Source organism: Bidens hawaiensis, unplaced genomic scaffold (genome assembly GCF_021521415.1).
Source record: "Bidens hawaiensis isolate Kalapana, Puna unplaced genomic scaffold, B.hawaiensis_p1.1 tig00064860_1, whole genome shotgun sequence".
Taxonomy (NCBI): Eukaryota; Viridiplantae; Streptophyta; class Magnoliopsida; order Asterales; family Asteraceae; genus Bidens; species Bidens hawaiensis.
The window spans coordinates 1-58,736 of NW_027501572.1; the positions used below are offsets into that span (position 1 = coordinate 1).

Sequence of the window (58,736 nt, forward strand, 5' to 3'; positions counted from 1 at the left end):
AACGGGTAATCTGTTGCCCTAATTCATCATCTGCTTTCATTGATTGATTGATTGAGCTTTAGGTTTAATTAGAGTTTTGATTTTGTTTATGATTGATATTTTAGCTTCTGATTGTGATATCAGGAGTTAAATTGTTTCATTTTTGTTGCTAATTTATTAACTGAAACCTATTTAGATAGCTTTTGATGATAACACACTTCACATTTACTGAAAGTCTCAAGACTCTTGTGCTCAAATCATTGAATTTCTGCATTTAGATGACTTAAAACTGCTTGATTTGTGTTGTTTTGGAGTTCAAACTTCCTCTTGTTAGTGGCTTTGGTTGCTAAAGTTAATGATTTCCATTTAGTCATTGTATAGTTCAATCTAACCTATTCGGCAGCTGTGTCTTGACCTTATGTACGATTCTACCCGGTAGTAGTTTAGTTCCTGTTTTTTGCTCTCATAAGTCATCACTTAAGTTTATAATATGCATGTCCGGCTCTAGGGGGAGTAAACTCAAGCCAGAGCTTTAGGCCCCCACTTGGATAGGGCCTCCAACATAGACCAAAGTTAGACCTTCAAATGATCAAAATGATTCTTAGGTTATTTGAAAAAACAAACATATTCGTGATTAGTTGTTTTGCCTTGTAACGAAAAAATTCGGCAAAGGCCCCGAATTCTCGTTTCGTTTTAGACCTCCAAAAGGGTGGGGCCAGCCCTGAATTAATATGCTGGCAACTGCTTCTGTTCATATATATGACTGCTTGTATAGCTGTATAATGTTCAGTTTGCATTTCTATTGAGATGTTAGAAATACAAGATGATTTGAAATGTTGTATTGTTAACTACAGAGAGGTCACTTCTCCAGAATTGCTATACTTTTGATTATTTTTCACTTTTTTTATATAACCACGGGTTCATATTGATTGTTTTCTTCTCTAGATTGCTTGGTTATGAGGGGCTTGAAGTTATCAATCCCGAGGGAGGCACAGATGATGCTGAGGTTGAAGCACAAAGAGGCAGATGGAAGCAAGAGGTGAAGTATAATAGTTCTCTCAAATATTTCATAAGCTCATTGTTTAATATGTTATTATATTTTCTGCAGGAGCGTGACAGTTACTGGAGGTCAATGCAGAAGTATGTGGGAGCTGATATCACATCAATGGTGACTCTAACCAGTCCTCATATTTGAGCCCATGACAATGCTGCAAAAAATGGCAGAGTTTGTTATCTTCACAAATATTCTTCCTATATGTCGCTCGTTTAACTGTTTACTACTGTACATTAAGACATCGTTATTTATTTTTTTGTAGTTGATGGAATATTCCCATCTTTTGGAGCTAGCAGATGAATGTGAGGATCCATACATGCGATTAGTATATACAGGTCTATCATTCTATTATCCATATCATGCATATATATATTTGAAAAAAATATGAAATATTTGAAGTTAATGGTTGTTATAATGTTTACAGCATCCTGGTTTATATCGGTATATTATGCTCTGCAACGAACCTGGAAGCCATTCAATCCTATTCTTGGTGAAACCTATGAAATGGTTAATCATTGTGGCATCACATTTATTGCAGAGCAGGTTAAACTTACAATTATATATACATATAATGTCAAGAAGTGACTAATACTTGGCTAATTCATACTAATCAGGTGAGTCATCACCCTCCCATAAGTGCTGCACATGCTGAAAAACGAGCATTTTGTATATGATATAACTTCAAAGGTCAAAACCAAGTTTCTTGGTAACTCACTTGATGTATATCCTCTTGGAAGGTAAATTGAGCTTGTCAATTTAACATTTTAACTGCTTTGTCTTTTGACTTTGTTTTCATATTGTTTTATCGTGCTTGTTTCAGAACTCGTTTGAAACTAAAGAGAGACGGGGTGATTCTAGAATTAGTGCCTCCACCTACAAAAGTCAACAATTTGATATTTGGAAGAACATGGATTGACTCACCAGGGGAGATGGTGTTGACCAATTTGACCACTGGAGACAAAGTTGTCTTGTACTTTCAACCCTGTGGTGGTTTGGGTGCGTATCTTAACATTTTACTGTCTTTTCTTATTATAATAAAAAAGTTAACCTATTTAAGAGAAAACTGCACAAATGGTCAGACAATAGGGATAATTTGTTCAATTTTTTCTAATATCAAAATGATATCTTTTTGCAGTGCTGGTCGTTATGAGGTGGACGGTTATGTATATAACTCTGAGGAAGAACCAAAAATACTAATGACGGGAAAGTGGAACAAGTCTATGAGTTATCAACCTTGTGATTTGGAAGGTGAACCACTTCCAAATACTGAACTGAAAGAAGTAAGCTTTACCATTTATAAGCATAAAGATTTTTATAATATTATATTTTGTGGATTAACAGTCGTGTTAATTTTTTGTGGAATTTGAAGGTTTGGAGAGTTGCTGAGAGCACCTGCAGATGGCAAATTTCAGTATACACATTTTGCACATAAAGTGAACAGTTTTACAACCGCACCAAAGAAATTATTGCCATCGGATTCTCGCTTACGACCCGATAGATATGCACTTGAAACGGGTGACTTGTCTAAAGCTGGTTCAGAAAAGAGCATGTGTGTACCTCTCTCTCTCTCTCTCTCTCTCACACACACACACACACACACATACATAATAGACTAAATAGTTTATTGATCGATTGATAGTGTATAGGGTTACAAGGGTAAATTTATTGACTGTGTTACCATAATTTAAGGTACGGGTGTGCATGGGTTAGTTTGGATCGTTTTGGCTCAAACTGAATAATATGCCAAAAATTTAGTTTTGTGTTCAGAAACCGTTATGTTTCGTTTTTACGTTTTCAGTTTTCAAATTGGTTTGGCTCGGTTTTCGGACCTAAATTGTATTTATTAATTAATGATCAATAGATTGTTACACATTTGGAACTAAAATTATTGGTTACATCACTTATTAATTTCTTATAAATGCCCTTGAAATCTGTTTTTTCGTTTCGGTTTGGTTCCAGCCGGTTCAGTTTTTGGTTGATATTAAAACTGAAACGATAAACCAGTTTTTAAAAAACTTAAAATCAAGTCATCAGTTCTTTTATTGGGTTTGGCTATTTTGGTTCAGTTACGTCGGTTATTCCGGTTACGGTTTGGTTTATTTTGGGTTCGTTCGCACCCCTAATTTAAGTATAATATTAATAGTAGTAATAATATCCTAAGGTAATAATAGTAATCCAATGTGGCAGACGGTTAATGCTTTGCTCATTGCCTTTTCTTATAAGATTGGTTCCTTTTCATGTATACATGATTACATGTTTATCATATTGATTGATTTTAAACGGGTTTAAAATATAACATAGAAAGGTAGTTAAAAATGAACAATTCAAAAACGTCTGAAAGTTGTTCGGTGTGGTTTATATTTAATGCTTAAAATCTCATATTTGAAAAATTACAAGCTAATCGTCTAACTGACCCGACCTGATACCACAAGTTTAATTTTTTTACTAGTCCATCCTATTTTGCCAATGATGTGTTTAAAATTAAACATAATGTTGTTTTAACAGTCTTGAAGAGAAACAGAGGGCGGAGAAACGGTGCGAGAGTCAAAAAGTCAAGAATTTGTCCCAAAATGGTTTGACCAGACTGACCAAATTGCCCCTACACCGTGGGGTGATCTGGAGATTTACGAGTACAACGGGAAGTATACTGAACACCGAGCTGCTGTTGATAGCTCTGGCACGGTTGAAGAGTGAACATCAACACAACAGAATTCAACCCGTGGGCAATTTGGAAATGTTGCTGAAACCAGTTGAAGGATGTTGATTTATATGTTACTTATGTTTGTTTGCTACTACATGTTTGGTGACATGTTGCTGCTACAATTTGGAAATGTTGCTGCTACATGTTTGTTACTTCTAGTTTGACTTTTACATAAGTGTTTGTATGATTAGATTCTTTTTTGTTTGATCTTGATTGGCATCATACTTTTATAAGCTGGATTTTTGGTTATTGTATCTGGTTTGGTGACTTAGTTTATTAACAATAATGCGCTTTTAAATGTACCTTCAATATCCTCATAAATTTGACATTACTGATAAATGCTGGTAATACGGGACATTACTTGCAAATATAGTATCTTCATGTATCAATTCATGGTTTTGTTTGCACTATATTAATACAAAAGAAGGGGTTCATTTATGAGGAAGACGAGGATGACCATTCAAAGCTTGTGATGTGAAGGGGTTCATTTACAAGGTAGACGCATTCGAGTGGACTACAAACACCATACATATTGCCTCTTACACTTAATGAGGCGGCCTGAGGGTACACTGGCTTCATTTTCTATAACCCGGAAACATAATTCACCGAAGATCTAATGTATGATAAAAGATGGAAGACAAAGTTAAAAGACTAATGGTACGGGTCATTTTCAATCCTTGAAGGGTTTCTACATGGACAATCCTCCTTCAAGGGTGAAGGAGGAACATCGTGCCCCCCCCCCCCCCCCCCCCAAATACCACGCATGACCATGGTCATTCCCACACTTCGGCCAATCCTCCAATCAATATTTTTTGTTTTTTCACCTTTCTTTTTCATTTCTAATTTTCTTAGTAAATAATCATTAATAATGGTGGTGAATTGTGGAGAATGAGAAAAGGATGAGTTAGCATTGAGTTGATGCAAACGTGGTGAATGATGAAAATGAGAATAAAGAATCATAATGAATGATCTACTCAAGAAGAATGCACTGGTAGTTTAAAGCGTCCACAACAATAATGGATTCTCGAAACCAGTCACGCCATTCACTGTCTCAACACACACACTTTCTCTCTCTCTACCAATAAAACTACATATATACGAGGGCTAACACACGAAGTCACCCCAACAAATTACACCACCAAACAAAAAACAACAGAAGAACGAGCCTAAACCAGGCTAGATACGTAAGTCGAAGCTACACCGGTCTTCCCACCTCAAAGAACGAAAACCCACATGGTTACTAATACACAAAAAACCTAATACTTTAACCAAAGAGCTCGGATTGTGATCTGGTCGAATGCAAACAAGGCTTCCAAAGGCACCATATCATCATAATCGTACTCAACGCTGTGTTCCCGAGTCTCATTTAAAGAGGGGAGGGGAAGGAAATGAGAAAAAAATGAGAATGAATCATGTTCCAGAGATTTTTTAAGGAAGGGAGGGGAGGGGAGAGAAAAAGCTAGAAAACTTAAGTCAATACCCATCCTTCCAAATCGGAGAGATTAGAAGAGAAAATGTTTATGTATAACATTAACTACCTATTAACTCCTACATTTTCTTTCATTTTCTTCTATTTTTCATTAAACTCGGAAACATGAAATGAAGTGATTATTTTTCTCCCCCTCTCTTTCTTTTCTCTTTCAATTCTCATCCCTTTCTTTTCTCTGTTTAAATGAAACTCGGGACACAGTGTAAATCTCACCGACAGCAAGATTTACGATGGCCTTATTCTTTGGGACCTAAACTTATTGAGATGTTTTAGTTGACCAGGGTTTTGAAAACCAAAAGCACTGCAGCGTTTGAGAGAGAAGCAATGGCGGTGATGGAGAAGCTGAAGATGTTCGTGGTTCAGGAGCCCATTGTTGCTGCCTCATGCCTCATCGGTGGCTTCGGTATATTATTATTATTCATCTACACCTACACTATAATATTATTATCCTGCTATGTAAATGTAGGATGTTGATTTTATCAGCTTCAACTTTTGCCATTAGTTGTTTATCAGCATTTCGTTTCAATTTAGTTTAGTTTAGGTTACCTTTTTCCAGTTTTCATCTCAAGTATCATGTTCAGTTAGACTTGGGATTTTGAATTCAGCTAGGGGATTATTAGGTTTAATCAATGGCAATCATATACCTAATCTAACTCTTCTCTACAGTATTCTTTCTTTGTTTTTCTGAATCATACATCTATCGCGCAACGGTTTGTTTTTTAGAACGGCTATTTTTTTGTATTTTGGCTACCACACTCTCCAAATTTGGAGGGCCCCAATGCCCAGACTATGTTCTCTTAACCGGGCCCCACGCTGGCTTCATAGTTTGGCTTGGGCGTAACACACGGTGGGACGAAAAACCGGGTGGGCTCAGGGTTCAAACTGACAACCTTTGCACAAGGCCTAGCTCAAATCCTTCATTGCCAATATCCACCCAAAAGTGACACAAGTGGATTCAAACTTGGGTCTTCACTAGAAAACCCAAGCCTCCTATCACTAGACCACAAGTGGGGGATGCGCTGGTTTTGTTTAACTACACAGTATTATTTAATCTTCTTCTCTTTTTTTTTAATTATAAAAAAGCAGTTCGATTGGTTAGAAAGGAGCTGGCCCCAGACCCCTTGCCGTCACGCCCAACAATCCAATGGCACTCCTGCCCTTCGGCGCCCTACCCGTTTTGGTGTTTGTCACCCCATAACACTCAGCCTTATGTATAGTGGGAGCTTTTTGCATCATGTAACAACATATGCTATCTTATTGCTGTCATCTTAGCATTCTAATATCAAGTAAATTAGGTGTTCATAACATGATCTTCTTATAAACCTAATTACTGTCAGCAATTGTCAACATAATCTTGTTATTAATATAATGTTTACTATGAATTTTAGGGCTGTTTCTTCCTGCATTTGTGAGGCCTATGCTGGATTCCTTTGAATCAACCAAGCAACCTTCTCAAGTGAGTGCACTACACATGTTGTTTTAACTGTTAATTAATTCAAGCTTCATTTTGATGACATAATGGATTATTGCAGCAGGTTGTTGCAGGTAAAAAGGAATGATATATACTTCTACTCTTTGGTATTTAACAAAGAAACTGAGATCTGTGTTAAATAATGATTGTTGTTGTAATCTGTACTCTCTTTTACCATGCTTCATAGACCTGGTTTAATAAGATTATACTGTAAACTATAATTTTTAACTTCTTGAACAAAATGTTCCACTTGTTTCTGCTTGAAAGCATGTACATGTCTTAATAAAGGCAAAGAAAATGATAACTAAACAGGACCGGTTACTTAACTTCATGAATAGTCAATTGATTACGAAAAGACAAATATGCCCTTATAAAATAAGCGAATAAAGATCAAAGGTATAAGTTACGGGGACAAAACTGTAATGTAACAACATAAACATTCATTTAGCATTTCCATTATCTTTAACAACCCATTGTCTATTATTAACCTGACCTCTTGAATTTCTTCCCCTGTACTTGTTTCTTGGAGCCGAGCCTCTATGATTACTGCTACCCGGATTAGACACACCATCGCTTATTTTAGATTCAGCTGCTTGTTCACTGTTGAAGGCTTCTTTATCTGAGGCATAGGTGATGGCAGCAGGTTTGTTTCTTGGTCTCGAGCCTCTACGATTACTGCTACTCAGCTTAGAAACACCACTGTTCGTTTTAGATTCAGCCGCCTGTTCACTGTCGGTGACTTCTTTAGCTGAAGTGGCACTGGTGACGGCTAGTGGGCGAGGAAGAAACATTCCGGGCATCAAAACTTCACTCTTTTTTGGCTCAATCAAGCCATTGTTCTCCTGCTGCACCTTCAGAATGGCCTCAAATTTCTTCCGCCTTATGTTTTCTGAATCCGTGTTAAGAAGCGTATCATTTTCTGTATCTCCGGCTTTCTCAATATTCTGAGCGTGAAATCCATGACAAATGAATATTCATAGATTATAATAAAATTTCGACAAATGATATCAAACTTTAGGTAGAAACTATATGCATGTAAACATCATAACATCAAAGTAACAAAAGTTTTATTATTTCATCATATGATAAACATACCAACTGAGAATAAGCTCCCACTAAACCGAGAACGTGTTCAATGTCTTTAGCATGGAACACCTTACGACACACGGGGCAAGTACCCATCGCGTCTTCAGTTTTTCTATTTTTACCTGTATAATAACAGTTAGTCAGATTCTAAATTCAACTCAATATATTATAGTTATAAGTTATAACATATGTGCAACATATAATTCTCGAATTGATCATATCATTATCACCTGATTGAGTTTTAATCTCATGATCAGTTTCTTTGTGCGTCTGGAGCCAATTCCACCACCTTATTATACATTCACTGCATTCAAGTTAACAATAAGTGTATGAACACAGGTGTTACTTGTTTCACAAGAAACAAAGATAATTAATTACCAATGGAAGCAATGGAAACACGACATTAGTTTCATAAATGGTTGAGCATCATCCAATGCATCATCTTCAACCAAAGGAGATAAACACAGAGGACAGTCTCCATCTGGGTGGTTCATGCTTGTAAGCTTCTCCACCGCTTCCTAGCAAAACAAATTAGAAAATACTAATCTTATTATTAAAACTTGAAACAGCTAAAGTGCGTCTAAACACTATCTCCTATAACCCTTTGTATTACAGCACATTATCTGAGAAAACATAATCAGTTCAATAAACGCACCAGGCATGAGGCACCCCTTATTAACAAAACATTACCAAAACGGATTACAAATATTTAAGGGTAAATTACAATTTCCGTACTTTATCTATAGGGTAACTTGTAGATCGTGCCGTTTAACTTCACAAAACGTCCCTGAAGTTAATATGTTGTCACACTTTTCATCCTTTTCACTAACTGATATTAACCTTTTTCTGTTAGTTTTAGAAAATTACCATTTTGTCCTTTATGTGAACCGTGAAGGGTAACTTGCAGATGTTAATACAGTGTCCTCCACTCCTCCCAACTTCAACAAGTACAAAACAAACATCCCAAAAGTTCATATGTTGTCACTAATTAATGCTGGCCTTTTCTGTTAGTTTAAAAAATGATTATTTCTCCTTACAACTAAAGAACGGCATGTGTCGTTTTTCAAAAGTATTAATTCTAATGGAAAATTGTCATTTTTAACAAGAACTTTTACAATTATTAGTCCTTTAGCTGTTAGAAAAAAATTATCATATTTAACAAAAAAACTTTTACCAGCCGGTGTAAAGAACAAAAAGTGTGACAGCATATGGGCTTCAGGAACGTTTTCTTGTACTTATTGAAGTTAAAAGACACGATATGCAAATTACCATATCCATAAAGAACAAAATCTGTAATTTATCCGATATTTAAGTTGTGTAGAGTTGATAATTACCTCGCAAAGTGCTACAAGCATCAAACTTGAAGAGAGTTCACGGGCCTTGTTATGGATACTGGTTATAAGCTGCTTTTGTCTTTGTTCATCTAGACCCTTGGAATCTATAATCATAATGTCAGGCGGTTCATCGGGATACTGCAACAAAAAGTAGAAATTTGTTAATGAAAAAACTTGTGCAAAAAGATTTACAATATCAGAAAAGTCAGCCCCGTTGACCCGTACAGAGTCACTTAAAAGGGATTCAGACAATCCGCAAGCGTAAGGATGGTAAGGTTATTAAGAAATACCTTGGAACTTGCTCTTATCCCTATAACTGCCTCCACAAACTGCAAAGGGAAACAGAATCAGTGTTTGAGATCTTATAACTGTCGGAACAGATTGATTCATATATTTGTGCAAACGACAGCAGACAATTAAAATTGGATGTTAAAATACAGTAACTAATGGGAAATCAATTCAAATTTAATCGTATTTTGTTCTCATGTAGGGTTTAATTTTGCGCATGAAACCGGACCAAAACAAAAACCAATGGTTTGGTTTTATGTTTATGTAAAGATCGAATTCGCATTTCGGCATGTGATTAACAAACGTAAAAAACAAATTTATAGATTTCTCATTTCTTATTTTTTATTTTGAGTAATTTATAAGAATTAGAGAAATATATATATAACTTGGCATATTTTAACCCTAACGTATAATAAGCAATCAATTAGTTATTAATCAACAAAACGATTTCGGCACAAATTCATTATTTTAGGCCAAATTTATGTTTTTGGGTCCAAAATTTTCAAGCTCAAATGGCAAAACCGAACAATTTTAAAAAATTCAAAAGGCAAAGGTTCAGTTTTGGCTGAAAACCGAGCCAAACCGAAGATTGCAGACCCCTAAAACTTATAAAACCGAACAATTTTCAAAAATCAAAAAGCAAAGGTTCAGTTTTGGCCCCTAAAACATAATTCAGCATTTAAATATCTGATGATCCACCCAATTCCCCTAATTGAAGGTACCAAAACCCTAATTCAGTAAGTTACTCAAAAGTAATAATAGAAGCTAAGTGTGCAACAAGTGAGTTTAAAAATAAACAAGTACCTGTTGAGAGGAAACATCTGCGGTTCTGGGTTTAATAAGAAGGTTGAGATGAGGAGGGTATTGCTGGATAACTACAAGACACTCATCGCCGTAAACGGATTCAGCAGCCTCCACTTCCATCAACACCTCATTCTCTTCGGCCATTGATTGATTGATTGATTCTTCAACCCCAGATCATTGGGGCTTTGGCGGTCAAGAGTATTATTATTATTATTATACTTATATCAATTCAACAACCTCTTGCTTGGTCGGTCGCTTATTTTACTGTGGTTACTAACTTATGTTTACCGACCGAGTTTGCGTTAATGGCTGGTTTTTCTTTACTTTGTTTGTTTGTTGTCAAATTTTATTGAGGTTACTCATAATTAGAGTGATCAAACTTGTCTTACCTATCATTGCCGGGTCCGCTTAGTGGTAAAGACTAGATCCAGTTGCAATGTTTTAAAAACCGGTATTTTATTTATGTCGGAATGGACTAAAGAATTGTTCAACCGGTTGAACGAGGTCATACCGGAATGTTCAACCGGTTGAATAGTTTACCTTATAATTTTCTATAAATATAACTTTAATCCAAAAATAACCTAAAAGTAAACGATTTTATAACAAAAAATAATCCAAAAGTTATTCCATATTAAAAAAATAATGCAAAACCACTCAATTTAAAATAAAAATAGTCCTAAAGTTTATACTTTTAATTGTTGATTGCTGGGTTAAACGTAATTTTGAAAAAATATGGGCCGCAAATATCAAAATTTATCGGATATAAAACCGGTTTGCCGGTAAAACCCGGTATTTTAGACAAAAACCGCCGGTACAATGTTATAGCAAACCGACCAAAAATACTGAACTCAAAATATCGACATGCTGTGCGAAATCCGATTTAACTAGTTCAACCAGCCGTTTTAAACCGGTTATAAAAAAACTACCCAGTCGTCGACCCTATTGTTAATATTCGAAATGAAACTCATAAGGGAGAAACCCCTTACCACAAGGCGTATGGCATGATTGTCGAAGAAGTATGAGTGAGAACAATTATATTGTTTTAATCCAAGTTTTGTGTTCCCAAGTTCATTTAGGGGGTATTTTTTCTAGCTTTTTTAACAAAGCTTATACTCTGTTTAGTTTTTTTTTTTATAAAATAAGCTTAACTTGGTGTTTGGTTTAGCTTTTTAAGCTTATGCTTATTAGTTTATGTAAGTTAATTTAAAAAGCTTAACGGGGTTAATGAATTCGGGTTTAATTGCAAGTGAAATGAAACCACATTGACGAAAATCGCAAATTTTAAACCATTAGACTAAAATCGCAGATTTAAACAAACTATGAAGACGAAAACCGCAGTTTACTCTTTGAAAAAAGTTATAAAGAGGTAAACTAAGAAATCATAAACACCCCTAAATAATGACTATGTTAATACGCAATCCGTTCTTGAAGAGTTTATTCTTTTGGTTTTTAATAATAGTTAATTCGTAAAAAGTCAAGTTTTGGCAACCCTAGCTTTTGGACCATCTGAAAAAAAATATATTGAAACCTAAAATCCTTGCGTTAAAAATACTCTATCTCAAACTTTATTAAATTGTCTATTGATTTTAATTATAAGATTAAAGCTACTTTTATCATAACGGTCCTTTACCTAGAGTGACGTACAAACACGAATCGTATAGTATGGCATGTCTTTATTTGGTTATACCAATAATATTTTCCCTTAAATTGGTAAGAATATAACTATATAAGAATGCAACATTATTGATATTAATTAATAAAATCATATATATAATTAAGTCGTTTTTAAGATAGAAATGTTGAACTATGGAAGCAGTCTTTCTTTGGGGATACCATTCACAATTTTAGAAACAAAATTACAATATGATTTGGAAATAAATACAATTGAACAAAATCTTACAATAAGTCCAAAATGGTTAAAGTTGCACATGTTACAAGTAGAGATGATATTGTTACACGCTTGACACGATTCCATTAAAACATACTAGTGTATTCTCAGAAAGTATATTTGTATCCAAGGGTACAACAACATAAGTAGTGGCTACATTGTCGAAGGGTGAGTTTGAACAAAATAGTTAAAATTGCACATTTTATAAGTAGCGTTATCATTTTCGTATTTGACTTTACATGAATAAGTGCATGTCACTTAAAAAGTTGAACAAGAAATATGTATATACTAATGTGCAGGTTGTTGGAAATAACACAAAAGTCAGATAAGAAGTGATTAGGAGAGAGTAATTAATGTTTGTGATTCTAAATCGGGCCCTCCGAATACACATGTATAAGGACTCTCTAATGCATATTCTATTTGAAATACAAACCTACAAGAACCATATAAGTACTTATAAATATTGTTTTATACGTGATACATAAATAAATTCACAAATAGATAACCATATAACCATCCGTTCTGTCACTAAGTCTATATGCGCTATTTATTAAGGTCCTATTTTCTTTCTACTTAGTCTGTGCATGATGTAAACTCGTAATAAAATAAAATTTCAAAATGTTTTCATTTTAACAATACCTAAACTCAAAATAAAAATAGTGAATTCCACTTTTGTGACTTGATACAACTTCATCCAACTTCTTTCATGAAACCAAGAATATATGCTCACATAAATTTCAGGATAAAAAGAAGAATAAAATCAATTACACCTTACAAGATGCTTACATGTCTTTATACTTTTCTTTGCCAATAGAAAAAAGTACAAGTGTCAATCTATAAATAGTTAAAAGTACAGGGATCAAAGTACAAACTAACCCATACCAAAAATAACCCCAACTTATTATTATTTTTTTATTATTATTACATTCCATCATCTTCTTCTTCTATATAATATCTCCCATTGCGGCTAGGGTTTCACCTTCACCTTCACCTTCACCTTCACCAAACCATAATCTCTGTCACACTTATCTTCAAGATAATTCAAGGGGTTTTATGGGTATTCGATCTTGATTACAAATGACTATCAAGAACTGAAATCAGGGTTCTTATTTCTTATAAAGACTCAATCTTTACTGAACAAATGGCCACTATGAACCCTTTTGATTTGCTCGTTGATGATGACAACGATGACGTGTCACAGCTTGTGCAGAAGATTGCTGCTTTGCCGGTGAAGAAAGCACCGCCGCCTGCCGCCGCCGCCGGTAAAGCCGCCGTGCAGCCGGCTAAGCTTCTGTCCAAGCCGCTTCCTCCGGCTCAAGCCGGTGAGCTCTAAGTTTTAATAAATAATATTAACTAATTAAAGATTGATTTGGGAGTGTTTGGAATGTTGGTTTAATTTGGTTATTGTTGTTTAAAGTTAAGTTATAACAAACTTAATTTATATTTCTTGATGTAAAGTTATGATTTTTATTTATGGGTATGTTTGGAATGTTGGTTTAATTTGGTTATTGTTGTTTAAAGTTAAGTTATAACAAACTTAATTTATATTTCTTGATGTAAAGTTATGATTTTTATTTATGGGTATGTGTGCTACTTGAAGGTTATTATATTTATTTATTAGTATTTAGAATCTGAATCAATTTGTCATATTTGTGGTGTTGAAGGGTGTAACAAAAATGACCAAAAAGGTATTGAAATTAGTCTAATTCAGGATTACTCAGGTTAAATAACTTTCAGTTGATTAATTTTAATAGTTTAAAGTCAACTACTTGGTCTCTAAATGTTACACATAATCTATATATCAAAACATTAGAAACTGGTTATTATGATTTTAAGTTGCAACAATCGGATAATCACTTTTAAAATTTATTGGCTTGTACTTAAGCAATTCTATATAATATTTTTAAATGACACGTTTTGCACCTTGTTTAACCCTTATATGTGCATATTGGATCAAGATTGCCTATTTGTTTAACATTGTTGATTAAAATCTTAGTATTTTGCTCTTTTATTTAAGTAGTGAGAGGAGCCAAAAACGAAGGAGCGCGTGGTGGCCGTGGCGGACGTGGGTACGTACGCGGCGGCCGTGGAGGTGGTGGATTTAACCGAGATTCAACCAACGAGGGTTCGTTTGGTAACCGTGCAAACTCTGGTAGTCAAGGTGGTATTGAAGAGTCTAATGGAAGATCTTTTGAGAGACGTGGCGGTTATGGCGGTCCTCGTGGTGGTTTTCGTGGTGGTCGCCAAGGTTCTTTTGGTAACGGAGACGCGGAGGATGGTGAACGTCCACGTCGGCCGTATGACCGCCGCAGCGGGACAGGCCATGGGTAAATTCTTGTTACATTTTTATTTTTTTTATTTTTTAATAAATTATTATCAATAACATTTTGAATCTTAAAAGTGAACTCTTTAAATGGACTACAATTTTCTTTTAAAGAGCAACTACATGTGATATGTTTGATTACATGTCGGTAGGCTTGTAAGCAAACACGAACAGGACATGTTCGTATTCGTTCATTAACGGTATAAACAAATGGTTCACAAACGAACATAACTGAACATTGATGAACGAACATAAATGATTGAAAACTGTTTAAAAATTAACGCGAACATCAATCTGTTAAGAAAGTTAATAAAACTAAGCTAATTTGTGTTGGGTGATATTCTAATTATATTAAAGTAGACTAAATTGTAGTGGACATAGAAATATAAAAGAATATAAAAATTAACTTTAACTAACTTACGATAATAATTTTAAATGAATGAACATAAACAAACGTTCATATTACATAAATAGACGAACGAGACATTGTTCATGTTGGTTCATTTAATTAGATGAACAAACACTGTTTGTGTTCGTTCATTTACCATATAGACGTTTTCTGAACGGTTTACTTACAGTTCTTTGAGCGTTTGGTTTGCCCACATGTCTATGTATTAGCAATTTTGTTGATTTTTTTTGTTGTGTATTTAGGAATGAGTTTAAACGCGACGGAGCGGGTCGTGGAAACTGGGGAACTCAAGCTGATGAAATCAATCAGTAATCTTTTCTGCTTCCTATATTAATAATCTTACATTTGTTTTTCTTTTTAAATAACTTTTATTATCTTTTTGTCACAGTGAAAGTCAAGAAGTGGTAGTTGAGGGAGAGAAAACCGTGGCTTCTGAAAAGCCCGTGCTCGAAGAAGAATCAACCGAGGTCAAAAAGGAGAATGCTTCAAATGAACAAGTTGAAGAGCCCGAGAATAAGGTAAAGTTATGATTTTTATTTGCCCGTTGTTAGAAGTGGAAGCAGACATTCATGACGCAAATTTGTTATGCAGGAAATGACCCTTGAAGAATATCAGAAGGTTCTAGGAGAGAAACGGAAGGCTCTAGAGGCACTCAAGACTGAAGAAAGGAAAGTGGAAGTTGACAAGGATCTTGCATCCATGCAACAATTATCAAACAAGAAAACTAATGATGACATTTTTGTCAAACTGGTAACTAGTTTATGGGTTTGTTGAAGGTGTTATTTTGAAAGCTTTTAAACTGTACTAGTTTAATTTTGGTTTTGTTTTATAGGGTTCTGATAAAGATAAACGCAAAGAAATTGCTGAAAAAGAAGAGCGCGCTAAGAAGGTAAGATATTAATTATTTTATATTTGCTTTTGTGAATTTAATTGCCAAATAGTTTTATTTATGTTATTTTTTGTTACAGTCGCTGAGCATCAATGAGTTTTTGAAACCGGCTGAAGGTGAGCGTTACATTACCCCTGGCGGCCGAGGTCGGGGACGTGGGGGTTCTAGGGGCGGTGGCCGGTTTAATCAAGGTGGTGGTTTCAGTTATGCAGCTGAAGCTCCCAAGATTGAGGACCCGAGTCACTTTCCCACTCTAGGTGGGAAGTGAGGCGGTCAAAAGACTTTTATCCTGTCATCTGCATTTCATCAAAAAGTTCTAAAAATGGCAAGTTGAAAATGTGTTTGAAAAAGGGTTATTTAAAAACTTACTGCGTCTTGAACTGTAAATTTCTTGTGTTTCCATATGGTCTCTGTTTGTGTCGGTTTATGTTTATGCGTTTTGTCACGTTTAGAGGTTTTGAGACGTATGAGACCGATTAATTTGTGGTTTTGAGATACGCTTGTTTCAGTTTTGTTGTGAAATAGATGAGTGACGATTTTAGTTCTTTCTACGTTTGCTTCATCTATTTGATTTGCTCTTTGTCCTTTATGGTTGCATTTTGTTTCTTGGTAAAATATTGATTAGTGATTTGACTATATGCAATAATGCAAGTCTATCATGTTATACGTACTTAGGGCTGGCTAATTGTGTCTTATCATGTTTAACAGGTTAAAGATGCCGTGATAATATCAAACATGAAAACGACTCGTTTTACACTTGGCTTTAGTGGTTTAAGCACGATGGATATATGTTTTATGTATCAAGGAGAAAGGATGAACCATAGCATCCTAATTTTACTTATTTTAAAAAAGTATAAAATTACATAGTATATTTTTTTGCATATTTTTTTTGCTAAACATGTCATATCGTTTATTAAACAGAACCTGAGACTTAAAGACCTCACATCTTACCAACACTTTCATACATACTATTAGACCCTGAAGCCCAATTGTAGAGATACTAATTGATTTAAGGGTCTTGAGACTTCAGTGAATATTACAAACATCTGATTGATTGGTTGGTGGTCTTTTGTGGGAAAACAATCAACTGACATTATCAGTTGTTTGGTCATCAGCAGTTTCTATACACTTGATCATACCATTAAAGCCTTCCAACAGATCAGTAGATCAGACCGTGTGCATATAAAACGTCAGCAGTTACTATAAATCTGATCATACCACTAAAGCCTTCAACAGATCAGTAAATCAGATCGTGTGCATATAAATCGACGTCTCACGTTAGTTGGTTTGTTTGGCCAAATCTAGTCTTGACCAAAAATTTCCGCCAAATAAATCAATAAATAAAAACCTTAATCATGATTCTTTAAGTCAGAATAAAAACAAATTTGTGTATTTTTGACATAACATGGTGCATGGTAGAACCAGAAACAGAAAACATTAACTAAAGAATCCTTGAACTTTATACAATCCAAACAGTCTGAAAATAAAGAAAGTAAAAAAGAATCCAACCCTAACATAGGGATAATACTTGTACACTGCCACCACCAAATACAACCCGACCACTAAGAGCAGCATCCACTGTTCTGCGACACGGGTTGACCACGAATGTTGACCGTTGGAGGCTTTGAAGCATTCAAAGACGGTTGACTAGCCATCCTACATTTACGCAAACCAAAACATTAGTTATTTGTAAACCCCATTTGACCGTTGACCGCTTTGACCCATCATGTTAATAATATCACTTACCTATCTTTGATGGATGCAGTCATGGCCATGAAAGCCTGTTCAACATTGGTTGCATCTTTTGCACTTGTTTCCAAGAAAGGAATTCCAATTTCATCAGCAAATGCCTGTTTAATATTAGAAAATAAATCATTCATTTTATTTTTATGAAATTAACAAACTGTAATCCACTTTCAGTTTTTCTTTACCTTGGCGGTTTCAGTTGAAACAACCTTGTTTGCAACAAGATCACATTTGTTTCCAACAAGAATCTTGTTGACATTCTCACTTGCGTATCGGTCAATTTCACTTAGCCACTGTTTAACATTATTAAAACTCTCTTGATCCGTCACATCATAAACCACCTGAAAAAATACAATGTTTCACTATTCCTATTAATAAAGTGAACTCTTTTAGGTGACAAAGAAAACCGCAAGTAAACCACTTACAATGATGCCGTGGGCCCCTCGGTAGTAGCTGCTTGTGATTGTCCTAAAGCGTTCTTGACCAGCAGTGTCCCACTAAAAATGAAATCATATTTTTTTTTGTTGATAGTTAATACAATATATATGCCTACTTATACATCTAACATGGAGCAACAAGATCATAATGATATAAACCGATATAAACTTACTATCTGAAGCTTAATAGTCTTGCCATCTTGCTCCACCGTACGAATTTTCTATAATAACAAGCCTAAAAAAGGTCAAAATCAAACTTCAAGATCCTAATTTTAATTATCAATCCACAATAAGAAATTTTGACTTACAAAATCAACTCCAATGGTGCTTATGTAACTGTCCAAATAAGAATCATCCTATAACAAGTTGAAAACAAAATACAAGAAAACTTGTCAACATCATTCACTCACATGTGCATCAAGAAGTAGTCAACATATGCAATCTTGATCTTAAAAAGCAAGGATCCATAACTTTTAGTCGGTGGGGGCAAAAGGTCATGTATGTCAAAAATGAATTGATCAAATAATGAATAATTTATTTGAGTAAGCATGCTAAAATTAACCACAACCTAAAACTATAAATCTAATGAATCCAAAAGAATATACCAAGGACCAACTAAAACGATAGGACACCAAATAAGAATTCAATCTGCTATCTTTTTGGCTTTCTTGGCAACTGCTCGAGATATGAAGTTAGCAATTGGATTCAACTAGTGACTTCTAAAAATGTATTATTGTGAAGAATGACAACTACAATATTACGAAATACAATAAATCAACAATTGTTGGTAAAAAAACAAAAAATAAAACAAGTTAATTAGATTAAGCAACAATAAGCAAATAAAACATTTCTTTCTATTTTTAGATATAATGATTAGTTTGTACTTATGCCTAAAGATCGCAAGAAGTGTTCAATTTGCTTATTTTGCGTAACTTCGTTAATTTTTACAACTCGTTGATGATCGGTGAGCATTGTCAATCTATCATACTTTGTCAATAACAAATTTCCAATAGGGAGTAGTTTGAAGCCAATCGCTAACCTCAAGCCTCAAGTAGTTGCCACGCAAGCCTAAAAGGTAAGCCAATTGAATTCTAATTTCATGTTGTTTTAGTTGGTTTGTTCGATATATATTTTAAATTCATTAATTTTATAGTTTTAAGTTGCGGTTAACTTTAGCATATTTACCAAAATACACCATCATTATTTGGCCGGTCCGCTTATGACAGATCTGGCCGATTTTGATCGGTCCACGTTTTCCCTTACTGACAAAATATATTGGATTTGCCACCGTAAACTAGCATGAATATTTAATTGAAAGCATACCAAGAACACATACAAATAAAAAGGTATCTTAAGAAGGTAATATCTAATCGTGGAAAAAACAAACTTGGTACATAATTCAAGCGCACTTACAGCAAACCTCAAAAGCAAACATGACTTTCCTACACCCGAATCTCCAATGAGCAAAAGCTTGAATAGGTAGTCACTGCCAAAGATGATGATAATGACAGTCAATAAGCACATTTTATGAGACCACGTGTGGTTATTCAATTTAAAAGAAAACAACAAATCCAAAGACACTATTTCATGTAGACATTGTAAATATGGATTAATAAGGATACGAATAAAACAAATTTTTTTTAAAAAAAGTATAACAAGAATAATTACAAGTATACAATCAAAAAATAACAAAACGTTTATTTTAGAATGATTTTAAACTTATTTTTGAAGAAAGCGTAGAACCTTTTTAATCTGTATTTCAAAAAAATTTACTTCACATAAGGCATCAGCAAACGCTACCACATAACAAACACTAAAAAACCATAACTACTCACATGAAACACTTAAAAAGCTACTATTATAGCACATCTTAATTGCTTTCTAAACGACAAAAAGACAGAAAAAAGCCTCCAAAAGAACAATTATGTGATGCTCTTAACACCAAAGAAATTTAATTTCTAGACGCGACCTATAAAATCTTAAAACCACTTAAAACCAATGTTTTCAGACCCGGCCCGGACGTCTTACCGGGTCAAAGGTCGGACCGACCCGGGAGGGCGGACCGGTGTTTGACCCGGATGACGTCATAAATAATATATTTACATTTTATATATAATAGAGTTGATAATTATGGAATTTTTAAGTTTTATTGAAATTTTGAAGGGTCAAATATGTAAAGTAGAGATAAAATTTTTTAATAAAGTACTTAATTGCACATTGACTCTCTCTCTGCATTATTTTCCCTTAACCCTAAAAGGCCATCTTCTACATCACTGAATTCCAGCCGCCGCTATCACCCAAATTTCGCCGGCCGCCGCTGCTCGTAGGACCACCGCCGCTCACATCCACCATTGTTCACCATCACTAATGATAATAATCTTAGATCCGCCATTATTATAGCTTGCAATATCTTCTTTTTCTTCTATTTTTCTTCTTTTTCTACTACCACTCCGATCGAAGATGACGATGATATGAAGCGGCCATATGGGCTTTGAGTTTTGATGGTTTTGATTTTTTTCTTAATTAAAAACTTTTAAAAATAGTTAAAAAAACGCTTTTGCCGGTTGACCCGGCTGTTCACCGGGTCCGGTCCGACCGTCACCCGTCAAAACCGGCTGGGTTTTTTGAAAACGGGTTAATTACTGCAGCCCGGACCGGTGTTCTTACCGGGTCCCGGTCCGACCGGTCCGACTGGCCGGTCCGGGTTTCAAAACACTGCTTAAAACAGAATGAAAAGCACGTGAACCTGAACGTCACTTAAAAACTCTGCTTCCCATAAAGATAAGATTATAACTTAATAAAAGTTTGTCGTATCCTAATTATAGAAGTTAAACCATTAACTTACGCCGAAAGCATTATCCTTTTTCACCAAACTATCAGGCAACCATTAACGTCTCAGCGTTTAACATCAGGCATTAACGCTGCAAAATCAAACCCCATTCACACGTGCACGGTGCACCCAGCATACAAATATTAATACATAACATGATTTTGCAGCAAACAATAAATTCTCAATTTTGACCAGCACCAACTGCTGCCTGCTAAAATAATATTCTGTTTTTTAATAGCATCTGATAAGACCTAATTCAATTTCACATTTTTCACATAATAATTATGCTAAAGCAAATAACTACAACAACTGAATCAAGACTATGAATTTGTTAGTCAATAATATGTGATCTAACATCCTTATGACCCGATCCAATTATAATCAAACCCGAATTGAAAAAAAAAATAAAATCCTAAACCCTAACTTATCAATATAACAAAAACCATTAGAATCTAAACATCCACATCAAATCAACAAATCTAGATCCAATTAAGCGAAACCCTAACTAGCGAATTAGAAGATCCGATCGAGAGAATTGATTTGAAGATGTGTGATAAGAATAAGAATAAGAACTTACTACTCAGGAGTCATGGTGGTTGATTATGAGAGATGAGGAGGTTGTGTGCCGGAATATACCGCCGGAAGTTGAAGCTCCGATTAGAGAAAGAGAGAATTGGGGGACACGCAAATGAAACAAAGAAGCAAAAGACATTTGGAATCGGAGATCCGGGTATATATATATCTTCTACATACACAAAGTTATTATTATTATTATTATTATTATTATTATTATTACTATTATTATTTTCTTTCTAAAACGACCAACAAAAGTTTTTATTAACCAAAAATATGTTTCGTCGACTCTTTCATTTCCCGCATACTGGATATACTACATATGGGGAATGCACGTTCTGTTTTGCTTGTGGCATCAAGGTTGGTGTTATTTTCATTTCTGCTTATCAAATTAAAATTTTTACTTTTTTCAAAACCTGATTATTCCATTGAAATGCATAATTAGAATCGAGCCTTTCTTTGTTGACCAAATTTATTTTTATGCTTTTAACATAGAAATGTTGTTCCTCATCCAGTATCCAACAGTCTAACTCCATCGATTCTAACCAAAAGCAAGCTCAAATCACATTAGGGAGTTGCAACATCCATACTATTATTCTCTCTCATTCGGCCAACTCACAAGTTCATCGAATTCATCTTGGGTCTTGGGTTTGCTTACATCATTGTGCAAATCACATCAAGGTAACCAAGTTTCATCAAGGGATTGACTCGTTAAGTAACAAAGTTCAAATTGGGTCTCGGTTCATCCCAAAGGGTGCGCTTAAGGCAAAAAGGATTGCTTATTGTTGTCTAGTTTGCCTATGAAGTTCAACAATAGTAGATCAGGCCCTTTAGAGTGATAAAGAACAAAACCTTATAGTAATTAGGCAATGTGAGTAAGTTCATGTAGAGTCCATGAGAATATCATTTAAAGGCTGTAAAGCACTTGATCATGTATGTCAAAGGTACAACTAACTATGAAATAAAGTATAAGATATTTGCATGTGGAAATCTTATGTGATACAGTGATAGTAACTGTTTAACTGATAGTGATGACGATAAAAGTACATCAGGGAATGTGTTTTATTACAATGATTTTATGATTTCCTGCCATTCTCAAAAACAACAAGTTGTAGCATTATCTTCTTGTGAGACAGAGTTTATGGATGCAAACTCTACAGCTTGTCAGGCTTTGTGGTTACAAGGGTTGATTGAATACAAGAAAAACTAGGGATGGCAGTGACACCTGAATCCGATGGGAAAACCCGAAATCCAACATATTTGGGACGGGTAATATCTGTCACACCCCGACCCAAGGCGACGGAACATGTCGGGGCACGATGGATTGCTCAAGAACACAATGAATATATTGAAGTGACAATATTTAATCAACTGATTCATTTCATTCAATCATCAAAACTAACACAACTTGTCCATGCAAAGCAACACAAAATACAAGGAAATAGATTGTTCATGCTTCTAATAACCTAAACGGTCTCAAAATAAAATAGTGTCTTCAAACTTTAATCAACCAATAATTAAACCTGTAACAATGCATAAAATATATTTGGTCAACACGAATGTTGGTGAGCAATTTTATAGTTTTGAGTATATATAATATGAGGCAATATCCACAACTCGTATATGAAACCATAAATAAGAGCAACAATTGAGGTATATAAATCATAAAAAAATAGGCTAATTTCTTATAGGTAAAACTACCCAAAATACTCGGATAATGAGGCCCTATTCTATTAGCACGAGGCTAAAATAGTTAGGGGTGTGTATGATCATACTTAATGAGACTCAACAGCAACATAAAAAGTAAACACTCGTGCACATAAAGTATATGAGGCATGTAACACACAATCAGGCAAATATTCTAAGTATCATACACCTTAGAGTTTGTGGTTTGAGGATCTGGTATCTTAAATCGTTCTTGTTTTGATAGGTATACATGTTACCCCCAAAGTATAAAAGTGAAAACGGGGGATGAAATATACTCACTTGGAATAAGTGACTTGATGATATTATTTATTTATTTATTTATTAATTACTCATAACACAAATTGAACTACATCTGGATAATGGGTAAGCGAGCAACAAGCTGCGCCGCTATCCCCTTTTGAATCGCAAAGCCTATTCTACTAAATATAAATCCTTGGTTTCTCGGGCTCTGCGAGTCACTGTGGACCACCTTCTGCACCCGCTCCAAGAAGCGAACCGCATCGGGAGCCAGTGATCCAAAAGTGTCGAAGGCAAATGGAATGAACACGTGCTGATTCTCCAAACACGATGTCTCATGCTTAGCAACCTTCCTAGACTCCGCTCTCAAAACCGCCTGCCCCGGAACGAAGCCACTGTCTCTCAGCCCCACCAACGGGGACACCCCAGTGAGGTCAACACACACATGCTTACCCCCTGCCCAGCCAAACACAAGAACATCCGCAGGACGCAGGGTAGATCTTCCCTCACGCGGATCAGTCAAAAAGTTAACAGGTGCCTTTTTCTTGGCTGAGATCCCGGCACGTCTAAGCACATCCCATAAGACATCTCTAACCCAGTCATGACGATACTTGAATCCCGACAATTCCTTACAGTGGAGGGCATGCTCACCAAATCTATCCAAACAAGCTTTTTTACAAATGGGGCATAATTCATCTAGAGGGAAAAGGGGAATCATAAGCCGGTATTTAAGGATGGCTCTGTATTCAACTGCCGACATCCGTTGCCCAAGACCTTCAATGGGCACAACAGTCAAAAAATCATGGGCATGAGCCCCCTTGAGACAAGCTAAAACTGCCTTTTGTCTCGGGGTCATATCGAATCGCTCCTCCAAATCATGTACGTGTTTACCATAAAGAGGACTCGCCAAGGTTTGTTGAGGTTTCTTGGGGGCGGTCTCCTTATCAGTAAAACCACCTATATCAAGGTCCGAGAGATTTGTTCCAATATTACCAAGTGCAAAAGAGTAGTCAGGATCCACCCCCGTAACACCAGCGTTTTGCAGGATGTGGCCCTGCAATTTCTACGACTGAGACATGGAAGCCACAAATGCATATGCGGAGACATCCTCAGCCGAGAAAATTCCTAAGCCTCCGCAACGCATAGGGAAGGAAGCCAACCTCCACTGGAGGTCCCCAAAATGCGGTCCTCCAACACAACAATATCTTCAATTGCCTCCCGCAGGCCCGAATCAGAGATGGACACGGGTTCTTTGACATGTTCAAGTTGACAGGTCCGGAGCCCAAACACTAACTTTGCAACCCCCATGCACGAACGTAACAAAAGGAGCTCACTTGATGATGATCTTGTTCAAAGGATAGCTTGGGAAAGACGAGCTCAGCGAGTTAGAGAACGAATCCTAGATTTAAAGGTTCTTAAGTTAGTAGGATATATTGCAAAAACTTAAAGTAAAATAAAATATAAGTAAAATAAATAAACAAAATTTTGAGGTTTAAATTATAAGAAAAACTTAAGAAATTAAAATGACGGTTTTAGAAAGTAAATTATCATGAAATCGAGTCTTGGTGTTTTTATCTATAAGTTTTACTAAACCTTTGTTAAATAAATGTGTGGGGATTGGTTCAATGCAAAAGTGCACGACCCTTGTTAGATAAATAACGAAAAGGGATTTAACAACTGTTCGGCTTAGTTGGTTCGGGTCTTGATAATTTGATAAGTCCGAATATGATATTCCAAAGTGATAAATATTATGAGATACCTCATTAAAAACAGAAAACTTAACTAAGTTAGAAGTTCTATGAGGAAGAACTCCAAACGTCAATGTTAAGCGGGCATTCGGTTTTGTCGGTCCAAGCTTGTTATAAGGTCAAGTTGGTTCCGACATCCCAAGTATTTTGAGAAAACATTTATAATCAGTTTATAAAAAGATCTTAAAAGAAAATATGATTCGGTAGCCCGAAACGCAACTAGTGTGTTTTAAGCGAGTGAACTCGGTTTAGTTCGGTTTGGTTGGTTCAAGACTTGGTATATGACCAATTTTGGGTCCAACATATCCATATCATAATAACAAATATGAAAAGTAAATAAAAGAACTTAAACACTTGAATCTTACATACAACTTATTTTAAAACAATCAAATATAGAGTTAAACAAGAGTTCGGTTTCGGTTCGGTCCATGACTCGGTATGAGACCGAGGTTGGTTGCCACATACCCAAAACCATAGAACTTATAGAAACTCTCAAAACTCATATCACAAACAAAAACAGAAAGCTTAAACAAATCAAAATGTTGAAATTGACTAAAATAGCCTTTTCATGTAATTTTGCCTTCGGATGACATAAACACCTAATTCAACCATTGTTGAAGAAGGAAAAACAAAGAGTAAAGTATTATAGCATGAACAAACTGAAAAATACAAGTTTTAATTACAAGAAACGGATTCAAATCAAAGTTTAGCTTCTGTTTGACTTCAAAAAGTCAAACTGTCAAGAACATGAGAAAGAAGCTTATAACTCTAATTTGAGAGAGTGTTTGAAGGGTGAGCAGCTAGAAATGGGTGGGAATGAGTTAATATTTAAAGACAAATGGTTAAGGAGTTGCCACCAATCTCCAACAATAGAACTACATGCATTAAAGTTGGTTGGTTGGCTTAAATGAAGTTATAATATCAAAAAACGAACTAGGGGTCTGCTGCAGATACATGGCCACGCCACGACACCAACTCACCCTCCATGGTCACACGACGCGGCGTGCCTAGGGGGTGGGCTGGTTTCCAACTTTGGTTCTTTGGCGAGTTAGGTCCTTGAAGTTCATTTTAAGTCGTTTTTATCAATAAAAGAACAAAAGAGTGTTTAAAATATCGTAAAGGGTGTTGATCCGACAATTGCAATACATAATTGAAACATAAAACCCAATATTTTATTAATAACGAAGGATCCGAAATAAAAAACGGGTCGGGTTTACAATACCAATACAAATACGAATTAAACCAAAAATGACGAATGTCACAGTACCCGACCCATTAGAGTTTGGGACGAATTTAGCATTAGTTTTGATATTTTTCATGGGCTTGGGATTGTAATATACCCGATCACCCGATAACATTGACCTATTTACCTGATTATATACCCGACATAACTTTTATATATATTTATCTTAAAATATCAAATTTATTTATTTCTTTTCCTGTTTTATCTACATTAATTTATAATTTATAATTTCCTCTATTGATCTTGATCAATTTTACAGTTTCCATGTAATTGACAAATGTACATTGTTCTCAAAACAATCGGCAGTATTACATCAATTGGATTGCTACGTGTTGGTTAATTTATTTCTAAACAATATTCCATAAGTTCAGGATCCTATCACCTGCGTTAATAAATATTTTAAACCCGATTGGAAACCCGAAACCCGACTGGTAATTGCCTGATAAATACCCAACGGGTTTGGGATGAGCTTTAATAATCGGGTATGTGTTTGAGAATACTTAAACCCGACCCATTGCCATCCCTAATAAAAACACAAAAAGTTGTGACAGGGTTTGTGAATAATAAATCAACTACTGCTTTAATGAAAAACCTGTTTTTCATGGAAGAATAAGCACGCTAACACTTAGTGTCATTGTATAAGTAGTAAATTGCGGTATTCGTCTCTGTGGTGTATCCAAATATGCGATTTTAGTCAAATAGTTTCAAATTGTTTTTTTTCTCCCTGTGGTTTCATTTCACTATATCATAACCAACTAACCCTGTTAAATATACCTAGTTATATCCATCATGGTGAGGGGAAGTTTTGTCACAGTACTCCCAAAAGAAACCCGAACCAACCCTAAATCTAGGGGTGTTCAAAAAAATCCGAATCCGTATCCGAAATATCCGAAAATCCGTATCCGAATTATCCGAAAATTCGGATATCCGAATTTTCGGATTCGGATTAGAATAGTTATTTTGAAAATTTTCGGATAGTTCGGATATCTGAACTATCCAAAATTTTAAATTTAATTAATACCATATTTAAATATATATATATATATATATATATATATATATATATATATATATATATCCGCACCACACTATCACATAACCTTAAATCCTTTTGACTTCTTCATGCCGCCACCCATACTTCCTTCACAATTGTGTAGGCATCTCGCCTATGCTTGACTCTCGTCTTATCGGTGCTTGACTTTCACAACTTCGGTGCTCGAATCTCCATGTTGTCTCCTTACTCCAAGATTTAAAATCAATGTCTTCCTTCTAGAACAAATTAATGTCTATGGCTACACTAGCAGGAAAAAGATAATACTCGTATTGTCTTAATTTGGATCCTACTTTGTGTTTGGAATGATTAATTTCAAGACAAACTGAGACTTCTTTTTTCAGTTTTTTTAATTCTGATATCCAAATGGATAATTCGAATCCGTATTCGAAACTTCGGATATCCGAAGTTTCGGATACAGATTCGAATAGCGAAATCCACTATTCGAAATGTTCAGATATCCGAATTTTGGATATCCGAAACTCCGGATATCCGGTTTTGAACACCCCTACCTAAATCCCTAATTCCCAGATCCCCTTTTCATTTTTTTTGTTGTTTGTATCATCTTCTTCATCCCAAGAACCTAGCCAACAATTGAATACCCAGTGTCGAGCTCCTCTAACATACAATCACTTCATCACCGAGCCAACAATCGAAGGGTGTTTTTCTCATGTGGTTCGGTTACAACTATTCACACGTCTTGGACCGATGCCAATCCTGGTAAGTTTTCTGATTTTGAAACTATATTTTGTTTATTTTGACCTAGTTACTTGAAAATCTCACCATATATCAAGATGTGGTTTTGTTGATTGGGTCGATTCCCCATTGTGCCAAAGATTTCAAGAAATCATTCCTGGTCTATTGAGATCCGCTAATAATCATGAACCCATGGCAAGAGCTAATGCAATTCAAAACAAAAGGCTGAAGATTTATTTAGGTTTAAGTTGGATGTTTTTTGTGTCGTGTTTGATTTTTAAATGACTTAAAACTTCTAAAGGTTCAAAACAAAAGGCTTTATGTTTTTATGTTGTACTCTTAACTATGGGATGCAATTAAATGCACTATGTTGCAAATTTTGTTGATGACCACTATTAATGAAATCTCGTATTTTGGCTACCATACGACAAGTTTGGTTTATTACCTTATGCATTATAACAATAGTTTATAGATGAAACATTGATTTTGTCCAAACTGAGTTGGTCAAAGACCACCATTTTTGTTAGTTACCAACACTAGAATACATAACTCGATGGCTTATCCCAACGAGTTTAGGGTATGGAAAGTTTACCTAATATTTTACGTACCAACTCTTCAGTTTTTTAAGCAAATAACAGAGGTCATATGACACCCTATCTTGTTAATTAAAGATATTAACAATAGTGGTCCATTAGCATCATATCAATTGGAAATGTCAAAAGACAATCAGATACGAACATGTCAAATTTGACTAAAAAGTCAAAAATGTCAACCTGGATTTTCATTACATGTTAAGGGGAAAGAACTTGAACAAGCCAACATATCAACATTTGGATTTTAAAAAGACAAAATTACCTGGGAAAACTCATATTTGTCTATAAAGCCAAACATACCAATACATAAAAACCATATAATCACAAACATACTAAAACATCCATACTTCAACCAAAACATAACATCCATTACATAAAAACTAACATGTAACATCTAGAGTCAAAGCATTGATATACAAATCAAGAACATGCCAAGACATAAATACTAGATTATGTTTGGAAAAGTATTGCAAGTTCGACTAAAAAGTCAAGCATGCCAAAACATGATAACCATCAAACATATTTACAGTTTCAAAAGACAATCAACACAAGCACCATTCAATCAAAGACCTTTGGTAATGCCTTTCTTTTTTGAACCTCCCACATGCGACACTTTTTCTTTCCCTTTGGTGGTGTCCTTATTTTTTGAACCTTCCAATTGTGACACTTCTTTTCCCTTTGGTTGTGCCCTTTTTCTTTTCAGGTTGTAATGAAAACTTTGGCGGGGTACAAGACCTTATATTATTCCCTTGTGTTTTGCAATTCTTGCATGTGACAGTGTTACCAAGCCTTGGCATTTTCCCTTCTCTAGCAAGTTCGCTCAACTCCTCAACACCTTTTCTTTCGTTTCTTCTTTGGCCTTCCAATTTGTTTGTGGTGCTTTGGAGGCTTAAGAGTTGTTGGGCATTATGAAGGCGTCCACATTTGAACACAGTTAATTGGGTCAATGGTATGACTATGCACCTTCTTCCATGTATCAAGCAAGTATACTTTTGAGATCCAAGCCTTTGGAATGTCAACATCCATGCCATTTTGGGCCATATTATAATTGACTGCCACTACAGGCTTGCATGGCATGGCAATCAACTCCAACATTCCGCGTGAGCAAGTCTTCTTGTCAACATCGACTACACATTGATCTTGTGAAGGCCCAATTACTTGGTACTTGTTCATCCCATTCCATATGACTTTGTATAATAATGCATCTTTTTTAATTCCTTCAAACAATGTTGTTGCTTTTGGAGTCAGAGGACCGTCACACTTGGAAATGCTTTTACGAACTACAACAATTTTCTTCATAAAATATCCCCTGATAAACTCCAAGCATGTTATAATGGGCTTGTCTCTTCCGCCAACCAGTTGTCTATTGAACACCTCACATAAATTATTTAAGAGGACATCACTTTTTGATCTTCCTGCAAAGACACAATACCTAACATAATCAGGGGTGCGTTTTTCAACATAAGTTTAGTTTATAACTTTTTAAACCCGAGTACCGACCCGAATTTCCCCGAACCATTTAACCGAAACCCGAACAACCCTATTTTATTTGGGTTGGTTTTTGGGTCAATTTCCTTTGAGCTCAAACCCGAACAACCCGAAACCTGAAAAAATAACCAAAAGAACACCTTGAACACATAATATTTTTAATTTTAAAGAATCGTACCACTGAAGTATGCTTTAGACCAGAGTTTTGCGTGGATTTCATGTAGCCAATCATATAGAGCCTGATCTTTGACCCTCACTTCTGTCATCGTCTTCTAAAACTGTGGAATAGTACTTGTTGTAGCACACTTCCGAAGTAGATCTTTAAGCACATGACCCCTCCACTTAGACTTCATATTCTCATGAATGTTTCTCAAGCAAAATCTGTACTCAACACTTGGATATGTCTTCTTTAAAGTTGGTATATTACCCTGATTAGTAATAAACACAAGTAAACACAATAAGTGATCACAAAAATAGTAAACACAATAAGTGAAGAGTTAAAAAAACACAATAAGTGAACAGTTAAAACTTGGATGTACCTTTTGTCGATCACTAATGAAAGTGAAATTGGAATTTGCATATAGAGCAAGATCATGAACTAGCCACTCCAAGAACCAAGTCAATGATTCAGTTGTTTCATCTTCGACCAAAGCATATGCCACGGGATATATGCAATTATTTGAGTTGCATTTAGAATCTTTCTGGGAAAAGGCCCCTTCATGAAGCAGCCATCCAATCCCAATAGGTCCCTACCACAAGCTTTAAACTCTTCCCTCAATGGAGCTAAACAAATGTATACCCTTTTGAACTGTCTTGTTAAACTTGATGGGTTAAACTCTTTCTCAACCTCAATCTCCACATAGGTTCCTAGATTAGCTCTAATAAGCTCCTTACAATAGTCCCTTAGAAGTGCATACTGAGCAGTGAAATTACCATCAATCTTCTGTCTAGCCATGGCCCTAGCCCAAAAAACTTTAGTCACTGAGAGTTGTATTTGATATTTCCTCAGTTCCTCTTTTATTGATCTTGTAGTGCTTTAACTTGTATGTTGTAGTTGGATGCAATAATTTATTCAGCTTCTTTAGCAATCAACTCACAATACACAACTTGACATTTCTTGCATTAAGGCAAGTATGCTCATTAGTAAAGGTCTTCACAACCCAAGAGGATAATTTATTATTGTTGGAGATATGTAAGACAGAAGGACAAGTGGAAATCAGATTCTCTTCCATTGGTTCTTTCATTGCTTTTTTTTGACTCATCAACCTTTTGGGACCCACCAACTTTACTCTTCATAACTATCTCTTTGGACCCACTAACTAAAGCTTTTGACCCACCAACAACATGTGTAACTCCAGCACACAACACCATTACTTTTTCTTTATCATTCTTTTTAAAGAAAAGTTGCCTTTTATTCTCAATGCAAAAATTCTGCACTAGATCCTTAACTTCTTACCTATTTGAAAATTGTTGTCCAACATAAAAGGTGAAAATACTTGATCTTTGCCATTTCTTTTTTTCTCCCTATCCTTTTCATTGCCTTACTTAAAGGTGTTTCATCTTCACTCATGCTATCAAAATAATCTAATTCAACTTCATAATCAATGTTATCATCTTCACTAGTGAAATGTCGATGTTCTTCATTAACAGGTATATCCATTACAAATCTAAATCCATTCATGTCTACTTCTAAATCATCACAACTATTATTACTATCAACAATGAAATCAGAATCTTTAGAATAATCTTCATCACCACTCTCACCATCCACATTGTAATCTTCGTCACCACTCTCACCATCCCTATTGTTATTTTCATCACCACTCTCACCATACCTAGTGTTATCGTCATCACCACCATCACCCTCACCATCCTCATTGTCATCTTCATCAATGTGGTATTTAGTCCTAACCTCATTATCTACTTGTCTTACTTGACTTTCATTGATAGTATCTGTAGTGCCTATTGTCTGCCATCCATGCTCAATGTATATCTTAATAACCTTAAACTCCTCAACATACTTAAACAAATCGTCAAAATTAGGGGCATTTGTTAAAGTCCTTAAACCATAATCAAGATCACTTTTAGGAACCTTAAAATAGTAATACAATATTTCATCTCCTACATAAAGACCTAAGCAATCTGCCATAGCTTCTAGTTCGTGGAACCTAAACTCGAAAGAGTTAACCATATTAAAAAAAACCCTACCTTTCCATTAACATAGGTTCTGTATGGAGGCTTTGTGAATCTCCCACCGTAGTTAAACTTCATGGAGAAAACCTTTGGGTGACCTCTTGTTTAATAAACAATATAAACAAAGATTTACAAAATATTGTTGATTCAAACAATTATGGAACTTTTTTTAAAGAAACTATTTAAACAAAGGTTGGTACTTACGCTTCATCGGGGTCAAACTTATCATGTGGAGATTGAAGCCACCAGGACTAAGCACCATGATCAAATATTAGTGATGAATCGTCGTTGTTTGTTTGTTTGTCTAGGGTTTGGAATCGTGGTTCATTATTCTTCTAGGGTTTGGAATCGTGGTGTCAAACAAAACAATTGAAAAAGACAAACTAAATTGTTTTTTTAATTAGGGATTTAGGGTTGCTTGGGGTTTCTTTTGGGAGTACAATGATAAAACTGCCCCTCACGATGATAGACATAACTAGGTAGATTTAACGGGGTTAGTTGGTTAGGATATAATTGAAAGTGAAATGAAACCACAGGGACGAAAAAAACAATTTGAAATTATTGGACTAAAATTGCATATTTGGACAAACCACATGGACGAAAATCGCAGTTTACTCTTTTGTAAGGGAATACATAGAAAAAGAGCATATCCAAGCAGAGTTATAAGTGGTAGTTTGCAAAAGTTAGAATTTCGGGGACTGTTTTATATTAATTCCAAAACTTATGGGCATTCCTGTAATAGTTCGTTATGTTTGTTAATGACCATTAGTGCTTTGACTATAAAAGTCTAAGAGTCTGTTTGGTATGGAGTAATGGAATGAATAAATGAATGGAATAGATGCGATAATTGTTAGGGATCATTTTATCTCGAGCATGATTGATGTACATAAAATTATACATCTTTTCGGCATCGAATAACCTCTAAAAACTGCAATTTCCATAAATAACGTAGCACAAAAGGCTACTTATCATAATAAAATGTAATTTCAGGCGAAACCAAGCCCCAAACGAAGAAACAAGCAAAAAGACGAAGAAAAACAGAAGAAAACACAAGTAAAACAAAGAAACACGCCCCCATGCCTCAAGAAACACGCCCCATGCTTCTGAACACCATAAAAGACAAAAATCTACAAGAAAAGACAAAAGCTGGGAACAAAAGCACGGGGCCGTGCCTCTCAACCACGAGGCCGTGGTCGTCTATCAGAAAAGACAAAATGAATTTAGCACATGTCACTAAAAAGCACGGGGGCGTGCCTACGTAAGCACGGGGCCGTGCTTCACACTCCAGATTGCCTATAAATAGTGGCTCATATTGCACTCATTTGGTGTGCCTTGAAAAGAGTTCTATCCGGTTTTCTCTTATAAAAACACACACTAACACTCGCATAGAAGATTTAGCGAAGAGTTTGAAGGCTTGGAGGTCATCATCATCAATCATCATCATCAACCATCATCATCATCATTAAGAAGGAAGATTCATCCACATTTGGTTAGATTGTTCTAGTTTAATCATGTGTTTTGTATTATCATCCATCCTAATGTTAATCACCATGTTCAATATGAGCTAAACTCCATTTACCATCTAAAATCTATGAAGAAGCTTTGTTTTACTTGATGATTACTCAAAACATGTGGTGTAGTCTAGTAAAGTACATGGTTATATTACAATTATCTTTTGATGAGAAATGTTTCACCATCTTATATTACTAATTCAAAGTTGATGATTGTCAATTACATTGGCAATTGTTTATGATGATTCATGTTCTTGAAAGACATAAATACTTTGATATATAATCGAAACATGGATCCTTATATTGTACTTAGAAATGATGAGATATAAGTTATGGTGCATTTCTCTAAGTCTTGGTAATCCGAAAATGGCTTTGCTTAGGATATCATGCTAGTTAAAGAAGTCATATGTTAATGGAATGTGTAATTATAACTTACATAAATCAACCAAGGGGAGGCTGTGTGAGTTAACTACAACCACCCGAATTTGTTAGAATTGGTATTTGAGAAATCGAAGTCAATCCTAATCTTTCTACTTTACGAAACTACTTGCCAACTTAAATTGACATCATTGAGGTAGCATGACATTAGGAAATGATGAACTTTAAAATGCGTATGTTACCTCCTTAGTGCCAAAGATGCTCACTTAAGGCTTAAGGAGCTATCTATCATATATTGCTACGGCAAGTTTACCACATGTTTGAATATTAATTATCAATGCTAAAATGGAATGGATACTTGATCTTAGATGGTAACCTTCACGTAATTGACTGCTCGTTTAGAATCTCTCGTCTTGGTCACCTATATATTATATATAAGTACTTATATTTTATAAAAAGTTCAAAAAATAAACCCCAAAATGATTAAAACCTCCGATTAAAGTAAAACAACGATTTATCATTAGAAACATTTGTGTCCACGGATCGATACTTGGTTCTTACCAATACTATTCTACATATACGATAGGTACACTTGCCTATTTTGTGTGTGTTTAGTCTTTGTAGAAATCACTTTTATAAATTTAAAACACGATCTTGTGCAAAAGCAAATCATCCCATCCATCATATATTTTACTACCACACGCAGCACGCACCAAGTTTTTGGCGTCGTTGCCGGGGAGACGGTACGTTTCTAAGAATGATCCAAGTTTTAATTTAATAATTGTTTATAATTGTACAAATTTTTAACTTTCATTTCATTTTATTTTATTTTTTTTACTAGCTATTAAACTATATAATTTTACGGCTAGCCAAATTTTAACCTTTATTTACCTTACCTTTACCTTAGCTTAATTAATTTAGACCTTAGTTTAGTTTAAAATAGCTTAGCCTAGCTCGTAGTTTAACATTAGACTAACCTTTAGTTTAACTTTAGCTAACTTTTATTTTAGTTTTCATTTTGATTTAGTCCCATGTATGTCCTCTACTTTTGAGCCTGAGCTTGTTTCTTCAATTTCTGAACCGGAACGACTCTTTCGTCGACGAGCACGTAAACGGACTGCAGAAACCGCCGAAGCAATCAAAGACGAATCAGTAGACGCCACCACATCAGGAGAAAATCAAACCGAAGAAATGATGGCGGCCCAGAACAATGAGCCGAATATGAGCCAGTATGCCAAGCCAACTCTCGAAGGTTACGACAATGGAGTGGCTCCACCCGAAATCACCGAAAATTTCGAAATCAAATCAAGCACCATTCATATGGTGGAAAATTCAGTTCAATTTCATGGTCTCCTCGACGAAGACCCTCTTTCTCACATATCTCGATTCCTATGAATATGCGGAACCTTTAAAATCCAAAACTGTTCAGACGACCAAATCAAGCTTAAACTTTAAGGGGCTAAGCCCTAGAATGGATAGAATCTATTTCCTCTGGTTCCATCACCACTTGGGACCAGATGGTTGAACAGTTTCTCCTCAAATATTTTTCGTCTGACAAAACTGCCAAATACCGAACCAGCATTACCGGATTCCGGACCGATGATGATGAGTCGTTACACGCAGCATGGGAAAGATACAACAGTCTTATAAGAAGATGTCCACATCATGGACTGAGCGTATGGTTACAAGTACAAACATTCTTTGATGCACAATCCAGTCAAAACAAACAGGCCATCGACCAAATTGCTGGTGGAGACCTGGGATCCAAATCACCTAACGAAGCATTTGAAGTCTTGGAGAAAGCCGCAAAGAAGAGTTCCGCTTACAACTCACCAAGATCTACACCTACCCATAAAGGAATACACCACATTGATTCCAATACTCTTGTCACGACACAACTTGAAACCCTTTCTAAAAAATTCGAACAACTTCAAGCCGAGCTATCAAAAACCAGACTCACCTGTGACACTTATGGAGGAAATCATAAGGCAAGTGACTGTAAACAAGTCATCATGGCCATGGAAGAAGTCGATTTCATCGCTTGGCAGAACAACGCTTTCAGCAATAACTACAATCCAGGATGGAGAAACCACCCGAATTTCAGCTGGAAAGACGGAGGTAACACTCAACCCTTACCCGGATTCGAGAAAAGACCGATGAATCAATCCTTCTAGCCTAAACCTCAATTCCAAGATCAAAGTTCTAGTAGACATCAAAATCCAAGCTACTCAAAGATCGAAGAAATGTTAATCCAACTCATGACCAAAACAAATGAAACAGAAAAGAAGGCCGATTCAAGAGCTGTTGATATCAGCGGAGTACTATTAAAACATGAAGCCGACCTCAAAAGTCAATAAGCATTATTACAGAATCTAGAAACTCAAATCGGACAAATTGCCCGACAATTATCCGAAAGACCACCCGACACTATTCCAAGCAACACAATCCCTAACCCGAATGCGACGGAAAACGCTGTTACACTCAGAAGCGGTACAACCACTATTGCCTCACCAATTTCAGGACCAGTTACGGAAAAGGAGTCTCCTGATGAAACGCAGGAAAGACTGACCCCAACAGGCACCGTACAACCCAAGGAGCCAGTCCGAACTTATGTTCCACCTATTCCATACCCAGGAAGGCTGAAGCAGGAACGATTGGAAGCTCAGTACGGGAAGTTTTTAGAACTCTTTAAACAACTCCATATCAACATCCCTTTTGTCGAAGCCATCGCTCAAATGCCAAAATATGCCAAGTTTCTCAAAGAAGTGCTGACAAACAAAAGGAAGCTGGAGGAATTCTCACATGTCACCCTAAATGAAGAATGTTCAGCAGCCCTCCAAAGCAAGCTACCAACAAAAATGACCGATCCATGGAGCTTTACTATCCCTTGTCTCATAGAAAATTTGTCTGTTAGCAATGCCCTGGCCGACCTAGGAGCTAGTATTAATTTAATGCCTTATGCGGTTTTTGCAAAACTAGGGATAGGAGAACCAAAGCCCACCCGCATGAGCATTCAGTTAGCAGACCGATCTATTAAATATCCTCGGGGCATTGTTGAAAACATGCTTATCAAAATTGACAGATTTGTTTTCCCAGTTGATTCTGTAATTCTAGACATGGAGGAGGACAAAAGTGTACCTCTGATTTTAGGAAGACCCTTTTTAGCCACCGCAAAGGCTATTATTGATGTTTGCACCGGCAAACTCACTCTCAGGGTCAATGACGAGGCAATCACTTTTGACATAGGAAAATCTATGCAATATCCGCAACATCACGATGACACATTATACTGTGTTGACATTATCGATTCTATCGTGAGTTGCTATGTGCTGAAATCTTCCCTTGATACCTCATTAGAAACACAAATCACAACTGACACTATTACCAAACCCATTTTAGAAAACGAAAATATTAATGATAATTATCAGGAAGCATCAGAAGTAGCATATGAAATCACTGAATGCAATGAAAAACCAAAACCATCAAACGAAGAACCACCAGCCTTAGAATTAAAAGAACTACCAAAACATCTCGAATAAGCTTTCTAAAGAAGAGAAAGACGAACTTCTTAAGGTTCTAAAAAACCATAAGAAGGCCATCACATGGAAGATCATGGATATCAAGGGCATCAGTCCCTCCTTTTGTACTCACAAAATTCTCATGGAAGAATAATACAAACCCGTGGTCCAACATCAAAGGCGTCTCAAACCCAATATGCAAGATGTGGTGAAGAAGGAAGTAATCAAACTCCTTGATGCCGGATTAATCTACCCAATCTCAGATTCACCTTGGGTTAGTCCCATTCAAGTAGTACCCAAGAAGGGAGGAATGACGGTCGTAATGAACGAGAAGGACGAGCTGATACCGATGAGAACCATCACAGGCTGGTGAGTTTGCATTGACTACCGGAAGCTTAATGACGCCACAAGAAAAGATCATTTTCCACTTCATTTAATCTATCAAATGCTTGAGCGATTATCTGGAAAAATGTTCTACTGTTTTCTTGACGGATTCTCCGGATATTTCCAAATTCCCATTGCTCCTGAAGATCAGGAGAAAACCACTTTTACATGTTCGTATGGAACCTTCGCCTACCGAAGAATGCCATTTGGACTATGTATGCTCCAGCCACCTTCCAACGTTGTATGGTGGCCATCTTTCACGAAATGATCGAACACTCTATGGAAGTATTCATGGACGACTTCTCAGTCTTTGGAGACTCCTTCGATCATTGTCTAAAAAACCTCGACAAAATGTTAGCTAGATGTGAAGAATTAAACTTAGTACTCAACTGGGAAAAATGCCATTTTATGGTCAAAGAAGGCATCGTTCTAGGTCACAAGATATCCCAAAAAGGATTAGAAGTTGATAGAGCCAAAATAGAAACCATATCCAAACTTCCACCACCAACTTCAGTCAGAGCCATTAGAAGTTTTCTAGGTCACGCAGGCTTCTACCGCCGCTTCATAAAAGACTTCTCCAAAATTTCTAGACCTATGACCAAACTTCTGGAAAAATACGCACCATTCGTCTTCTCTGAAGAATGTGTTGAATCATTCAACATATTAAAAGACAAATTTATCAACGCACCAATCATGACTACACCCGATTGGACCCTTCCATTCGAAATCATGTGCGATGCAAGTGACTTTGCAGTTGGAGCCGTACTCGGACAACGCAAAGAAAAACACTTTCACCCAATTTACTATGCTAGCGAAACTCTTAATGATGCACAAGAAAATTACACCACAACATAAAAAGAGTTGCTACCAGTAGTTTTTGCCTTTGAAAAATTTAGATCATACCTCGTTCTTTCCAAAACCATAGTCTACACCGACTATGCCGCAATTCGCTACCTCTTCAATAAGCAAGATGCCAAACCCAGACTTATCAGATGGATCCTACTACTCCAAGAATTCTACATAGAAGTCAAGGACAAAAAGGGAGCAGAGAATGTCGCTGCAGACCACCTCTCACGTTTAGAATGCCCAGCTTAAGAAGAATTTCACCAAATTATCAACGATAATTTTCCACATGAAATTCTCATGCGTATCCAAGTGGTCATAGAAGAGAAAGACGAAAGTCCTTGGTACGCCGACTTCGCAAACTACCTAGCCTGTAAAATCTTAAGAAAGGGACTTACTCATCAACAACAGAAGAAATTCTTCTCCGACCTTAAGTACTACTTCTGGGAAGATCCATACTTGTTTAGGATAGGCGCTAATCAGGTTGTGTGTAGGTGTGTAGCAGGAAAGGAAGCCCTAGATACTCTCAAACACTGCCATGAAGGACCAATCGGTGGGCACTACGGTCAGAAAAGTGTTTGATACAGGATTCTTCTCGCCCACCATATACAAAGATACACATACTTTGATCCAAGCATGTGATGCTTGTCAAAGAGCCGGGAACATCTCTTCCAAAAATGAGATGGCTCAAAAAGGCATTCAAATTTGTGAAGTCTTTGACGTATGGGTAATAGATTTCATGGGCCCATTTCCTAACTCGTTCGGAAATAAATACATCCTTGTAGCAGTCGACTACGTATCTAAGTGGGTAGAAGCACAAGCTCTTCCCACTAACGATGCTCGAGTAGTTGTACGATTTCTGAAAAGTTATTTTCACGATTCGGCACTCCAAAAGCCCTAATCAGCGACAGAGGTACCCACTTCTATAACGCTCTGATGGACAAAGTCTTAGCATGATATGGGGTCCACCACCGACTGGAAACTCCATATCACCCTCAGACTAGTGGGCAAGAAGAGGTCTCAAATCGAGGAATTAAAAGGATCTTAGAAAAAACCATAGGAATGAATCGCAAAAATTGGGCAGATAAGCTAGATGACGCTTTGTGGGCCCTTAGGACGGCTTACAAAACTGTAGGTTCCCTGGATGGATCTGCACGGGATATCTCGATCTACACAGGTGCGGAATCCCTGCGTAGGTTGTTACGAGCGTAGAACACGAATCAAACAAACACACGATACGAATAAACGAACACACGTTATATTATAACCGAAACACGTGATATAATCACTGAATACAGACTCAATACTCTCTGGTTCTCACGTCTCTCGACTCACACACGTCTGTATGCGATTACCTTCAACTCTCTAAACAAGCCGTGACCTAGCGTATAAATACACGACAACTTCGCCTGATATGTTCAGGCGAAGTTGTTGCTAACTTCGCTTGACTAACAAGTTCGCCTGATAAGCGAACTTGTCAGTAACTTCGCTTAAACATAAACAAAACACAATTAACATTACAGACTGGATTACAGACACTAGACTATGAACTACTGACATTTTGCACCAACAGACTCCCCCTTGGCAGTAGCTTCATATCTTTATCTTTAATCACTTGTCTTGTAATCTTCATGCATGCACTCCCTCTCTTACACAGACCGTGACTACTCGCTGATATTTCCTCGCTTCGCCTTTCCAAGCAGTAATATAGAATATCTTCTTCAGCTTTAGATAAATTAACAAGATGCATCGGATCATACACTCTTAGCACTTCTTGTTCGTCTTCGTCTTCCATCACGGCTTCAGCAGTCTGGCAATCCACATACCACCATTTCAGATCTTTCAGCACATCTTGAGGCATAGTCTTCATTGGAACCTCTTTCAAACACCGAATCGGCTTATATTTCATCACCATCCAAGGTTTGCCATCTGCTCTCATTCCTCTTTCAGTATCTTCAACTAATTTCCCTTTCTGTGGTTTTAACAACTCAAACTTTTTCTCTTTAATACTTTCTTTCCATACTATCTTCCCAATAACTCTGGCCATATTATCATCACTTCTATTAATCAACCCCAGTCTGGCCAAATCCTTTACCTCACACTCAGGTAAGGTATTTAGAGATCTCAACGTCCTCTTAAAGTATTGGATCCCATCATATCTTTGAACACTTTTAGCTGTTCATCATATAACCAACAGATAATGCCTTTCTTTCACTCAGAGTACCCTTTAATATTATAACTTTTCTTGAACATTGTAGGTACCACTGGCTTCTTCGTTTTGATAAACCAATGAGCATAGCCTTCCTTCCATCTAGGCTGCTCCTCCCATTCTGTATCATCAACTACTGTATCTTCACATACATTCGACTTCTCAACGGTTGGAAGCTCGTGTTCAACATTCTCCTCTACAATTTCACCTTCTTCAACATCATCTTCTATCACTATCTGTGCACCAATCTTCTCAATCTCTTCTAATGGCAGCACATCATCATCACATACATCATCAACATCTAACATATCATCATCCAACTCCTTCAAGGCATCGATCACATCATCTCCCATCTCCTCGTCATCTACCATCACCACCAGAACCGCCAGCTGCACCTGCAGACTCCCCCTGAGCTGTGGTTGTCCCAAGAGCTTGAGTAGTTATTGGCAACTCACCACCTGCACCTTTCGATGCATTGGGATCATCGTCTCTGTCATTCTTCTTCTTTGTCCTGAGCTCGTCGTCTTTACAGCTCGTCTCCCCCTGAGATGCCAAGAACTCCTTCATAGCATCTATAATTTTTCCATGTTCAACCAGGAGGGACGACTGTAGTTGATTTTCTGCTACTAGGCGCTGAATAGCCTGGGTACGGATAAGATATATCCTAGATTGCTCTGCCACGACCCGCTCTAGTGCAGCTATTCTTTCCGAGTCTGATAGGGTTGCATCGAAATCGAACCTCATGTGAGATATGTCTTGAGTATACTGAGGAGGGATTTCGAATGAAACCGGGACATCAGAAGTAGCTGTGGACGTAACCGCAGGTGGTATCGTGACCGACAACCCTGCAGTGTGAACCACTGTCGACTCAATAACCTGTGCAACAACCTCCGACGGAGTAAGCGTTGGAGGCGGCAACGATACAATATCTGGAGTCGTCAGCTGGAGTGTGATGGATGGGAGGCCAACAGATGATGATGTAGCCACCACGGGAACGTCCGTGGCGCTTGGCCTTGTGACCTGTAATGGTGTAGGGACAATTGACATACCGGACAGTGCGGGCGGAGCGAAACGTATGACTCTAGAGCTCTCACCAGCTCCCCTACCTGCACCTGTCCTGTCCCTTCTTGAACGTCTGATCAACTTATGAATGTCTTCTTCTTCTTCTGACTCACTGTTGTAATGTGTCCTCTTTCTCTTCCCATACGTCCTCTCTTGAGTCACCATCATACGTCTTGCTTCATCCATTACATCATCAAAATCTGAGTCATCCACCGTCGTAGCTGCTCTAGTAGCATTTACTCCCGTACTCTGTGGAACCGAGACCTGTATATTTTCTTGAAGATCAACTCGGTCCATGTCAAAAAATCCTTGGCCGCCAAAAAAAGCGTCAAGGTCTACCTCTTCTTCAGCTGACACAACAGGCGCAGCAGGTACAGCTTGAGGTGCTCCCGCCTGTTGTGTTTGAGGATCTCTAAACTCGTCCCCATTAGCAGGAACATACTCCGGGTTGATTAAATACCCAAACAGTGGAGTATGCCTAGGACGCAGTTCAGGCTTGCTTCTAGCACTCGAAGTTCTACATTGAGCAAAGATACGCTTGTTCACGATGATTCAAGATCATTTGGAGAAATCTTGGATACATGATGAATCTCTCACGCCCCATTGCCCTTCGCTGTCGATCAATCTCATAGAAGACCATCTGACTCAAGCTGTAACGCTTGTTATAAGTCAGAGCAGTCATCGCCGACTGCAAGGTCGCGCCCATCCCGTCAGTGCCCGCCTTCTTCCCTGACATGCAGACAATCATTACGTGCATGAGGAAGCGCCACTGATCGAGCAACAAAACCTTTCCTTCTTTGTGTATCCCCCAAGGGACCAGAATATCCCATTCGTAGAAATGCTCCATCACGGAACGGAGCAACAAACTCTGTCGGGTCGTCCCTCGTCTCCTCTCCGAATTGCAAAGCCACCCGGATTTGTTCAGACGAGAACTGAACATCCTGACCATTTACCGTTGCACGCATCACCGGGGGGTCGAGGCGGCAGTCATATTCCACCGTCTGCCAGAAAACCTCAATGTTGGGCAAGGAAATCGGCAGAGTTCTCGTAATGGCGTGGAATATCCTCGAGCATAAAAGGAAGGTGATGATTTCGCGGAAATCATCAACTCCGCTCGCTTCCGGGTCTAAGGTGATATACATGTTGTGACCCGGGAAGAACTGTCTTTGTTGATCACCTCCGTCATCACCGCCTGCACCACCTGTTCCAGCAACAGCAGCCATATCTGCAACAAACAGGTTAAGTTAGATAAACATCAAAGCGAATCACAAGTTCGCCTGTTACCATGAGCGAAGTTGTGATCAATTCTGTATAGGCAAAGTTAAAGGTGAGGCGAAGTTGGGAAACAACTTCGCTTCAACTTGAACTTCGTCTGATAATAGTTAAGTAAAATGATCCAGGCGAAGTTACGGATAACTTCGCCTAGTCACAACATCGCCTCATAAACTGTTTCAAAATCAATAATCAGGCGAAGTTAAACCTCAGGCGAAGTTACGGATAACTTCGCCTAAACTGTAACTTCGCCGAATTTGAATCGGCAACAGTTAGGGATTTAGAACGACGTGTAGATGATGATTTCGGAGATCGAGGACTCCGAAATACATGATTTTATGAAGTTATAGACGTTCATGCAAATTACTATCACGTAATATCAAGTTTGAAAATCGGGTGTTTAGGTTTCAAATAATCGAGGTCACGAAACGGTTCGAATCGACCTGTGATTAACATTAACAACCATGATTATACGAATATAGAACCCTACACACCTTTAATCTGATTTGAATCGAGGTAAAAAATAACAGATGATCGATGATATAAGTTCGCCGGTTGACAGGGAGTTAAGTTCGCTGGGTTTTTGAAATTATGATCCTGTTTGACCTTAAAACTTCTTTATATAGGGTCAAAGTTAGTACAGTCGAAGTTATCGACAACTTCGCCTATTCCAGGCGAAGTTATCAACAAGTTCGCCTGTATTTACAAAACACACCCCTATACTTTTAATAATTTTCAATAAAGTTTTAAAAACATCCTTTAAAGCGTTAAATGATACGATCAAGACCAAGTAACCAGGTATAAAATCAAACAATTACAAAAGTAACAAAAATTTGAAAAATTAAAGTACACGGGATCAAATTTCAGTCTCGACAGGGACTACCATGTTTTAGAAAAGATCCGAACAGGAATCATACTAATTTCGTGACTGTCACACAGATCCGTGTTCAGCTGTATTATGACATAAAGAAACAGGTTGTAAGCAGGTAATCTACTTAGAATGGTTTTCATCGTTTCTGTGATACGAGTTAGGTTCAATTAAGCTCAAAACTTAAGTGGGCAACAACTCAGAGATTATGATGCCTCCTATCTATTCTCAAAGCGTATTTGGCTTTCACCAAGTCACCCCGAATTGACCTTGACCCGTAGTGTCTGATTAAGTAGTGATTACACTTCGATCTTAGACTCTGTTTCCCGTTCACCTTCTTGCGTCTTGATTGAGAATCATTAACCTTATGAACTCTAGAATACACACATTTTTTTTTATTTTAATCTAACATATATATACACAACTTCAAGTAGAAATAACTGCAAGTCCCGAATCTGGATCACTACAGTGTCTTGACATGCTATCTTCACGGGACTCAGAACACTCACGGGCTCGTGTATGACTGGGTAATTGCTTTTCTGCCTATCATTTGGAAAGATATGTATGAAGACATGCACAACTCTTAAGGAGTTTCCACATAAAATCGAGTAGATTTAGTTAGTATCACTTCTACTTTTACACACCATAAAAGCTACCATGACATACAATGACTGTTCTAAAGACTTTTAAGCCTAATAACTTCACTAGTTAAGCACACATAATCAGTATATCTATCACTTTCCAAGGTTGGACCAATTTTCTGTTAAACATAGTAAAGTAACTTCTTACGAAGTAGTAGACTTGAAAAATAATTTCATCTCCCGAAAAGAAAAATTTAACTTCTATCGCCCCAACCAAATCAAAGTCTTCAGGTTAACGGCTATCCCGAAGATCCAATGGATCAGCTGGACCGACCACATACTAGTATGTGTCCTTCTAACTAAGTATGATCGACTAATTTTCAGCGAAAGAATGAAAACTCATCATAAACCGCCCCGGTCACTTTCAGTCATCTGGTTAATGGCTATCCTCATATTCTACAAGTAGAAATGAGGACCAAACATATCCTAAGACATGTCCTTCAAACTGAGGCAACCGACATAATTCTAAGCGATAGTGACGTATTTTTTTTTTAATCAAAAACACAAAGCATGGTTACTCGGGATTGATCATCCCATTCAGCTCAACAAGGTTTTGAAATCTAGTTTTGTCAAACGCTTTCGTGAATAAGTCAGCGAAATTATCTAACGTATCAACCTTTTCGAGCTCAATCAGCTTCTTCTCAGCACAATCCCGTATAAAATGATGACGTATGTCAATATGTTTAGTTTTACTGTGCTTCACGGGATTGTTAGTTACTGAGATAGCAGCTGTGTTATCAATGCAAATAGGAGTAAGTGAGAAATTCAGACCATAGTCGCGCAACTGTTGTTGAATCCAAAGAACCTGGGAGCAGCAGTTGGATGCTGCCATGTATTCTGCTTAACAGGTTGAAATTGCGACTGAAGTCTGCTTCTTGCATTGCCACGACACCAATCTGCCACCAAGAAACTGACATCCACCAGTTGTAGACTTCCGACTCTGATTGCACCCTCCATAATCAGAATCTGTGTAAGCGACTAGCTCCAAGTCTCCTCCTCTTGGGTACCACAACCCCAGCTTCGGCTTGCCCTTGAGATACCGCAGTATCCTCTTCGCACCCTTCAAATGAGATTCTTTTGGGTTTGCCTGAAAGCGTGCACAAAGACAAACAGCAAACATTATATCAGGCCTAGAAGCAGTTAAGTACATTAAAGAACCTATAATAGCCCGATATTGGGTTGGGTCCACGTCTGCATCGTTATCTGAATCAGCACCCAATTTGTGATTGACGCAGACTGGAGTTTCATATGGAGTGCTGTCCTCCATCTTGAAGCGTTTGAGAACATCATGGACATACTTCGTCTGATGAATGAACATCCCGTCTTTCTTCTGATCAACCTGCAATCCTAAAAAGAAAGTTAGTTCACCCATAACACTCATTTCAAACCTTTTCTTCATGACGGCCTCAAACTCCTGACACATGGAGACTTTTGATGCAGCAAAGATAATGTCATCCACGTAGACTTGCACCAGCAGGAAGTCGCTTCCTTCTCTCTTGAAGAACAACGTGCTATCTATCTTCCCTCTTTCAAACCCATTTTCAAGCAAGTAATCTGATAAGGTTGAGTACCAGGCACGAGGTGCCTGATGTAGTCCATACAACGCCTTGCTTAACTTGTACACGTGGTCTGGAAAGTCTGGGTCAGGAAAACCCGGAGGTTGCTCAACGTACACAACCTCATCAACTTTCCCATTTAGGAACGCACTTTTCACGTCTAACTGAAATACCTTCATCTTCTTATAAGCAGCAAATGCCAAAAACAATCTAATGGCTTCCAATCTTGCCACTAGAGCGAACACTTCATTATAATCAATCCCCTCTTGTAGATTAAAACCTTTAACGACTAGCCTCGCCTTGTTTCTTATAATAATCCCTTTCTCATCTCTCTTGCACTTAAAAACCCATTTTGTGCCTATCGCATGCACATTCTTTGGTTTTTCAACCAAAGTCCAAACTTCCATTTTCTTGAATTGAGCCAGCTCTTCTTGCATGGCTTCGACCCACGAGCTGTCCTTTAGAGCCATTTGATAATTCTTTGGTTCAATCTGGCTGATAAAGCAGGTGTACAAGCATTCGTTGATTATGCCTGTCTCCTTAATGCTTGTGTAAACACAGGTGTGCTCATTCAAGCTACGTCTTGTTTGTACACCGGAGGACACATCACCAATCACATTCTCCAAAGGGTGATCTTTATGAATTCTCGTGGTCGGAACCGAACCGACATGCAAACTGTCTTCCAAGTTAGAAGAGAGCTCGTCAATGGTTGTTCCTTGCTGAGAGTGAAACGGATTGAAAAATTCTTCTTCAGGAGAGGCAGCAGGGGTATCGATAGCATTTGATGAGGAAGGTTGACATTTATCAAACAGCTGTCTTTGCACTAGATTTTCTTCCTCATCAAGGATCATCTTCGTAGCAACTCTTTCTTCTACTTCTGCACTATCCAAATAAGGTATGTTAAAAGACTTAAAAAGTATCATATTCGAAAAACTCAGCAGGTCCGTTGCTTGGTTTTGGCGGTTTGTAACTTGTGATATCGGTGTTACACACCACCTCAACCTTGCCGGTCGATGTATTAAAGACACGTCTATTGGGAGTCCCAACAACATAACCGACTAAGATTCCTTCATCGGCTACTTCACCAAATTTAGAATTTGTCTTTAAAATCGAACAAGGGGACCCGAATGGTTCAAGACCACTCAAGTTGGGCTTCCTCCCATGCATAAGCTCATAACACGTTTTATTAAGTCTTTTAACAGTCAAGACTCTATTCAGGATATAACAGGCTGTAGCAACAGCTTCAGCCCAGAACACCACAGGAAGCTTCGAATCAGCCAGCATAGTTCTGGCTCCTTCAATTAACGTTCTATTCTTCCTCTCAGCCACTCCATTCTGTTGCGGAGTATACGGAGCGCTGTACTGGTGCTCAATCCCTTTCTGAAGGCAGAAGATCTCCATTTCATAATTCTTGAACTCCGTTTCATTGTCACTCCTGATGAACATAACCCTTTTATCCATAACGTTCTCAACTTTGGTAATCAAATTCTTCACCATCTGAGCCGTTTCATCTTTTGATTTCAGGAAATATACCCACGAATATCGTGAGTAATCATCAGTGATCACCAAGCAATAAGAAGTACCTCCTAGACTTTTTGCATTCATGGGACCGAAGAGATCCATGTGAAGCAATTCTAGAGTACTGACAATAGAATTGACCTTCTTGGTGTGATGGGATTTTTTGTGCTGCTTTCCCTTCTTGCACGCTAGACATTTGTCTTCAAAGTTGAAACTTTTCAAGGGAACGCCCAGCACAAGTCTATTCTTGACAATGTGGTTCATCTTCCGAAGATGAATGTGCCCCATTCTCCTATGCCACAATTCGGACTCCGATTCGCTCGCTTTTGTCATAAGGCATGATTCTTCTGTGGCCATTTCAGTCGACCTCATATCCATAATATACGTATTCCTCTCACGTGGAGCCTTCATCACAATCCACTCCTCTGGTATCTGAAAACCAGGATGCAACACAATCGCCTCATTCTTTGTAAAATGCACGGTGTACTCCTTATCACAGATCTGCGACACACTCAGCAAATTGTGCTTCAATTCTTCGACAAAGTTTACTTTCTCTAGAGTCATCTTTCCATTAGACACCGTTCCCATTCCTGTAATCTTGCCTCCACTTTCTCCAGCAAAGCTCACTCTCCCTCCTTGAACAGGTTTCAAATCGTGTAACAAGATTTTGTTACCCGTCATGTGCCGGGAACAGCCGCTATCCACAACCCAAAGATTATTGGCAGTCCTATTCAACTGTTCCTGCACGATTAAAGCAAAAGATTAGAATCTAGGGACCCAAGACCAATTGGTCTTGGATCTATACATCCCGAACTTTGGCTTTCCAAAGTTAGTCTCTGTATAATTCCTGTAAGTCCTATTAGTATGCCTCCTTGTAGATTGATTGTGAGGCCTTCCAAACCTTTGTGAATTGAAAGAATTATAACTTACTGTTTGGTTATCAGCAGTGTGAAACTGAGATTGGTTTATTTGAAAACCTGAATTAGTCTGATTTCTGAATTTTGAATGGTTTTCACTTTTACCAGTATTATAATTACCATTAGGCTTAGTCTCAGTTTTGGTATGCCTCACACCTCTGAATCGCTGCTTCAGAGGGCAATCTGCAACTAGGTGCCCTAATTGATTACACCTAAAACAACACCTATGCTCAACTTTCTTTTCAAAAGTTGTTTTGGATGTCGAGGCTGTACTACCTCCCGTTCATCTCACATATGGTGGGACATAAGGGTTTAGCGGAGAACTCTTTTTAGTTGTTTTATCTTTCTCTCCACTATTTGGTAATACAACCTCCTCCTTTGTCTTACCCGACTCGAATGACTTATCCGAATCTGATGAGACCGGACTCGGAACAGAAATTTCAACACTTGACACAGGCGGACTTGTTTCGCCTCTACTAACATCTGGTTCTTTACTAGTTACCTTAATTGGAACTGTCTGAACAACCTCAAAGTCAACAGATTTCTGATTACTAGGATTAAAAGTGTAATTGTGATTATAAGGTGGTGGAACCTCATGATAACCAATTCCTCCCCTCTTAACTGAGGAACCTTGATCACTAACAAGGTGATCAAGAATAGCAGAGGAATTTCTGAACTGCTCAAGTTTTCTATTCAGTTCCACCACTTTCACCTGGTGATTAGCAATCTGTTTTTCTCTTTCAGCTATTAGTTTGGTTTTTTCTTCCAAAACTTCATAGCTTAGATCAATCACTTGAATTTTTTCAGCAAGTTTTGCTTTTAGACTTTTAATATCTTTTTCACAAGCTTTTATTTTAACTTTATAGCTATTTTCTCTTGCTTTTGTAAAATGATGATCTTCTTTTAGAGTTTTAAACTCAGCATCCAAACTAACATACTGATCAGTTATAGTTGCTAATTGCTCAGACAAGTTTTCACATTTAGAACAAGTAGGTTTAGAACATACCTCGGAGAGCTGGTCTTTAGCATCAGCCATGAAAGCTTTTTCTTCTCCAGTAGCTTTCTCACTTTCTTCATTTTCCACATTCGCCAAATTTGCCTGTTCAAAGATTTCTTCAGAATGCAGGTTCCAGTTATATTCACCATCTTCTCTGGAAATCATGGCACTATAATCTTTACTACCCCCATTATGCTGTGTAGACTTGCCTTGACCACGTTCTACACGCTCATTTCTGCACTCCTTAGCAAAGTGGCCGTTTTGCTGACAGTTGTAGCATCTTACCTTCGTCTTGTCAAACCCTGGCCTTCCACCGACAAACTTTCTTCCGGTCTTTTTCATAAACCGTTTCACTTTTCTCACGATCATAGCCATCTGCCATTGCAGATCCATTTCTTCCAGATCATCAGCATCAATCTGGTCATAGACTTCATCCAACATAGCTGGATCAACAATCTTCCCCTGTATGTAGTTCTCATAGGAAGCAATAAAAGAAGCATAGAGAGCAAACTGCTCTTCAGCAGATTTGACACTCATAGGCATCTTAGAGTAGTTGTTGCTAGGAATACTTGGAGAGCAACTACTCTTGCTTGCTTGCGGTTTAGATGCACTAGATCCACCTGCTACAAAGCAAACATCACCATTCGTGTTGACTGACACACGCCCCTCATGTGATGAGTTGGCGCCCGACTCTCCCTTCGAGTAGTAGGCAGCTGATTCAGTCTTCGAACCTGAACTAGAGTTGACTTTAGCACCATACATACTTGGATCTTGAACCTGATCCGTAGGTGTCTCCTTTCTAACCATGTTAAGCTCAAAGGTTCGGAGCTTGTTAACTGCTGTCTCAAGGTCATAGTCAGCAAAGTCTTTATCTTCTTTCATCAACACAGTATACATCTCCCATTTTGCTGGGAGAGCATCAAGAAGCTTCTCAACAATCTCATCTTCTTTGTATGCAATTGAATAGTTGCTGAGTTCAGTCATCAGATGATAATATCTGGTGATGATATCATCAAGTGATTCGTTTTTCAGATACTTGAAGACCGAGAATTGAGTTTTGAGCAATTTGATATTCGAAGCACGGATTCCCACATTTCCTTCAAACCGGTTCTCAAGAGCTTCCCAAAGCTCTCTTGCTGTCTTGTACTTTCTAAAAGTATGAAGGATCTCTTGTGGAAGAGCCATAGTGATAGCAGCATGAGCCTTGCTCTCGGCCTCATACATCTTTTTCTCTTCTTCTTCCATTTTGCTGTACTTTTTGATCTGATCACGACCTTCGTACTCCATAGTTGGTGGAATATAACCATCCTGGATGCATACCCACATTTTCGCATCCTGGTACTTGACATATTGTTCGAACCGATCCTTCCAAGCAACGAAGTCGGTTCCTTTAAGCAACTTTGGGGCCTTAGTAGCTGACCCTGCTTCTACTTCCATCTTAACTAACTCTGAGATGTTAATTGACGACATCTTTCTCAAAAACTAAGAAACCCGAAAAACAAAAAAAATTTCTTCTGAAAAGTACTGTAGGCGAAGTTACGGATAACTTCGCGTAAGTCTTAACTTCGCTGAAGAACTTCGCTGATTCTTAACTTCGCTTGAGGTAAGCGAACTTAGAAGGTAGGCGGAGTTGTAGAGAACTTCGCTTGTGTTAGGCGAACTTGAGAAGGTAGGCGAAGTTGTGGATAACTTCTCTTAACCTTATATCTTCGCCGAAACCCTACGAACAGTGACGGCAACTTCGCCTGATGAACACGAAGTTTCTACAGATCTGATTTCTGGGTTTTTCGAGGTTTTTTGACGGTGTAAACGGTTGAATACGATGGTAGGAGGTAAGAATGACACAAAAACACAGAAAACACGTCCCGCGAATAGTCGAAACGGGACGATTTCTACACCCGCGTGAATATCCCAAACCACACAATTGAGCAATAGCTCTGATACCAATTGTAGGTTCCCTGGATGGATCTGCACGGGATATCTCGATCTACACAGGTGCGGAATCCCTGCGTAGGTTGTTACGACCGTAGAACACGAATCAAACAAACACACGATACGAATAAACGAACACACGTTATATTATAACCGAAACACGTGATATAATCACTGAATACAGACTCAATACTCTCGGGTTCTCACGTCTCTCGACTCACACACGTCTGTATGCGATTACCTTCAACTCTCTAAACAAGCCGTGACCTAGCGTATAAATACACGACAACTTCGCCTGATATGTTCAGGCGAAGTTGTTGCTAACTTTGCTTGACTAACAAGTTCGCCTGATAAGCGAACTTGTCAGTAACTTCACTTAAACATAAACAAAACACAATTAACATTACAGACTGGATTACAGACACTAGACTATGAACTACTGACATTATGCACCAACAAAAACCCCCATAGGAACGACACCCTTCAAACTCGTTTACCGGAAAGCATGTCATCTACCAGTAGAATTAAAACACAAAGCCTACTGGGCTATCAGAGCAATAAATTTTGATCTAACGTCCGCCGGCATAAGCCGGGAAGATCAAGTTCACGAGCTCGAGCTTAGAACATTAGCTTATGAAAATTCCTGGTCTTACAAGGAAATGACTAAACGCCAGCACGACGCCCATTTAAAAGGAAACAAGAAATTCCAAGTTGGCGATCGTGTACTGTTATACAACACACGTTTACGTCTTTTTCCAGGAAAATTGAAATCACGATGGACAGGCCCATACATAGTTGAATCAGTCTTTGATTATGGGGCAGTCGAGATTTCAAATTCAAATGGCCAGAAGTTCAAAGTAAATGGGCATCGGTTAAAACCATATATCGATGGACCATTTGAAGAAATTCTGGAGGTAGTAACCCTCCAACTCCCTGAATAGGAAATTAAGAAAGCAAGGTCTGGCCAAGACCTTAAAAAAAACTAGGCATTGTAAATAAAAAAAAGCAACAACAAAAACAAAAAAAACACGGGGGGCGTGCTTCAAAAAGCACGATTCTGTGCCAAAAATTGCGAACCGGAATCTTCGCTGCAAAAATCTCAGTCAGACTGGCTTATAAGAGAATCGTCAGAGTAAAATCACGGGCCGTGCTTCCAAAAGCATGGGGCCGTGTTTAGGTATCTGGTTGGCTATAAAAGGCACCTCTTACCATTAAATTCCATGCACCAACCAAAACCAAAACAATTCTCTCTAAAAATCCAACATGCATACTGAAATGAGTGAAGCAATTCCCGTTCCTCGAAACCCGAGAAACGATGCCCGCCATGTTTCCAAAAACGAGCTTCTCTTGAAACTTCAAGAACTCGTTAAGGAACTCACCGAAATGAATCTTCTTGCTGAAATGCGCCTCGTTCAACTCACCGAATCAGTGGAAAACATGGAAATGGAACTTCGAAACGTCAATGAACAACTCCAGTTTCAAGTTCTTGGTTTCACGTACTTTCCACCACCAGGACCATTCGGAGGACGAGATTAGGAAACTTAATTTTCTATTTTTATGTGTAAACAAGTGCATTACGCACAATGTGCTAGGAACTTCGGGCTTAACCCGAATATTTTCTTATTTCTAGGAAAACCGGGCTTATCCCGTATTTGTTTTAGGACCTTTTAATTTTAATTAAAAGTAATTTTTAGGATGACTAAACTTCTGAAATAACATACTAAACATCATTCTAAGAATTCCAGCTCTCGCATTTTGCTGAAAAATACAAGAATATTATTAGTAACAAAAAGCACGGGCCGTGCTTCCAAAAGCACGAGGCCGTGGTCATCCTAGAATCTTCAGCATGATACGTGCTGACTCTGTACAATTCTCTGACTCAGAAACATTTATTCCCCTGGCAGCACGGGGCCGTGCTTCCAAAAGCACGGGGCCGTGTTCAACTTTCTAGTCTCTATATAATGCATGCATAAACTCACTATTCCATTCACACCAAACACAACATTACTGAAATGGAAAGCAAGAAGGTTGAATGGAGGCCAGTGAGGAAAGGCAAGCAACATGAATCTTCCTCATACCTTGAGGAGGAGGTCATGAGGCTACAATGCATCATGAGAGACCAAGTTGAATGAAACATTCAAACCGAAGCTCGCGTAGTCGAGCTAATCAACAAAGTCGAACTGCTTAGATTCGAAAACTTCCATGTTGTGGATGGCCACCACAAAGATGTGGCTTCCAAGCTCAACTTTCTCAACCGAGAAATTGTTAAGCTCGACAAAAAGCTTTCCGAGCTCTTAGAAGCCAAACAAGCACCACCACACATTCAATATTTGTTCGGGAATGGTGGCCGTTGAAGTCCTGACTTTGTTCCACGTTGAAGTTGCTCCCGCTAGTGTTATGTGTTAGGATCTAGGATTGTTGTTGTATTTTTCATTTCTACTATGTTTAAGTGTGCCTTTATGTTTTATGTGTTAATGAAATTTAGGATTTTTAATTACTATCTTAAGCTAACCAGAAAAGAAAATCAGTTGAAAACGAACCAGCTCGACAAATAAACAAAAAATCAAAAGAAATACTGTCTGCTTCCAAAAGCACAGTGCCGTCCTATTAACCCCAAAACAGTTACGAGTTTAAAATTAATAAAATAAATTTTCCCAACCATCAACCCTAACATCCATTTCGTTTCTAGACGATAAACCGCCGACCCCTATTACACTAATTTATTCACCAAATCTTCAATTCTGAACCAAAGGTATGTTAATTTAACGATTATATTGTTCAAATTCATCATTCTAGGTTTAGTTTAACCCTAAAATCTCTCAAATTGACCAAATCGGGTCTAGACCCAAAAATAATATGGGTTATTCTATTAGTATAGGATGAATAGATTGTTGAAAGTTTGATTTTTAAGGTCTAATTGAAAGAAACAATTCGGATTTTAGATCTTGAGATGAATACCCGACAAATTAATAAACCCAATTGTTATGACCGGATAGAAACGAGGGTTCAAATCTAAATAGGGTAGAAATTAGTATTAAAAACACGAGCCGTGCCCTAAACAACACAAATCATGGTCAACCATTAGTCAACCAAAAGTCAAAATGAAAAGGAAATGAACAGCAGCAACAGCACGGTACCGTGCTTTTGAAAGCACGCCGCCGTGCTTTGCTTTTTGTTCCAGCATATTGAAAATTTTGATGAATTTTGACTAATTTGGGTATAAATTGCAGATGGCCGAATATAGAGACGATGTTCATGCATTTTTTGTCTTTACCGGACGAAGTGCAAGGGCCAGACAAGATAATGCAAGACTAAGTTACCTAAATAGATGATTTCCAGAACCTCACTTCTACGCTTGCAGAGACACATTGCTCCAAGATAATCAATGGGCCCGATACAAGACATTTGTTAAAGGGCTGTGGAGAAGAGTCTTTGAGCAAACGGGAGAGGGCGGTGACAAAACTGACAAAGGAGTTCTTGGCCTCTTTCAACATAAAGAAGAAGAAATTAGACATGTGGGATGAAGATGCAATCGAGTTTAGATGTGGGGGTGAATGGTACACAACATCAGTCACCCAAGTGAGAATTGATCTGGGAATCTACACGACAGAGGAAACTGTAGGTTCCTGGACGGATCGTACACGGGATGTTCTCTAACAACGCAGGTGCGGAATCCCTGCGTAAGTAGGTTACGAGTGTAGATATAGAATAACACAAGCAATGAATCAAACACGTAATATTATTAACCGAACACGTGACTCGTAGTCACTATTACAGACACTGGAACTAGCAAACACGTCTGCTTAAACTCGAACACTTTGACTGAAACCCTAAACCCCTTCACACGACGATTCGGCTGTAACAATCAATATATACACGACAACTTCGCCACAGGCGAAGTTGTCTGTAACTTCGCATATTCAACAAGTTCGCCTGAGCGAACTTGTTGACAACTTCGCTAGTTACACAAACAAAAACATAATCAAATACACAATTACAATACAGACTCGATTACAATTACATGACTATGAACTACTGACAAACATGTACCAACAGACTCCCCTTGGCAGTAGCTTCATATCTTGATTCTTCAAAACTCGAGTCTTGTAATCTGCATCTCTAAGCGTGCGCCCCTTCTTTCACACATACTGTCACTACACTTTGATATCTCCTAGCTTGATCCTTCCAAGCAGGAATGTAGAAGATCTTCTTGTTGTTGAGTACTTCCAGATCAGCTTGCGACAGGTTAACAAGATGCATCGGGTCGTAAACCCGAAGCAGTTCTTGTTCATCCTCGTCCTCCATTACTGCCTCTGCAGTCTCACAGTCCACAAACCACCATTTCAAATCTTTCAGCACATCTCGAGGCATAGCTTTCATGGGTACCTCCTTGATACATCGGACTGGTTTGTACTTCATTACCATCCACGGTTTACCATCTGCTCTCATACCTCTCTCTGTATCCTTCACTAATTTTCCCTTTTGTGGCTTTAGCAACTCAAACTTCTTTTCTTTTACTCCTTCTTTCCACATTATCTTCTCAATCATTCTAGCCATATTGTCGTTGTTTCGGTTTATCAGGCCCAACCTGGCCAAATCTTTTACTTCGCATTCAGGCAATGTGTTGAACGATCTCAACATTCTCTTGAAATATTGAACGCCATCATAACGCTTCACCACAAACAACTTGAGCTGTTCATCATAGATCCAACAAATAATCCCCTTTTTCGCCTCTGCATACCCTTTAATGTTGTAGCTCTTTCTGAACATGGTTGGAACAGCAGGCTTCTTGGTCTTGACAAACCAATGAGCATATTCTTCCTTCCATCTAGGCTGCTCTTCCCACACCGTCTCATCCAACACCGTTTCATCACCAACACCCGACTTTTCCACTTCGGGAATGTCATGCTCAACATCATCATCCATTATCTCACCTTCTTCTAACACATTTTCCACATTAATCTTTTCCCCAATCCTCTCAATCTCATCCACGGGCAACACGTCGTCATCATCCATAAACTCATCGTCTTCCTCATCATCCAACTCCTTTAAAGCATCGATAACGTCCTCAACATCAGCATCATCACCCATAACTCCAACATCATCATCATCTGCATTTGTAGACTCCCCCTCAGTTGTGGAAGCTCCAAGAGCCTGAGAGGTTCTTGGCAGCTCATCACCTGCACCTGAAGGTGCATTGGGATCATCGTCATGATCTTCTCGTCTTTTCGTTCTCAACTCATCGCCCCTACACGTCTTCTCCCCCTGAGATGCCAAGTAATCCTTGAAGGCATCTATTATTCGTCCATGTTCTACCAGGAGGGCAGCTTGTAGTTGATTGGATTCCACTAGGCGTTCAATAGTCTTAGACTGTTCGGCAACAATACGCTCTAGTGATGTAATCCGTTCAGCATCTGAAGTAGGCAGTGGAGTTGGCGGAACATCAGTTAGCAGAAGTGACCGCAGGTGGTACACTTGGTAACCCTGCAGTTGTTGTGATAGTCGAATCAACGAAGCGTGCGACTACCACCGGTGGATCAAACGGTTGTGGTGGTAGAGACACCACTGCTGGAGCTGACGCTTCGACAGTCGTAACCTGTGCAGTAGTAGGAAGAAGTGACATACCTGACAAGACAGGCGGAGCAAAACGTACATGCCTTGAAGTCTCCCCCGCTCCAGTAGCCATACCTAGTCGTTCTCGTCGCGAACGTCTCATCACAAGTTGTACCGCTTCTTCCTCATCTCCCTCCTCGTCATCAACTCTCGGCCTCTACCCGAAATCCTTTCACGAGTCACCAATAGCCGTCTGGCCTCAGCAAACGTTTCATCTAACTCGGATTCAGCTACCGAGTAGCTGCTGTAGAAGCATCCATAAATTGAGGACCCGAGATACCCATATCAAACAAACCGTGTCCACTGAAAGCAGCATCCAGATCAACGTTTTCAGCCGTGGACATAGTCTGTGCAATAGTAGCTGGCATAGCAGCATGAGGTGCTGCCGCCTGATGTGGTTGTGGATCCCTGAACTCATCCCCTCCTGCAGGAACATACTCCGGGTTGATGAGATACCCGAAAAGCGGAGTATGCCTTGGACGGCGTTCAGGGTTGCTACGAGTGCTCGACGTCCTACATTGAGCAAAAATACGCTTTGTTACGCACTCAACGTATCTGATAGGGCGTCTTTGCGGTACAGACGGAGCGACATGATTGATAATCATTTGAAGAAATCGCGGATACATGATAAATCGTTCTCGCGCCGTCGCCCGTCTCTGACGATCAATCTCATAGAAACTCATCTGACTAAAAGAGTAACGACGATTGTAAGTCAGGGCCGTCATGGCAGATTGCATCGTCGCACCCATCCCGTCTGTTCCTGCTTTCCTGCCGGACATGCACACAATTAACACGTGCATCAGAAAGCGCCATTGGTCCAGCAGAAAGCCTTTCTCCTCTGCGAGTCCCCCAGCGGACCCGAATAACCCATTCTCAAGTATGCTCCGTCACGGAAAGGAGCTACGAATTCCGTTGGGTCGTCTCTCGTTTCTACACCGAACTGCAGAGCCAACCGTATGTCTTCCGAGGAAAACTGTATGGCATGACCATTGACAGTTGCTCGCATCACTGGAGGCTCCGGTCTGCAATCATAATACACCGTCTGCCAGAAATCTTGAATGTTGGGCAGAGATATGGGTAGTGTATTAGTGATCGCGTGAAAAACTCGTGATCGTTGGAGAAATGTGATAATCTCCCTATAGTCTTCAACGCCTCGTGCGTCTGGATCCAAAGTGATGTATTGGTTATGAGCTGGGAAGAATTGTCGTTGCTCATCACATCATCACCTCCAGCACCTCCAACAGCAGCCATATCTGCACA

The 58,736-nt window shown here is 38.0% G+C and overlaps 4 protein-coding genes and 1 pseudogene across 5 annotated transcripts; 3 read left to right on the top strand and 2 right to left on the bottom strand.

Annotated features, from left to right (window-relative positions):
* Positions 1-811: 811 nt before the first annotated feature.
* Positions 812-3,777, top strand: LOC143604355 (oxysterol-binding protein-related protein 3A-like; annotated as a pseudogene). Its single transcript, XR_013148275.1, has 9 exons — positions 812-1,018; positions 1,088-1,208; positions 1,296-1,368; positions 1,458-1,576; positions 1,648-1,770; positions 1,854-2,033; positions 2,169-2,313; positions 2,403-2,582; positions 3,539-3,777. The product of XR_013148275.1 is annotated as an oxysterol-binding protein-related protein 3A-like (transcript).
* A 1,747-nt stretch (positions 3,778-5,524) lies between these two features.
* On the top strand, positions 5,525-6,924 carry LOC143604351 (uncharacterized). Its single transcript, XM_077080860.1, has 3 exons — positions 5,525-5,626; positions 6,612-6,679; positions 6,759-6,924. The coding sequence occupies exons 1-3, from the start codon at positions 5,548-5,550 to the stop codon at positions 6,780-6,782; spliced, it is 171 nt and encodes a 56-aa protein (XP_076936975.1). The 5' UTR covers positions 5,525-5,547; the 3' UTR covers positions 6,783-6,924.
* A 97-nt stretch (positions 6,925-7,021) lies between these two features.
* LOC143604350 (uncharacterized) lies at positions 7,022-10,388 on the bottom strand. Its single transcript, XM_077080859.1, has 7 exons — positions 10,207-10,388; positions 9,405-9,443; positions 9,115-9,252; positions 8,159-8,298; positions 8,011-8,084; positions 7,790-7,902; positions 7,022-7,638 (listed from the first exon to the last, which is right to left on the bottom strand). Exons 1-7 carry the CDS (start codon positions 10,348-10,350, stop codon positions 7,135-7,137), a joined length of 1,152 nt encoding a protein of 383 aa, XP_076936974.1. The 5' UTR covers positions 10,351-10,388; the 3' UTR covers positions 7,022-7,134.
* Positions 10,389-13,046: 2,658 nt separating this feature from the next.
* LOC143604352 (RGG repeats nuclear RNA binding protein A-like) lies at positions 13,047-16,213 on the top strand. Its single transcript, XM_077080861.1, has 7 exons — positions 13,047-13,416; positions 14,115-14,421; positions 15,069-15,134; positions 15,215-15,344; positions 15,418-15,576; positions 15,659-15,715; positions 15,795-16,213. The coding sequence occupies exons 1-7, from the start codon at positions 13,236-13,238 to the stop codon at positions 15,981-15,983; spliced, it is 1,089 nt and encodes a 362-aa protein (XP_076936976.1). The 5' UTR covers positions 13,047-13,235; the 3' UTR covers positions 15,984-16,213.
* An 839-nt stretch (positions 16,214-17,052) lies between these two features.
* LOC143604353 (ras-related protein RABD2c-like) lies at positions 17,053-21,458 on the bottom strand. The gene is made up of 8 exons (XM_077080862.1): positions 21,306-21,458; positions 19,312-19,384; positions 18,207-18,254; positions 18,072-18,119; positions 17,887-17,958; positions 17,647-17,802; positions 17,462-17,565; positions 17,053-17,371 (listed from the first exon to the last, which is right to left on the bottom strand). Exons 1-8 carry the CDS (start codon positions 21,317-21,319, stop codon positions 17,278-17,280), a joined length of 609 nt encoding a protein of 202 aa, XP_076936977.1. The 5' UTR covers positions 21,320-21,458; the 3' UTR covers positions 17,053-17,277.
* Between the last annotated feature and the right edge of the window lie 37,278 nt (positions 21,459-58,736).

Bases quoted from the DNA above. Each gene is read 5' to 3' on its own strand.
- LOC143604351 (XM_077080860.1), top strand. From the start codon at position 5,548: ATGGCGGTGATGGAGAAGCTGAAGATGTTCGTGGTTCAGGAGCCCATT. The intron at 5,627-6,611 runs GTATATTATTAT...TATGAATTTTAG, and splicing joins ATGCCTCATCGGTGGCTTCG to GGCTGTTTCTTCCTGCATTT. The intron at 6,680-6,758 runs GTGAGTGCACTA...TTATTGCAGCAG, and splicing joins CAACCAAGCAACCTTCTCAA to GTTGTTGCAGGTAAAAAGGA.
- LOC143604350 (XM_077080859.1), bottom strand. From the start codon at position 10,350: ATGGCCGAAGAGAATGAGGTGTTGATGGAAGTGGAGGCTGCTGAATCC. The intron at 8,299-9,114 runs GTAATTATCAAC...TTGTTTTGCTAG, and splicing joins TGCTTGTAGCACTTTGCGAG to GAAGCGGTGGAGAAGCTTAC. The intron at 8,085-8,158 runs GTAATTAATTAT...ACTTGAATGCAG, and splicing joins TGTTTCCATTGCTTCCATTG to TGAATGTATAATAAGGTGGT.
- LOC143604352 (XM_077080861.1), top strand. From the start codon at position 13,236: ATGGCCACTATGAACCCTTTTGATTTGCTCGTTGATGATGACAACGAT. The intron at 13,417-14,114 runs GTGAGCTCTAAG...TTATTTAAGTAG, and splicing joins GCTTCCTCCGGCTCAAGCCG to TGAGAGGAGCCAAAAACGAA. The intron at 15,345-15,417 runs GTAAAGTTATGA...TTTGTTATGCAG, and splicing joins TTGAAGAGCCCGAGAATAAG to GAAATGACCCTTGAAGAATA.
- LOC143604353 (XM_077080862.1), bottom strand. The intron at 18,120-18,206 runs GTAAGTCAAAAT...TTGTTATTATAG, and splicing joins GCACCATTGGAGTTGATTTT to AAAATTCGTACGGTGGAGCA. The intron at 17,803-17,886 runs GTAAGTGGTTTA...GTATTTTTTCAG, and splicing joins GAGGGGCCCACGGCATCATT to GTGGTTTATGATGTGACGGA.